Source organism: Gordionus sp. m RMFG-2023, chromosome 5, assembly GCF_954871325.1.
Source record: "Gordionus sp. m RMFG-2023 chromosome 5, tfGorSpeb1-WG-v2, whole genome shotgun sequence".
Taxonomy (NCBI): Eukaryota; Metazoa; Nematomorpha; class Gordioida; order Chordodea; family Parachordodidae; genus Gordionus; species Gordionus sp. m RMFG-2023.
Genome location: NC_088779.1, coordinates 8,498,539 through 8,570,627, shown reverse-complemented (window position 1 = coordinate 8,570,627; position 72,089 = coordinate 8,498,539). Strand labels below are relative to the sequence as shown.

At 27.6% G+C, this 72,089-nt stretch overlaps 2 protein-coding genes across 5 annotated transcripts; both read left to right on the top strand.

Moving 5' to 3' along the window:
* The first annotated feature begins 10,863 nt into the window (after nucleotides 1–10,863).
* On the top strand, nucleotides 10,864–24,917 carry LOC135929617 (integrator complex subunit 14-like). 4 transcript variants are annotated; one of them, XM_065466283.1, is made up of 8 exons: nucleotides 10,864–10,950; nucleotides 11,000–11,170; nucleotides 11,626–11,749; nucleotides 17,530–17,758; nucleotides 19,586–19,803; nucleotides 20,063–20,308; nucleotides 21,080–21,700; nucleotides 24,854–24,917. In XM_065466283.1, the coding sequence occupies exons 1-8, from the start codon at nucleotides 10,891–10,893 to the stop codon at nucleotides 24,859–24,861; spliced, it is 1,677 nt and encodes a 558-aa protein (XP_065322355.1). In that variant the 5' UTR covers nucleotides 10,864–10,890; the 3' UTR covers nucleotides 24,862–24,917. The 4 variants fall into 4 exon arrangements, with proteins under 4 accessions (XP_065322355.1, XP_065322357.1, XP_065322356.1 ...); XM_065466285.1 differs by lacking the exon at nucleotides 24,854–24,917 and having other exon boundaries at nucleotides 11,626–11,710; nucleotides 21,080–21,883; XM_065466284.1 differs by lacking the exon at nucleotides 24,854–24,917 and having other exon boundaries at nucleotides 11,626–11,725; nucleotides 21,080–21,883.
* Nucleotides 24,918–47,498: 22,581 nt separating this feature from the next.
* On the top strand, nucleotides 47,499–63,907 carry LOC135930064 (inosine-5'-monophosphate dehydrogenase 1b-like). Its single transcript, XM_065466846.1, has 14 exons — nucleotides 47,499–47,625; nucleotides 47,671–47,719; nucleotides 49,356–49,457; nucleotides 54,318–54,392; nucleotides 55,023–55,232; nucleotides 55,551–55,638; nucleotides 56,749–56,951; nucleotides 57,406–57,496; nucleotides 58,469–58,564; nucleotides 59,132–59,275; nucleotides 61,484–61,631; nucleotides 62,100–62,243; nucleotides 63,041–63,124; nucleotides 63,310–63,907. The coding sequence occupies exons 1-14, from the start codon at nucleotides 47,543–47,545 to the stop codon at nucleotides 63,329–63,331; spliced, it is 1,539 nt and encodes a 512-aa protein (XP_065322918.1). The 5' UTR covers nucleotides 47,499–47,542; the 3' UTR covers nucleotides 63,332–63,907.
* The last annotated feature ends 8,182 nt before the right edge of the window (nucleotides 63,908–72,089 follow it).

The following is a 72,089-nucleotide window of genomic DNA, read 5'->3' as shown; positions in this document are numbered from 1 at the left end:
ATTATAAGATAATATTATATTAGTATAATTTTTTTTTATGTCATGGTTATATTATTGTATAATTCGTTCTTTAAGGCGCATTAGATTAATAATTAAAAAATGATAATGTACGGAAATGGGAATTTTTATACAATGTGTATTTTACATTTTTACAAATTATAACTTAGAGCATACAATATATTTAATAAATTTAGTTTGAAATTTGGATAAATGATCATAAATTAATCAAATCTTTTATATAATTTATAATGATTATTGAATCATATCAGATATGGGGAGGCTAGATTTGGCGAGGTAACGCATTTCAAACACTCAGAACTTTCCAAATAAATATTTATTTAACATAAATGGTATCTCATTTTATAATGCCTTACATTGGTTATTATTGGTTTAAATTAGAAGGAAATTTTTTTTTTGGAATTCGAAGATGTAAAAGTTGTTCAAAGTAATTTTATTAATATTTTGGGTCAAGAGAGTCATTGATTGGGGGGGGGGGGGTTGTAATCTATAATTTTTAAAGTAAAAAATTTTTTTCATTTCATATAGACAATTATTACATAAAAATAAGGTTACATTTACAAGTTCCATATCCTAGAATCTAAAAGACACGGGATAATTCTCGTTATTTTGACATTTACATTAATTTTTAAAAATGAATCAAAATTAAATATCTCAGATCTAAACATACTTTAGAAAAGCGTAAGCGTAATCAAATACTTATGCATAATTTCATCTCCTAAGATGGGTTTAAAATCTATTCTCGGTTTTTAAATAAGATCAAATTGAAGTTCTTTTAATTATTATAATATGACATTTTATTGTTGCATAGAATCAGTTTTCTAATTATATTCTTAAAGTATTTCTCGGTTTCTAAAGAAGATCAAATTGAAATTCTTTTAATTATTATAATATGACGATTTATTGTTGCATAGAATCAGTTTTCTAGTTATATTCTTAAACTATATTTTGATGAAGATTATTCAATTATTTTTTTCTCCTTCAAATGAGCAATTTATTTCTAATATAATTTGTGAACATAATTCTTTGCTAAATATGCCGAAATAAATAGGAGAATCAATTTAAAAAATGGTGAATTCAGAATATAAAACAACTTCAAACAATATGCCCCAAGCCCTCCACATTTATTGAAACTTAATTTTATTGTATATAAAAATGATCTTTTGATCTGGAGAATTGAGAGAGACACATCTTAGCTTTTTAAGACTATATATTTAATATTTAAAATTTTTAAAAGTTACTTTTCGAATGAGGTGAGAGGAATATTTTGGTCTATAAATTTTTAATGAATTTTAAAGTTTAAATTTTTTGTAACCCCATATTATATTCTAATAAAATATAAAAAAGAAAATTCAATAAATATAAGTTAGGTATAAGAATAAAATCTGACAAACATCCCGTCTCATTCCATCCCCCGGTTCCTAAAATCATGTTTAATTGACATATACTAATAAAAGAGTTATAAAGATTAATACATCATTAATACATCATTAAACACAATGTATGGTTAAAACAATTGTTATAAAAATAAGAGGTATTATGATTATAAGCTAGTTTTTGTAAATCTAATTAATTAGCAAAAATAATATATTTAACCCTGGATTGCATTTCACTCTGTTAGAATAACTTATTTTTTTACCAAACTGCATTTTTTTTCTTTCTCTCTCATGACTTTTTTAAAAAAAATTCTAACTTTCTTAAAAGATGAATGGTATGTGCATTAAAATATACATATTATGCAATTAAGTGATGCAAATTTCAATTTTTTCCACTGTAAATTTTATTATACTATAAACTATATATATTTATATAATTTTTTTAAATAAAACAAATATTATTTAAATCTTTTAATTTTTGAAAATTTTAATAACAATAATATTTGAATGTAAAACATAAATAATTTTTGCAAGCTACTTATATTGTAAATAAGCAACCTGACATTTTACATCTTCTCTTCTTATCCTTAAATTTAGGCCAATGAGCTGTTAGGTTTTTTTCTAACTTCTTTATAGTCTTTTCTTACATTTTTCAAGTAAATCACAGCACGAATGGTATGCCACATCACTGAATTCTACACCGTTTATTATTGTTGTTTTTTTTAAATAGAAAAAAAATCCTCTCCCTTATTTTTAATTCCTATTTATTGTTATTTGTGGTACGTAAAATGAGATACTCGGGAAGGAATACAAGGAAGGATAATGTTCCACGAGCTTAAAGTAAAACAAAACATTTTTTTAAAGGGAACGATTTAAAAAAATAAAAATAAAATATCATTAAAAGGCTGGCATTATGGAACTCAATCCCGATGCCATTTATCACCCGACATTTTGGAAATTTTTAGAGTGGAATAAGCCCCTATATCCTTGAATCGTAATGATACCGTACTTCTCAAAGAAAATGGATATATTGAAAATGAGTTCAGATCAAGGTCGATAGGAAAGGAAACCATTCTTCACATTGCTGAGATAATAAAGGAAGGCACTGATATCATCTTACAATAAATGCTCTCATATATAGGGCCATATCTGCTACTCTCATTCAATTAATGATACATTTAGTACACAATACCCTAGGCAACAAACGCCCATTTAGAGTATCATTCACTACTTTGACTAAAAGATCTCTAGTTTGGAACTATACCTGTAAAGGTTTATTTACGAAATCAAATCTACACATCTCTTCAATCACGGCCGCGAAACTTCTAAACGCCTCAAACATTTTTTTCTAGGAGATGCCCAATTTTTACCTTTTGTCACTTCCATTCTTGGTAACTTTGGCATTGAGGCATAACATTTCCTAAAACTTTAGCAAGAAAAGACCATCTTATATCTCCAGGGATCCCAATGAATTATCTAGGGCTGAGAATACTTCTTGATATAGATCCAATTGCATATTTATTCATGGATCTGTGCCACTATAATATATTTTGTTATTTTTTTTATATTTACATTTTTTAGATTTTCAATCATATTTTTTTAATTTTGTATCATATAATTATTTTATATATTGCTATTTTAAATAATTATATTTATATTTCTTTTTATGGTTTGCTTTGAAATAGAGTGAAAAAATTACATATTTTAAAAAAGTAAAAAAATCAGATATCAAAACTTCACTATTTAAATAAACAATATTCAATTATCATATGTATCATGATTAAGTTTCGCAAGATAAAATATTGCGTTATAATGACTGAGTGATAAAGTGTGGCATAATAAAGTGTCACGTGATAAAATCTCACCAATATTCTTTCCAGGCTTTCTTATATATTTTCTCTAATCGATTAAATTATTCTAACACCTCTATAATTTTTTTAAAAAACATTATTTTTCAATATTTTATGATAGCCAAGCATGCCACTGATTTTCTGGGTGGCTTCAGATTGATATGTTTCTTTGTATAAATAATTATAAAAATATTATTAATATCTCGATAAAAATGGATAAATTTAGCAAATGTCTACAATAGTGTGGGTGAGGGAATGGGTTGGGGGGGGGAGGGTGGGGTAGGAGCATTTTGCTTCTAAAATTTTTCAAGATTTATTCAGTTATAAATAAAATGGGGCAAAATATGTATTCAATTATAAATAAATTGGGACAAAATATAATGTGTAATAATTTATTTGATATTTTTATCATCGATCTTTATAATATAGGTACTATATTGCTTGCTAAACATCGATCAATTCTATATATTGAAATAAAAATTATTTCTGGATAATTTTTTACTAGATTTTAAAATGAAATTTAAAGATTAAACATTTTATCAGCAAACTTCATGCCAAACAATATATAATAATAATTCATTTATCGTAAATGAAGGGAATATATTTAATTCATATTCTAAAAAATAATTCTTTCACACTCATAATTTTTCAATAGTATTATGATCTATGTTAATATTTTTATAATGAAGGGATTACCATTACAATTAATATTGTAATTAATAAGGTGGCAATATTGTAGCCGAAGGCACTGAAAAATATTTTAGGGTGATTAGTATGGATATTAAGGGGCGTTTACTTTCAGTGAATATTCTGTCATGAAGACACTGAATCCATTTGTTATAATTGAACATCTATACTAACACCATTATTTTTTCGAAGGGAAAAATAATATATAAAAATAAAAATTTCATTAAAGTTTACTTTTTTTAATTAGTTGTTTTTGATAATTCCTTTGAAAAAATTTTTGCTGGCTAATTTAACCCATAAATATATTTTTGATTTTACGATTTATAATTTAACATGTTTTATCCATAAATAATTTATATAATAAAGCATTAATGTATTTATTTATTAATATTGTTATGAGCTCGATTTTTGATATAAATGAATGGCAGATATCGGCAATTGAAAGCTGCAAATATTTGGGCTCCACTATACAAACAAACGGCACAATAGAAAAAGAGAAAAGAGTAAAATTAATCAAGGGTGGTTAAAGTGTAGATCTTTATCTGGAGTGCTGTTTGACAAAAGAATCCCACACAACTTAAAGGGAAAAATTTACAGTTCCATAGTACAACCAACTATTCTATATAATTCGGAAACATGGCCAACCAAAGAATCAGACGAGAGAAGTCTACAAACTATGGAGATGAGAATGCTGAGGATGATTGCTGGGGTAACAAGAAAGGATAAAGTGCGAAGTACAAGACTACTAAGTAGTTTAAAAGTAGGCCAAAACTTCAATGGGGCCATAAAGTTAGAACCAATATGAAGAAGTATAAATTAGATAAAAGAGATTGTATGAATAACATAAAGTGAAGAGAAGGAGCTAACCACCAGGAAAGGTGAAAGCTAAAGAGAAAAAAAAGAGAAGAAAAAAATTGTTATGACCTCGATTTGAGTCGATTTTTAGAAACAGTTTAAAAATTTTAACCAGAAAAATATTGCCTCTAGATTTCCTTAATAGATGTTCTAACAAATTTTCAGGTTTGTGTATTATTTTTCTGGATAAAATATTGAGTTAGCAATTTACACACGAATAAATCAAACTTCAAAATATTCTACATTCTCTCATAAGGGCAGATTTTGGCTTTAACCCCCCCCCCCTTCTCCCATTGAAGTTACATCATGGGTTGTCTATAATTTAAATTTGATATAATTTTGCAGTGGTAATTCAAACATGATAAGTAAGATAACGCTGTTAATAAACTTGTTTACTTTTTAACATTAACTTTTTTTGTCATTTCAAATTCAATTAAATTTTAAACTAAATTAAAAGAAGGACAAAATATATTATTTATAGTTTATTATAGATGATATAATAGTCTCACAGTTCAAGGCATCGCACTAGATTCATATCTGTTGGTTCCCGAGTTATATATATTTTTTATAAGGTCTGGTGAATTATGATAATTATAATATTGTGCCTAATTGACTGTCCATTATAGTATTAATGGAGAGCATTATTAGTAGCAGCAGATTAGGGAAATATATTATTTATTTTTTTATTTCATTTAAATATTTTCTATCATCCAAAATCGAAGTGAATTTATTTCATAAAAGTGTAATTTTTTTATAATTATATGTTATAATATTAAAAATTTAATAAAAAAAATTACATATAACCATATTAATATAGAATTATAAAGTTAAAATAAAATAAAAATTGAGTTTCAAAGAAAAGTATAATTTCATCTTAAAGAAAAATTGAATAAAGGTCCAAATATTTAGTTAATATTATAAATGCTATTTAAGAAGAAAATTAAATTAAAGTACAATTTATACTATTCTTTGAGAATTAAAAATTAGGATAGATATATAATATAAAATTAATAATATTGTTAAAACAAATGAATAACGGTAAATAAATGTTAAATTTTTTTAACAAACATTTAAATTAAATGTGGATTGTCCTTAGATTCAATAAACATATTCTAAGTTTGCTTTGAAAAAGAGCAACTACAAAATTGACAAATTAATTAAGTTTTATATTATATACTTTTCCTCTTCCAGGGATAAACACAGACCCAAGCTTTCACTTGATTGTGTAAAAAATTTTTTTAGTTATGATATTAATATTTTTGTTATTATATTAAGATCCGTAGATTTAACTACTTAAATTTATATCAGAGACCTGCAGAGGTACCATTTGTACGGCCCGACCCAGATTAAAATATTTTCGGCCCGGCCCGGGTTTAAAAATTTTAGGCCCGGCTCGGAGTTTTTTAAAATTATATTCGACCTGGTATATACAAAAAATTCATTATGTATTTTATCATATTTTTCGGCGAGTATTATTATTTAATAAGCGAGTATATTAGCTAATCTTGTTAAACGGCTCGTTTTGAGCCGATTTTTAAAAACGGCTAACTCAATATTTTCGCCAGAAAAATATTGACTAAGCCTCGAAATTTCAATACCATATGTCTAGACCTTTGCTACTTCTATGAGCAAAATTTTCAGGTTGCATAATATTTTTCTGGATAAAACACTGAGTTAGCCGTTTTTAAAAATCGGTTCAAAACGAGCCGTTTATAACAACATTATTATATTTTTTTTATTCTAAACAGATATTTAATATATTACAAATTGATACTATAAAAAATTTGCGTAAATAATATTTTGAGAATATACTATGTAATATGTATTTATAAAAAAATAAAAATAATATTTTAATTAATAAAAAATATATATTATATATGTTAAAATTGTATTAGATCCACATTTTTTTACAGATAATTATATCACATTTTTTATTGATTATAGTTTTATTTTTAATCATAATTTAAAATTATATGATAAATTACATTTTTATTTTTAAAGATAAATTAAATTTTTCTTATTCACTTTCAACAAAAACCATTTCTCTTTATATATCCTTTTTTTAAACAATATAAAAAAAATAACTAATACAAATTGATGTATAAAAAAATGTTAATATAAAATTTTCACAAATTAAATTTAAATACAAATTGATATATAAATCAATTGCCAAAATAAATAATAAAATAACATCGATCAACATATTCATCATTCCACCCTCCAAAGAAATTCGGCTTATGATTTCCTTGGATAAATTGAGTGGTAACGTCATTAACATTCATGATCACCAAGCAATGCGCCACCCATGTTCATGGTGCAGTCTTCTTTTCAAACCGAACGATGGCTTGGTAAAGTAAAGACAACCCCTAGCTAATTTCCAAATCGGATCGCTTGTGCATGGCATCGGACATCTAGATTCCTTTCGAGTAAGGTTTATTTTGTCGTGCTTCAGCCAGCAATTAAAATTTCTAGTCGTTGCATCGATCTTGGCTCACGGAATTCTCCTTGAAGGTATAATCTTAGGCTAAGCATCGGGCTTCAAGTGAACTTTCTCTTGTCTAACCATTTTGGGTTATGCGTCCTCTCTAATTGTCGACCTATATTTTGACATCTGTAAGTCTTTTTTACTGCAAATCTAATCTCTAGATCAAAGTTCTTGTTCATTCCTAATATCTTTTCTTTAATAATAAATAAATAATGAGGAGTTTTTTTAATTGATTTAAAAAAAATGTAATTTTTAAATCATATTATTATTTTCCCATATAATTTTTTTAATAGCATATTATATACCTGTAATTTCCATTTTGGTCACCTACTACAATCAAGAGAGATGGTTTGATGTTAATCAAATAATCCAAAAGGGCCTTGTAATTTCTAATGCATCCTGATATAACAAATATTTTTTAGAAATAAAGATTTATATGATACCTCATCAAAACACATGAATTTTTATTCATGATGGAGCCATAATCCTTAATACTGTCGCTAACCAAAAATATCGGTCTGTAGACTTTTATTTGCTTAGCAAATGATATGATCTTCTCCTTGATATAGAGTAAATCTCTCCCTATATCAATCGTATTAATTTCAGTGATTGTTTGAGATAGTTCATCGAATTTGTAAGAATAAATATGTTTTTGTCGGAAGATGTCACTGTCATTTCCCTTTTCCCCATAACATTTATTAGCATTAAACGCCTGAGAATTTAGGTATATATTTTCGAATTCCATCTAAAACAAATTTTTAGTATGTATTAAAAGATGTATTTTGTAAAATATTAAAAATATAGTATATTTAAAAAAATTATTTAAAAAATTTTGAGATGAAATACTTAACTTTATATAGTCATTTTTTATAAAAAATAATTACATTTTTTTAATATCTAGTATATTCGAGATATAAATGATCATATTATAATAAAGTATATATAATCGTGTCACCTTTGTCCGAGTTCCAGTTACAATTAACCATCAATTCTCTTCTTGAAAATGAAACACTTAAATGAAATAAATATTAATATTAATTAAGAATCCTTTAAATTCAATTTCACACTTTTTTATTGTTTGCATCATTAAGAATACTAACCAGTATAAGATTATCTTTTCGAGATCATTCTCTACATTACTCACTAAGAACGTTTTTAAAATGTTAATGAAGGTGTGGAGCCACATACGTCCTAGCAGGGGGATCTTATCACAATCCACTAAAATGGCCTCCAGTGTATGTGAGTTTCCTTCATAATTAACGTTCACATTGGCAAGACCTAATATCTTGATAGCGCTGCCGTCATAACCAGTGAGTCTCATGTCCGTCTTACGTATCGCAGTTATGCCTACAATCTTAGCTGTCAACTTCGGAAGTATATTGTACCTAGTACCGGTGTCAACCTACATCAACATTGGTATGTTGTTGATGCTCACTGTCACATTGTACGCGTCATATATGGTATCCTAGACCCCCAGATTGTACACTTCCAAATTCTGCAGATTATATTCTTTAAGGTCTGTGTTTGAGTCGTCGTCATCATTAATTACTTCGATGTTCATAGCATGATTCGTATTCAATTGACAATCACGATCTTTGTAATTAGAAGATCTATTGTAAGTATTATTTTCATTTTTGTACTGATTGAGCCTCGACAAATATTTCGGAAAACTACTAATATTTTGAGGGTTGTGTCTGTGATGACCATGACGAGAATAGGTCATCCTCAGGGCTTTGATGATGGTCACAATGATAGTCGTGGCGATTGCCATGGACGTTGTATCCTCTATTGTTGTATCGATCGTCGTGGTAGTTATATTGCGATTATCGAAACGGTTGCGGTTATAGTGACAATTATCGTAACTTTGATCAAAACGATTGTCGTGGAAGTTGCTGTGCCGTCTGTTAAATCGTTTATCGCGGTCGTTGTCGTAGCGTCCGTTGAATCGTTTGTCGCGGTCGTTGTCGTAGCGTATATCGCAACGTTCTTCGAAATGTTGTCCGAGGCGATTGTCATTGATGAACTGGGGTCGCTTGATGAGAGATTCACCATGTGCATGAGAGTTCTGAAAGGGTTTTGCGGTAACGTAGCTTTTTTGACTCTGCCCATGTGATTAACCTCTTGTACACCAGGTGATTTATTCAAATGAAACAATTTCATCGCCCTTGATGCCACTTGGCATCGCGGTGTCTTCCTCTAAACCTAAATTGTAAATGTTTTCTATGGTCATAGAGTTCCTGACCGCTTTCCTGACATCTTTGGAATTCGAAGATACTCTCACTTTCTCAATAATTTGCTGAATGCCATTGAATTTACATTCTTTATTGAGTCGTGCTACGCGTGTGACCCAAGCCGAGAACGTCTCCTCCTTGCCTTGAGTGGTAGCATAACATATTGACAGTTTGGCATTCTCAATCTTCGATGGATGTTGTAGCTTGAATTTGCCAAGCAGGGCGATTGGGTCCTGGTAGACTGCCTAGGTGCAAATTGCCCCAATGTTATTGAATTCGTCATCTGGAAGACTTCAAAGAAACAAAGCGGCCTTTTCTTCATTGGAGATCTTGCTGATGTCGAAGAAATTCTGCAATTTCCCTATGTAGGCGCTGTCATCGCTACTAAATTTTTGGGAAATCCAGCTTGTCGAATTCAGGTATATATGTGGAATTGTTCAAAGCATCCATCGTAGGAGAATTATAATTGATAAAGGCATGAAATATAATAAATGTACATTGCAAAATCAAGATCAAATTTTGAGATATTACTTACGCAGAGTTCAGACGTAGATAGGCCTCCATGTTGGAATTGTATTAGATCCACATTTTATTACAGATAATTATATCACATTTTATAATGATTATAGTTTTATTTTTAATCATAATTAAAATTTTATTTTATGATAAATTATTTATTTTTAAAGATAAATTACATTTTTCTTATCCTCTTTCAACAAAAACAATTTCTCTTTATATATCCTTTTTTAAACAATATAAAAAAAATAACTAATACAAATTGATGCAAAAAAAAAGAAGTTAATATAAAATTTTCATCGATTAAATTAAAATACAAATTCATATAAAAATAAAATCAATTGCAAAATAAATAATAAAATAACATCGATCAACATATTCAACAATATATTATATAATAATGTATTTAATTCTTTGCGTATTTATTCCATGGAAGGAAACTATAATTTTATTATGTAATAGATACTATGAGTGTTAGCTAGTGTAGCTAGTGTTAACTTCTACCAAACATTATATTAATCATAATTATATATAAACATTATAACCATATCTAATTGACGAATATAGGCCCGGGTATATTTTAAAAATTCAAAATACGGCTCGGCTCTGGTACCCGTGCTGGACTTATGGCCGGGCCTGCAGGTCTCTGATTTATATATTATTTAGGATATTATGAGACGCATATAAGACAGCTGCCATTAATCACTTTCTTTCTGCTTTAATAAGTGACAGAATGTAGAAAGATGACTTGTTCACGTTTTTAGTTCATTTTTTCAGCGATGCCCACTCAAATTTTGTTAGACAACTCCTTGTCGATGATAAAGAGCTTTGATAATGAAATAAAATTGGATAAACTATCCTTTGCGAAACAAATGCTTATCAGCATGTTAGAAAATTTGTTACCAAATCAAAATATTGAACTTATATCACTTGTAAATTTTATAATTATATATTTTTATTTAGTAATATTTAATAATATAGACCACATTTTCATCGGATTTAAAGCTAGTCGCACCATTTACAAAAAATTATGAAATGTTGAAAAATAAAATAAGTAGTGTGAAAGTTCAAAACAAATGCTCTCTTATTGCTGCTTTAAATGACCTGTCTTTAATGCTTTTAAAAGAATGGGGTACAAATGAAACATTTAATGTAGGTAAATAATTGATCTAATTATTTAACTTACATGTGCCTAATTTTTGTGCACACATAATTATATTGCTTTATTTGATTAACCAATAATTATATATTTTTTTATAAATATATATAATAAAATTAGTAATAGATTAGCCAAAGTTATGTCCATAATCCATAATTTTAAAAATATTTTAAAAAATGTGAGCTCTCCATAATTTATTTGCCAATGGTGTCACTAAGGAGAGGGCTTTTGAACTCCCATCATAAGAATTGAAAAGATAAATTTTTAGGCAAAAATTTAAGAAAATAGTGTTTTTAAGATTTTAAGCCTTGACTGGAATAATATGGTAATACCCTAGCCATCAACTCCATAATTTTATTTTCATTAAAGTTATACAGAATTTTTGTTAAGCAATATTTATGACATATTTATTTGTATTTATTATAGTTTAAAAAAATATAATTATCAGATAATAGTTGTTTCTGATGGAAATATTGGATCTGGTTATGGTTCTCTCAGAGCTCATTTTCAAACCAAAACACAGAGGCCTATAAGTTTTCCATTCCCATGTGCATTTTACATCTTACTTATAAGTTAATGAAAATTTTAATATAGTTATATTAAAAATATTGTAAATTACTCACTTTTATAGTTTAAAAAAAGAATAACATTATTTATGATTTTTATTTAAAAAATATTTATTCCAAAATATCTATTGGAAATGTAAATTATTTGAACTTGTATCTACATTTAGACAAAATTTATTTGGCATTATCTTTACTTCATGAAAAGTCAACTTAAATAATATGATTTTTGGATGACCATATTTAAATTGAAATGAAACTTGTCATGAAGGCTAATATTTTATACAAATCAAAATTTTAATGCTCTATCCTAAGTTATGGACCTTTTTAGTTCGATAGTAGCCTTTTCCTCTTTTAATCAATCTTTACTCAAATTTTTTTTAGTCTATAGTAATAAATTTAGATCATTTTATAGTTCTCAAAATTCTCCTTAAGATATTACAAAATTACTTTAAAAATAAATAATTTTTATGGAAGGTGCCCCATTAAAAATGATATATCTCATGAAATGAATATTAAATATTTAAGTAAAAATATTAATAGAGAAAATAATTTAGAAATAAATAAATATATTATAGGTGGCGCTATCGTTAAAAATAATAAAAATATATTTTCTTATTATAAAGTATAACATTTTATATTTCGAATAATCATTTTTTATATCCCTCAAAGAATTTAAAATCATCAATTCAATCAATTTTTTTATTTATAATTTTTTAAATAAAATGTAAATATATTGTTGTAACCATTTTAAAAAAACTATATATTCTAAAAAAGATTCCCTAGGGCAACTAAAAATATGATTTATAAAAATCGAGTATTGACTTTAAACGATTATAACATTATGATGATTAAAATTATAATAATAAACCACTTGAAGAAAATATATTTGAATTCTAATTTTAACAGACTATGTGTCTAACTAAAAGAATTAGGTGAATCACTAATTAAAAAAAATATCCTACAAGAAAACTAAAAAAAATAACAAAAACTATAATCGTTGATAAGGTACGAAAGATTTAGATGGTCATAATAAAAATGATTATCTTCTCAAAAATTTAAAACAAAATTATCGAATTCTTCCCAGAGTTAAGAAATATAATATTCTAACAATTTTGCTATCATCATATAAAATAGAGAAAAAATTGAAAGTTTCAAATATTATGGCGAAAAGGTCAAAAAACTTATATAACTTAAAGGTTTTATGTCATCTCCCAATATTAAACCTGGCGAAACATTACCTACAAACTTTGTATAGAAAAATTTTATTCTTCGGATAAAGTAAGTAGTATGATGCCATTCAAGAAAGATTTTAAATGTATTATAATTGATGGAGGAAAAAGTCTAGAATAGGTCTAAATAATTTAAAGGAATTATACAATCGATTTAAAGAAGTGAATCCTTATATAAAAGTCAGCCTTAAATTCTTGGATTTACTTCTAAAAAATTGCATATTAGCAGAAATTAGCAGAACTCACTTAGTCGTGTCTGTACAATACACCTGATTTATATCGATGGTAAACCAAGTGAGCCATTACAAAAGTATATGCAACCCAACACTCTAGTTGATTTTTGGGTAAATATGATTATTGCCCTTAAGCGTTTTCAATTCAGAAACAATAGAAGATATATTTAGGGAAAAGGGCATAGATCAAATAACTTTTATACATACAATGACTATTTGTTAATAGGACTACCCTGGAAACATTATAAACCGGCTGAAGAATTTATAAATCTTTTTGTAGAAAAAATTGCACCCTTTTTACTCCATTCACCATATCATTTGAAACTTAAATTTAGAAATCCTAATGAATATGCTATAATCTGTAACTTTTCGGAAAATTATTCTCTTATGTGATCCATGATGCTGCTCAAGAATTTCATTGCATAATGATCAACCCACAATCCATTTTATGGTAGCTTATAATAATATTGATGGTAACTTAGAAAATATTAATTAGGTGCTAATTTAAGAATCGCGTCATCACGACGCTTTGCTGCTTTTATATCAAAATCGAATTATAAAATTAATTTTTTGACTGATATTTTGGCCGCAAGCCTAGCAAATTATATTATTGTTCTGATGGATCAGCTGCAAATTATAAAAAGAAAAAAAATCTGTTTTCATGAAATAGATTTCTGGAGAGATGAATGTCATTTAAGCCACATTCCACAACAAGGTACCATGGCATGGTCTTATAGTCATTGGCCTTCGTTCCACCTTAGAGCGTTCCATTTCTTGATAAATTATAAAACCGATTGATTTATATAATTTTGCCTTAAACGATGTTACTAATTAATTTTATATATGTGATTAGTTAAGAAAATATAACCTTTTGTAAATAATATTAAGTCAAGCTTGCCCAATTTCTAGACTCACACATTGGCGTACGCAGCGGGGGGGCAGGGGGACAAATCCCCCCCAAAGCCAAAAAATGCAGATGCCGGATATATTTTTCAAAAATATTAATGTTTATATTAATTTATATTTGTTAATATTTATTCCTATCTCATATTAAATATTTAATTACATTTATTTATCACATTCATCTATTAGTTATTTTATCAATTAATTTCGATTTCAAGTTTTCATTGGCGTTATATTTACCAATTATTTTCAAATTTCTATTGGCATAATATTTATCTACCATTTTCATATTTCTAGTCAAATAATAATTTTTCTGAAACTCCTTGTCCAACAGGGAGAAAGAAAGTGCAAGTGTGTCTAACGAGATGGAATCTCCACCATCAAACAGTAGCTGCTTTTATGGAGTTAGAAGAACCGATTATTAAATTAAATATCACAATGGCCTGAAAGAAATATTTCCTCAGAAGCAAGAAAATTATATGATTCAATACTTATTTCAATTTTTTTTTCTCATTAGAATGTATTATTTAATTATACAACTATTTTATATATAACTTTTCAATAACATGGCATTGACTTGATTAAGAAGATGAGATTAGCGGAGAGCATTTTATCAGAACTCAAGGAAATTAGGGCTAATGTTGATGAAGAATTTCAATTTTATATGTTATTGTTCAGTCAAAAGGAGAGCTTTCCTATTTAATATTTGTTTCACTCGATTTGCAGCAAGGCAAGCTCATCGTCAAAACATTAGTATAAGATCAGTATAAAAGTATTATAAAACTATAATCCAAATAAATGAATTGTTTTTAATTCATCATGCAGCACATACCAATCTGCAGATATTACTTCCACAAAAGCCTTCCCAATCTTTTTCAGATGGTGATAGAAAAAAATAATATTTGTTTGATGCCTTATTAGCTGAATAACTATGTTTAAAAGAATAACTAAGATATAGTCCCAAAAAATGCTATTAATTTCAAACACATTTTAGATTTTATTTCCAATGTATTAAAATGATTATTTATATATATATATTAGCAACTCTTCTCATTAGTAAACTAATGAGAGAACATTCTCTTTTTTAAGAAGTAACAGAGCCCTGCAGAGATACAATTTGCAGGGCACGGCCTGGATTTTTTTTCGGCCTGGCTCGGGTTTTTTTTTAAAGAAATTTTCAGGCTTGGCCCGGCTTTTTTTAAATTAAATTTTTCAGGCCCGGCCCGGATATTTTTAAATAAATTATATTTATTTTTGATTTTTACCTCCCCCCCCCCCCCGACCAAATTCCTGTGTACGCGCCTGGACTTACATGATAATTTCTTTGGATTTCACTTAAATAAAATTATTTTCAATAGTCAAAATATTCACAATATTACATTATGTAGATGATATTTAATGAAATCAAAGGATATGCAACAATATGATGATTTTTAGTCAGTAGCTATGATTTTACATAAAAATGAAGTATATAATATCATTCTTACATCCGCATGGGCCCATCACCTCTATTCTTTTATCCAACAACTCCAGAAAAGATATGGTTAACCACTTGGAGCAATAATAACAATGGTAGATTCAGTGATAGCTATTGAACGTACATATAAATTGTCTCCTCTTGAAATTCAATTAAACACAAAATGGAATAAGATTTTCTAAAAAATGTTTTTTCCCAATATTTAATATAAAATAATGATTTTTATTATGATATTAATTATTTTTTTAAACAATAGTCTTCAATAATAACGATTGCTTTATGGCAGAAAATCTATTGGTTAGGTATTGGAGGTATAAAAAATATTTATTAAGCGTTATTTATAATATAAAATGTATATTTTTATTTAAAAACACATAAAATTCTCTTTAAAGATAGCTCCCTCAATAATTGATTTATTTATTCCTAAAATTTATTAAAAAATTATTAACATTTTTACTTTAATATTGAGATATATTGGTAATAAACACATTTCACGAGGTTCATTGTTTTACCGGAAATACAACGACATTTAAAATATTTTTAAAAAATTTTTGCTTTTTCTCTAGCAGAAATTTAAGGGCTACAAATTTATATATATGTTGTTACTTTTGACCAAAAATATTTTGAGTGTTTTGAGATTCGTTAAAAGAGGGAAAGGCTCTCATCGAAGGCCCATAACTCGGGATATATTTGAATTAAAGTATTAAAATTTTGATTTTTATATAATATATATAATTTATTTGACCTTCATACCAAGTTTTATCCATTTTTTGGTCGTCAGAATCACCGAGCGATTTGTCATAGGAATTACCTGGATTAATTTAGAAAAATTATGGGGAAGAACATTTTCTGTGTTGGCAATGCCAGATAAAATGTTATTGAAGGGTGTCTAAAAATTTATAATTAGGCAAACTCCTAAACAAGGGGTTGACTGAGATCAGACACACCTGCTACATTTAATGAAATTAATGAGTTAAAGAACGCTTATAGCTGCAAATATTAAATATTATTGTTTTAGTAAGAATAGTTTATAAATTTTATTGAATTATATTGTAAAATATTAGGTTGTGAATTGAGTCTAAATTTTTTTTGCATGTTACAGGGAAATGAATCCAAGAACAAGTCACAAAATTTAATTTTGGGGAAAAAAAAGAATATGATTTTATATATTAATCGTTAATGATAACGTTGAATATTTTTTATTAAACCCCTATCTACTTGCTTGTCATGGATGCGTTAAATAATATATTGGCATGATTTCAAAGAGAATGAAAGATCTTAATGATTTCTAAGATACACGAAACAACTTTAAAATTTTTATTAAATATTTGCTAGGAAATTTTTTTTGAAGAAATAAGCTAACTAGAATGTTCAGCTGAAGGAAATTTTTTAATTGAATGAGTTTTTTTTAAATTAAACAGGTTTTTGAAGAAAGGAGTAGAATTAAACATAGGCTAGGGTTAATTAAAGGTTTGAGAAATATGGGTTAGCGTTAAGGTATATTATATTATAAAAATGTCATGTGTTTTAAATAGATGAATAAAAATTTTAAAAAATCAGCTGTTCTAACGGCAATTTTCATGAGGTGGACCATAATCCTTTTTTCATCGTTTATATTTATAATTTCTTGTCTAGACTTAAAATCTAATGAGAACGAGTGTAGGACCTTAAATAATTCAAAAAAATCAAATCAAATGTTTTCTCTTCTTACGTTAAAATTCTAATTTCTTGGAGATTAGGGCAAGCATTTAGGCCGTGTCTCATAGTTCGACTTATTAGATGTCAGCTGTTTCGCTTCAACTAAAAGTTAAAATAAAAATTGCAAGGTAATCTAAAAATAAAGAAACGACGAACCAGAACGCAGCCTTCCTAATAGTTTAATTCACTAAAGTTCGATTTATTATTTATTTTTAAATAAAATACTTTTTTTTTAAAAAAAACCAGACGACATTCAAAACATTCAAATGACACTTCCGCATTACGAAAAATTGGCGGGAGAAATTAATACGGTCAATCGATGCAAAATTTTTTACCCCTTTTGGGATGAAACAATAAATGGTCACAAAAATTCTTACCACGGGGAAGATATGAAATCACCTCTAGGTCGTTCTTTGGAATGCATGTTCGAAAAAGTTTTCTTGGAATGCTTCGAACCTCAAGTATCTCAAGTTATGTGAGTCATCTTAAATCAGTAAATTACTACTATTAGTTGGTATCAAAAATTGAATTGAGTTATATTTCATTTTTAAACAAAATTATTACTTTCAGTATTTTTAAAGTCTATATATTGGATAAATTTATCTTATAAGTCCAATACATAACAAAATTTGTCCTATTTCTTCCAATAATGATTTTTCATCATTAAAATCAGAGTTAGCTATTTGACAGGTCGAATACGATTCGGTCAATTGACCAGTCAAATTCAATTAAATGTTTATTATGACAGTATTCACAATATTAGGTATGTGTGATAATAAATATACAAAATATATTTCATAAATAAATGCATATCATTAAATTTGGTAATATTTTTATTCATTTTTGAAATACTGTTTTGTTTTCACTTTCTATGGCAGATTCGTTTTCTGGTTCAATTGATTAATCATTTTCTTTTTTGTTTTAATTAATCATAAATTATTATAAAAGTTAACTAATTTTCCAGTAGTCAAAGTTTTAATTGATTTCCATTCTTTATATGAATATTGCTTCAGACGGACCAATTTTTTTCTGTAAAGGAAGTTTAACTTGAAAGAGTTAATGAGATATTTGATATTTCCCTTATAGGATAAGTAGTAGGGAAAATACTACATTTATTATATTTATTTTTTTTAAATTAACTATTTTTTTAAATAATGGATATCTATAAATAAAATAATTACTTTTTCAGGATCCCGAAAAAATAATTGTAATGTGTTTGCAATATATTGATTGAATGTGGTTAAAGCCGATTTATTTTAAAATTCTCTAAATAGATCTCATATTAACCACATTACCCGTAATTAAAGGATACGCTTTTATAGGATTCAATTATTTAAATTATATTTTTAAATTGCTATATAATCTTGTGGCAATTTCCTGGGTATTTAGAAACCTAAAAAATATAGGAACCGGTTGCCATAAAATTTATACTTTCATTTCGGATACTGATCCATTCTTCTGAGACAATAGATAAATGTGATATGTATAATATCCTTAACCTTCACTTCTATATTTACAAGAGCTAAGATGCGGTCCCGTCACCCACCTTCGACTTTGTAAATGATAAATTGGGCGTATTCTTTTTTTAAAAAAGCTATGGTTTTTGGTCATATGAAAAGGAAAATTGCTTGCGAATACAGCCGTTGTAATCATTTCACCAAGTTTTAATTTTGTAATCCTATCTGCAAAACCTTTTTAAGCTAGATTGTTTACTTTTAATATTTTTGATTTTAGATCGGTCAGAGTTTGTTATGATGGACTCAAAATCAAATTCCTGGGAGGTTCTTGGTAAAAGAATGTCACCCAAGTCGATTAAGGCTGTCATTATGATTCAGTTCTTCATCACATTTCACTACCATTACTATAAATATTACTATTTTTAATTGGGGATTTATAAAGCTTCTTTTTAGTAAGACTAAATAGATAGACAAGTTTATAAAAAAAATATTTAAGATGTATTTTATTAAAAATAACATTTTAGAGCATTTGACTTTTCAAATATACTTGTCAATTGACCTTATTTGATTGGCTTGCCAACCCTGATTTAAATTTTAAGCCAATAAAAAATATATTATTTTAACAAAATTAGGCTTTATAATAATTTATAATATTCTCTATTCTCCATTAAGCGGGCAGCATCACTACTTTTTTCCCCGCCCGTTTGCACACTCTGGCTCGTTAATTTTTTTTGCCCAGCCCAAAAAAATTCTCAGGCTGAGCCAGGTATTGCAGACCACTGATCGGTTTACCTCTAATCATACAACGTTAAATTAATGGATTATATTTTTGCATCTTTTTATAGTTGTGGTAATATCACTGGAAAGGCCAGCATATTTCCTCCTATTCCCCGGTACATACAAGAATTGTATTTAAATGATCACGAAGATAACCACGAAACGAACTCGGAAGAAGCCTTAAATTTGTCTCTCCATATACAAGGGTTTGTCGATTACCATCAAATTATTTCTCTGCCGCATTTCACTAAACATTTACTTTTGCCAGTTGTTACTTCCAATATCGGTTAAAAATAATTTGCATTTATATACATCCCTTTTTTTAAAATGTATTTATACAATACAAAATTTATTCCTAGGGGTATAAAAATAGCACCCCTTTATAGCATCTGTTGATTATTACTTCTCTTATTTTGGATAATTCATCATAATCCAAGTTCATTCATTATATTGTTGATAAGTGTAAAGTCCTACCTTTTTTAATAATAATATAAATTCACACTCATCTCTATTTATTTTTTGCATATATAAAATTTATCTTTTAGATTCGAACGCCGATAAATCTAACAATCCTTCTCCAGCTCAGAAGATTCCCTCATTCCTGGTACTACTACACGGCAGCTTGAAAATTGAAAATATGGCCGCACTTTGCCGAATAAATTTAAATTGTGACGAGAGAAATTCACGAAAGTCAGAATGCTCCCTGATTTGGTTTGGTTTTTTATATTCTTCCTTTACTTCCTGCGAAAACAAGAAAAAATCTAATCTTTATTTGTCGACCCTACCTATAGGTTTCATCCATAAAACAAAATTTATAATATTGATTTATGGATCCAAAATTTTAATGAAAGGAAAGATTAATAGTTTTAAATAACGATGAAACATACGAGCTTTTAAAAATAAGGTATATTCGAAAACTTTATTTTTGCAGTGAGACCTGAGATACATTAATTTACCATATATTGTTTATAAGTAGAGTCCTTGCACAGGCCTGTCCGAGTCGATCCGACTGAACTCGGGTTGGTTAGACCTAGGCATTATTTCTGACTTGTTTGGAATGTATAATCATTTTAAAATTCAAAATTCTTGCCGGAACTTTGAACCCGACAACATTTTCAATCATTTTGTTTTCTTAACGTTTTCTAAAAAAAATAAATAAAATTCCCCCTCCCCCCTATTGTTTAATCATTTTTCTTCTTTCCAACCTACTTTCTCGAGGGTCCAATTATTTATTTTATGGATCGTATTTGGATCTATTTTTTTGAAATAAAATTTATCAGATTGGGCTAGACGCCATATGTCAAAAGACTTTAGTTATAAAATTATTTCTAAAAATCTTTTCACATTACATCGTTATATGATTTTTTATAGGATTAAAATCCCCATTTGTCTTCGAAATTGTGTTTGAGGCGAAATTCTCTTGTGCTTCATTGACGCTTTAATATTGTTATTTAAAATCACTATTCTATAAAATTGACCAAAAGTGGTGTTAGAAATAAAAACAAAATAATGCTACCACATTATACCATTATTATTTCTTTTGTTCATTTTCTTAAATATAGGTCCAGATCCCTCCCCGACTCTAGGACGCCTTCTTACATCCCTCACTCTTCACGACGCTCATAATTACGAATATCTCCCCGCCTTAGATATCACTCCTTCCACTCTACCACCTTCTATCTTGATACCGAACTCAACTAATGTTTCTAACGATTCTAAAATTAACACCTTATACGATTACAGTTATTCTCCGTACACGGCTTTGGCTAATACTCAAGGCCTTCAAGCTGCTTTCACCTTTAAAAGATCTTACTCCAGCGCTAATTCTAATTCCGATGCTGATTCTTTGCGTTGCGCTCGCCTAGCTAAAAAACTTCTATCTATTACTACCCGTGTGGAATCTGCGGAAGAAGCGCGAAAGGTTAGCGGAAAGTTAGAAGTGATTTTTAAGGAGATAGAAAGGCTGAAATATCGCGTTTTGATTACCTCTACTGATCCGGCAGATTTGAATAGGGCGTTAAGTCCAATTATAAAAGAGCTAGAGGCCACGAGATATGACGGAGTTGAAGATAAAGAGGAAAGCTCAAAAGGAAATTATCCAGATGGTCGTCAGGTTTGGATTGAACTGAAGAAAGCAATCGAGAATGCTTTAGACGTAAAAGATGATGAAAATAAACCAATTGGTATGGAGATTTAAATGGTCCTTATAAGATATTTATTTTTTACCACAAATACACTATTTTATCTATATTCTAAATTATTATTTTTAAATTTAGTTTTTTGAAGTTGTAAATGAATCATATATAATTTAATATTATATTGTTTTTATCTTATATGTTATATTCATTGAATCAAAAATTATTTATCAAGGAAAAAAATATAATATTGAACTTTAACATGCTTTCAAATATTTAGTAATGGTTACCTCTTTTTAGATCTTAGCATCCAAAATTCTCCGGTGCTTCAAACCTTTTTTTAATTTCTAACTGATATTTTCTTAAAGATATTTTTTTTAGCATAATACAAGATTTATTTTTTTTAAAAAAAGGGTATTTTTAAAATTATAAGGGTTTATGCTTCCAAGGTAATATATATATATAACGAACCGGTATTTTATTTTTTCTCGCTTCAATCGTCAGTCACGTTTGGTTTATACTACATACAAAAAATGGGACTTTTTAAAATGATGTGGAGAGTCTAGTATAGACATTCCGACTGGGTGCATATCGCTGGTTCGATTTTTAGTTTGAAACAGTTTTTTTTTCTAAAGCCAATCGCTTAAACGAGATTAGAACAAGGTTTAAAAGTTAGAGGGACATCGATATTTAAAAAAATAATAGCATTTCGCAGTAGATATTATAGATCTGGAAATCCCAACCCAAGAGGCTCCGAACCGAGTCTATTAAAAAAATAATTTCTGGACTAAATATGATATCAGTGGAAAATTGATATTTATAATTCTTGCAAAAAAACAAGGCACCAATATTTTTTTTTATTAATAAAAAATTTTTTAAATTTTTTTTATATTTAAATAAATTTAAGATCGCCTTGGGTGGACAAATTATTTTTTTTAATCTCGGATCGGGCTTTTCAGAATAAATAAAAAAATTTTTTGCACCGGACATGTAAAATTAGACCCGATGCTGATCACTAGTAGAGATACTAACAAATAATGTTAATTCTGGAACCAAACTTTAGCAACTTTTAATGTTAACTTCCAAGAAGCGTTAAGGAGGCGGGGTGAATTAGATAAAAAATTCTGTCTAACTTTGACGTTGTCATCGATAACTGTAAAAAAATGAAAGAATTAACTCTTGTAAAAAATATATAAGAAACCAGCCTCATTCATTAATTAATTACTTACATTTATGCATAATAAGCGATATACATAGCTAGAACGATTATGTAAATGAAAAAAGTTTGCATTAAATGATTATATTATACAATGAGCTAGTGATCCTGCATAGATCCTAATTTAAGTCCATTAAATATTTCTAAAAATAATTGATCGGCCTGATTCCAAGCCAATTATAAATATAAATAAATAATTGATATATTTCGTCTAGTTTTCGACAAATAAATAAAGCTTAATAATTTACGTATATTTTTTTGTTTGATATAAAATTAAGCACAGCTTTTGAGGATAGCCTATTTTGGCCTTTTTTAAGTTATTTTTTCTAAGCGGTAGATTTTTGATTTAGTTAGATGATTATCGTGCATGATGAAGCATTTGGAATCTTATAATCTTATGGAAATTCCTTGAATCTTTTGTCGGCTACGCGTCCAAACATTAATTATATGTGTAATTTTTAAAAAACTACACTTTTAATGATAAGAATTTATGGGGACGTCGCCCATCACCATATTAAAATTTAATTTTAAAATTAAATTGTACAATAACTTAAATAAATTGCTGTTCGGCAGCTAAAGCTGCCATAATTTACGAAATTAAACTCAATTCTTTTTTATTTGTCGGAAAATTGGTTAGAGAACAAGGAGAGAGGGAGGTGTATTTCAGATTTTGTAACAGACTAAAGTGACCATAATTAGTATACGCGATCGAAGCCCTGAAATTTCTAACATTTCTCTCTTCCACGGTTGCAGCTAGTCAGATAGTGTCCTTACTAGAGATCGCCACCCCGTTAAAATATTTTGCATAATTTGTCTTGCTCAGACCTTATAATAATTTTGTACAAGTTGTCTGGCTCGATCTATAAAAATATATCGCTCAATTTATCCAGGTTTGTGCGAAAGTTCTGCTATATTATATTATATGATTCAGTTAAAACCCAAGCCCTCGGTATTTTTCTGAACTGAAGCCCGAACCCTTTTTTTAAATTTAGGTTTCAGGGTCCAAAGCTTTTTCTTTTTTTCGATATATTTTTATTATTAAACTATTATTTATTTTAAAAACTATGTTAAAAATAATAAAATATCAAAAACATGTAATTTAATTTTGGAACAAATATTTTTTTTATTTAATCAAAAAAAAACATTTTTTGTGAAAATTATTTTTTCGTAGAATCTTTTTTATTATAATTAGAAATGACAAAATCACTAGATAAATTAAGCTTTATTTAAAATATGTTCTCATAGATAGCTAAATCTCGAGGTTACATAATTTTATTTTGGCTATAATCTTAATCCGGCCATTTTTTAAAAACGATCCAGATTGGGCTTTATAAAAACAACCAACCTCTCTCTCCAATCAGAATTGAATCCTTTTAAACATAATTTTTATATACCTTGTAAAACATTATATGATGATAATCATTCCATAGGAGTTAAGCACATTCAGGACTATGCGTAGTAGATCTGGTATGAAAATTTTAAAAATTCTCGAAATTAAATCGGTCTAATGGTGGAGAATTAGAGTTGCATGAGCTGAATTAAAAATTATTCAGAGTTTCCTTTTTTAGATATTTCTCGCAAGTCTTAAAGAAATAGGTCATGATGCTTACTTAAATACAATTGATATTATGCCTTTAAAATTAAATTTGGAGGACATAGTGATAATTAAAGAATTAATTAGTTAGTTAAGAATAAATAAATAACAATCGAATTTACATTCGATAGGTATAAAAATACTGATTTTACAAACAAAATAAATGCACCTATTTAGTTCCAGTGTATTATTTTAAATTTTTTCAAATGTATTTTAAAGATAATGTTAATAACTGTAACTCAGACAAAGGTGCAATGATTTTTTAATATTATATCGTAAAAAAACTAGACTTTATACTATATAAAGTATAGCAATCTTTCACCCCAAAATTATTTAAATAATTTATTTTTTTTTATCGATGGAATTCAAATGTGTATGCAAAAATTCACAGGTATTTAGCGCTAATAAATTTAATGGAAAAAGAGGAGAAGACAGAGACAACTTTCGATAAACACATTTATTTTGTAAATTCGATGAAATATCTCATACAATCACCGCAATTAATACAAATGATGCAAGGAGAGATTTAGTATCACGGAGAAGTTGAAATCATTTGCTAAGCAAATAAAAGTCTAGAGATAGATTTTTTTGGTTAGAGACAATTTAAAGATTATGGCTTCATCATGAATAAAAATTCATGTGTTTTGATAAGGTATCAAATTATAAATCTTAATTTTATGTAAAAAAAACAGGATGCATTGGAAATTAGACTACAAGGAGCATTTAAATTATTTGATTAACATTTACAAATCATCTCTTGATAGTAGTAGGTAACCAAAATGGAAATATTCTAGGTATATAATATAACTATTAAAAAAATTATTTGCAAAATTATTAATATGATTTAAAAATTATATTTTTTTAAAATCAAGAGAACTCCTCATATCTATTTATTATTAAAGAAAAGATAGTAGGAATGAACAAGAACTTTAATCTAGAGATTAGATTTTCAGCAAAAAGGACTTACAGATGCCAAGATATAAATCGACAATTAGAGAGGACGCATCTATACCACACTGGAGATCGCAATTTAGTAGTCAAAGATGTTGAATCCAAAATAGCTTCTGAGGAAAAATTAAAAGATGAAAATAATGGATTTTAATTTTAACAAACTAGAACAAAATATTTTTTTTAACACATATTTACCCACTGAAAATTTATATGTTCATATTTAGTATTAGAACTTGTAACATTTATATTGGAATTGTTGTTCAATGTAATATAATATAGAATAAAAGAAAAATAAATGATATATATTATTCATTGTCGTCAACAATAATGCGCAAGGAGATGATTAACCACCCACATTTATATTTTAACTGAGTTTGTTATAATATTGTATCATCGCCAAAAAGATACTCTGATTATTTTTTTATTTTGGTCAAATATTTTTAAATGTAGCTAATTAAAGGGAAGAGCAGGTATTATCTAATCCAATTTATTTATTTTTAAACCTATAGCTTAAAATTAAACATAAAATGTATATAAGGCCTATTTAGAAATATTTTTTGTAAACATCTCTAAATTTAAAAAAACCTTGGTCTAAATTATTCAAACACTTTTTAAAGAATTATCTTATTTAAATAATTTTTTTTTTCACACTTCAATAAATTATATCATCAACAAATGTTTACTGGCACTAACATACATAACCTTCTGGAGTCCACCTATCTATTTCCCGCTGATTTAAAACATGATGAATGATAGCCAGCTTCTATAAATAAAATAAATAAACATTTTAACTTCAAATAGATTAATATTACCGAGTGGTATGCTTGATGCATACAAAGCGTTGCGATTTTGTGAGTATTTCACTCTGAAATTATATAAAATTAAATCAGACCACTTTAGCTTTAAATGGAAGACCGAATGAAAAATTATTCGAAGTAAACATGTTAGATATTTCTCTATAAAGGAAAAACCTTAAGGAAAATTAGATGGATGATACTTATTATATGCAAAGACAGGCGCCTAACCAAAGGGAGGGTTCCCATTTCTCATGGAAATTTACCTCTTTTTAATAAATATTTCCTCCCTATACATCCCCATCCCCTCTACCCAAAAAATGCATGCAATATATTATATCAGTATTAGGTAATAACTTTATAATGACTATAATTCAAAATTTTTAGAAAAAACGAGCAAGTAAAAAAAAAGTGAAAACCCAAAATTGCTATAAAAATCAAAATTAAATTATGATAAATATCTCAAATGAAATTTATGCGGAGAAAACCAACCTAATAGTGCTTCCTAGTGGTCTACAATGGGCGGGGTTCTAACCAAAAGGCCCGCCCACTCTTTGTTTTGAATTTTTTTAGACAGCCAATTTACAACATTTTTTAAAAAATATACCCCCTCCGCTTCTTTTTATTTATTGACTTTAAAGTATATTTAATTAAACATATATAATATAAGAAAAAAAACCTATTATTTTTAATATTTTTAAGTCTGTTCTGCTCATTTCACCTAAAAAATATTAAAAATACAACCGCCCCCACATGCCCATTACTTTAAATATATTTTTAACCTGCCCGCCATCTGCCCAGTGTTTAAAATATTTAATAAAACAGGTCAATCCATTGCAGACCTCTAATGCTCAAACCCACCTCCCCCATCCCCTTCCTTCACAAAATTATGGATATGTATGTGAAAATAGATATTATCGCTTTAAAATTAAATTTGAAGTATTTATTTACTATTAAAATTTATAAAATAATTAGTAAAGATTAAAAGGTAAATTTAAATGACAAATGAATTTTCAATTGATAGATATCAGATATACTGGTTAGTATTCTTAATGATGCAAACAATAAAAAAGTGTGAAATTGAATTTAAAGGATTCTTAATTAATATTTATATTTATTTCATTTAAGTGTTTCATTTTCAAGAAAACAATTGATGGTTAATTGTAACTGGAACTCGGACAAAGGTGTCATGATTATATATACTTTATTATAATATGATCATTTATATCTCGAATAAACTAGATATTAAAAAATTGTAATTATTTTTTATAAAAAATGACTATATAAAGTTAAGTATTTCATCTCAAAATTATCTAATAATTTATTTTTTAAATATACTATACTTTTAATATTTTACAAAATTTATATTTAAATACATACTAAAAATTTGTTTTATCGATGGAATACAAAAATATATACTAAATTCTCAGGCGTTTAATGCTAATAAATGTAATGGGGAAAAAGGAAATGACAGTGACAGCTTCCGACAAAAACATATTTATTCTTACAAATTCGATGAATTATAACAATCACTGAAATCGATAAATTTGATTTAAGGAGTGATTTAGTTTATATCAAGGAGAAGATCAAATCATTTGCTAAGCAAATAAAAGTCTACAGACCGATATTTTTGGTTAGCGACAGTATTAAGGATTATGGCTCCATCGTGAATAAAAATTCATGTGTTTTGATGAGGTATCATATAAATCTTTATTTCTAAAAAAATATTTGTTATAACAGGATGCATTGGAAATTAGACTACAAGGCCCATTTGGATTATTTGATTAACATTTACAAACCATCTCTCTTGATTGTAGTAGGTGACCAAAATGGAAATATTAGGTATATAATATGCTATTAAAAAAATTATATTATAAAATAATAATATGATTTAAAATTTACATTTTTTAAAAATCAATTAAAAAAACTCCTCATTATTTATTTATTATTAAAGAAAAGATATTAGGAATGAACAAGAACTTTGATCTAGAGATTAGATTTGCAGTAAAAAGGATTTACAGATGTCATGATATAGATCGACAATTAAAGAGGACACATCTATATCACACTGGAGATCGCAATTTAGTAGTCAATGATGTTGAAACCAAAATAGCTTCTGATGAAAAACTAGAGATAAAAATGATGGATTTTATTTTAACAAACTGGAGCAAAATATTTTATGTGACACATATTTACCCACTCCCAGAATATTTATATGGTCATATTTAGTATTAGAATTTGTAACGTTTATAATGGAATTGTTGTTCAATATAATATAGAATAAGATAAAAATAAATAATATATCTTATATATTGTGGTCAAAAATAATGCGCAAGCTTGCTTAGCTACCCTCATTTATATTATAACTCCTTGAGTTTGTTTTAAAATTGTATCATTGTCAAAAAGTTACTCTGATTATTTTTTTTTTCTGCCAATTATTTCAAATGTAACTAATAAATTTAGTAAGCAGGATATTATATAATTTATTTATTTTTTAACCTATAAATTAAAACATAAATTGTATATAAGGCCTTCTTAGAAATAATTTTTATAAACATCTCTAATTTTAAATAACCTTGGTCTAAGTTAATCGAACACTTATACTGTGAGATAAAATCCAATAGATTTAAGCAGATTTTTAAATTCTTTTCAATTCATATCTTTTTTTATTCACACTTCAATAAATCTATCATCATATATTTTTATTGGTACTATTTCTGGTGTTAACCTACATATTCTCTCTGATTTAAGAACTGACGGAATAGCTACTATTCCTTAGGCACTCGGTAAATTTTTAAATATAAATTTTACTTCTGTACTTCATTTCCTTCTAACACCAACTTAAATTTCTTAATCCAAACAGTAACAAAATGATTATGTAATAGAAAGATTTCAACCAAAAGGTTATTATCTCAACAAACAGCCATTTTTTGAATAAAAAGTTATAATTTCTAAATATCTTAGGCCGTAAAATAGACCTTTTACCAGTTAGGGAAATCTGGCCGCATACCTATAGCTCCATTTCAGAAATATTTTATTGTAATATTATTTTAAATATAAAATAAATTTGTAATAATTGAAAATTGTTTACAACTTAATTTCAATGATAAAAAAACTTTCATATATCATGGATCTAAAAAATTTAAAAATTTTTCAAAAAATCTATCTCCAATTATGCATTTTAGCTTGAATAAGCTAAGGGGTGGCTCATCATTCCACATTTTTTTTGTTGTAGAAAGTATAATATTTTATCTTTAAAAAAATGGGATATTATTCATTTAAAGTACAATAGTTTCAATATCTCCATTTATGTCTAGCATTTCTAGATCTTTCCTATGTATATTTTAAAGTGTTATGCAAAATATTTTACATTCTCATAATATTATTATGAAAAGAACTATACATATTTTATTGCTTTCCTGCTTGAAAAAAAAATTCAGTTTATAGATTATAGGCCTCTACTAGCGATTCAAATTCATCTGAATATTTTTAAATCATCCTTTTAAACTATCACTAAAATATTGTAAGAAACAAAATATCCAACCTTGTTTACCATAAAATTTATTTTTAGAAACCTTAACAAGTTTTAATAATATAAATTATTTTTACATCCAACAAAAATCAAAAGAGAATTTAAAAATGATTTTAAATAATAAAATGCAAATCTCAAAATCCTTCTTTTTATTTATATAAAGCGATTATTAAAAATGATAACATAATTAATTGAAAGAATTAATTTCGTCAAAACAAAATAAATTTTATATAGCTTATTATTATTTTTGTATCTTAGTATAATGGACATAAATATTTGGAAAATTAAGTTTTATAAATTAAATGGTATTTCTGTTATTTGCTTATTTACCCTCCATCATTATTATATATATTGTAGATTAATTGTCAAACGATTATAAGAAATAATTATATTATAATTTGTAAAAAAAACGTTATATATACATTTATTCTTTGCATATTATGAATTTCTATTGTCTATTTTTTCAGGAATCGATTAAGAAATTTTATAATTTAAATTTTAAAGTATGGGGAGGAATATAATATAAAGGTGAGAGGATTAATTTTATTTAACCATATTATATCTAGATAAAACTAGATATTAATTAATTAAATTATTTTTAAAAAAAGATTATATATAAAGGGTCAATCTGAAGAAATTTTTAAATAATACTCTTTTGTAAAAAACTTTAAACTTATCTTAACTCACTTTAAAAATTTTAATTCTTGACTTAAATTTTCCATGGAATTTAAATGCATAGCTATTAATGCTCAGACATTGAGTGATAAATTTAATGAAAAAAGAGGGGAAGACAGTGGAATCTCGGACCATACATCAATTTCTTCCTCCAATATTAGCCTTGAATCAGATTCCTTAACAGCGAATGATACGATTAATGATAATAAGGGTTTAGTGTACGCAGAGGATAATATTCAACCCCCTATCAAGCCGAAAAAATCCAGATTTTCAATTCATAGAGTCGTCGAAAAATTGATAAATCCACCAACTCCAACAGTGGAAAATTGTCTGAATCTATCGATAAAATTTGAAATCAGAAACCCTTATCCTAGTGAAATAAGTGAGATATGCAACTGGAGGCACGAGGAATTCGGTTATCGCGCTCATCAGGATTATTTGATGTCTCTTTACAATTGTTATCCATCCGGTTGGATAGTGGCCGTTGGCGAAAAGGGAAAGATAATAGGTATAAAATTGAAAAATAAATTCAAACTAATTTTTTTTATATTTTATGTTAGGTACGATCTTTGGGATGAATATGAACGAGCATCAAGCCTTCGGAGGATTATTCGCTGTAAAAAAGCCATATAGATGTAAAGGCATAGGCGGAAAATTATGGAAAATTCGTGTAAATTATATTGGAAATCGCAATTTAGGGGTAAATGCTGTCGAATCCAGGATAGTTCCCAATGAAAAACTAGGAATGAAATTGGCATTTAGAAGTAATAAAAAGCAAGAGATTAAAAGGCTCGTGAAATTAAAAATATTAAAAGATATTTAATGATATTTGTATAACTCTGTAAAAACTAAGAATAATTTAAAAGATATTTCTGTTTTATTTTTAATTAGACCGTTTATATATAGTACATTTAGTAAAATTATTTCTTAATAAATATTTAAAGTGTCAAGATTTTATGGAAGAATCACCGCGAGAATCATGAATTCCTTCAGAGTTAAATTATCTCTTCAAGATAACTCCAATTATACCTATACCAAGATGTCTTACGATGAAGTCGAACTTCAAAAAGGACTACTTCATTCTCTCATCGAATACGATACACAAATTAACACGATATCCCGCGAACAGTTTATCGAAGAGTCTATTAACCATTTCGAACACACAGTGACTATAGTGTGTACTGAAGATTTACACAATGATAAAAAACAAAACATCGAAATGTCCCGCAAAGTAGTAGGCTATGGAATGTTGAGGCCTCGTTTCGAAGGCAATACGATAGGACCCCTCTACGCGGATTCTCCGAAAATAGCGGAATCGATATTTAGACACTTGCTCAGTCACATAACGGAACCAAATACACTGCTTGATATAACTATTATCGACGATTGTTTTGGCAAAAAATACTCCCCTAAAACAATGATAGGTAGTCAACATAAAAGTATACATTCGAGAAGTGTGAAAAATATGATAGCCAATTTGGGGCTCGATTTAGAATGCCACTTGTATCGCATGTATTCCAAAGATAATATTATTCTACCGGTTGATAAAGTTTTTGCAATGACAAGCTCCGAAGCATTTTTATTATAATCCACTTATACCTTATAATTAATTTATACGTATATTGTTTGTGATCTTTTTAGTTTTTCTATTGAAATGATTTATTTTAAATTATAATTTTTATATAATAGTGTTCGATGACAATAAAAAATTTATAAAAACAGAATTTGACACAGTATAAAGTTTCATTTTTTTTTATTAATGAATTAATATGAAGATATAGGGTAAAAGTAACATAATAAAATAGCTTTTTCTAAAAAAATGATATTATAAAATCAAATTAGGTTTTTTATAAAATATTATGTGTAATGATATCCAGAGACTTATTCTAAGGAAGGGGAATAAAATTTTTTTGGAGGCATGGCTATCGATATAACTTTTATTATTAGAAAATGATAGGGTGATATTAATATAATACTATTAATACATAACATTCAATTATTTTTTGAAAAATTCTCCACTTCCCCAATGAGATCAAATAATTTTTATAAATATGATATTAAGTACATATTGGAATTTATAATCTAAATATTTCAATTGAAATTAATGGAGGTAAAAAAAAACCTTCCCTCAAGATCACCCAAAATTATTCACATTCTTTGGCCTAGTGCTTTGAAGAAATCTCGGGCATTAGATCCCAAAGCACCGATTGTGTTTGAAACAATGTCTATAGAAATGTTAAAAAAATATATACATATTCACTAATTTTAATAATTGAAGCTAAAGCGATCAATGCATGTTTTATCAGAACCTCTCGGGATTCCGCAGCTATATGGAATCAGTCTCCATGAGCCTAATATTGTCCCCAAAATTTAGTCCAACAGTGTCCAAGGTTGATAGAATGATGGCTAATCTGAGAGTTAAATTATTATTAAGGGTAATGTATGGCGTCCAATGTTATGATTTTCGTGTGTATTTTATAATATTATAAAATATCTTATATTATTATTATTATATGCAAAAAAAATTTCAAGATGCGCATGTGGTTTAGATTCTAGAAACCTTTATTATTGAATAACTTAGTTATGAACTCGGTCCAATCTCAAGTGAAACAGGATGTTTTTATTAAATTAACTTAGGTATTTCTCCTATATGGGGTATGTATATAGTAGATAGATAAACAGATTTGGACTAAGTTTCCATTCTATATAATAAAAATAGGTCTAATGTATTTGAATAAAATTTGTATAGTTTGGAAAATAACACTGACTTACGTTATATCATTACCCCGATAATAAGCTCTATTTTTAATTTTCCTCAAGCGCTTATAATTTTTTTTTGTTTTCCATAAAAACAATTTAATTTTAAATCAATATGCAAATTTATTTATATAATTATATATTTCCGGATTCAATTCGAATCTTTTCGGTTCGGTTTGAGCCCAGTTTTTCAGCTCACAAAATTATTAGAATGAGGTGAGAAGCATATCTCTAAAATTTTATGTTATTCTTTAAAAAAAAATTATATTTAGTCATCCATATATAATCAAAATCTTAATTCCTTTTTGTCTAATTAAATTAACTCTATATAAAGAAAAATGAATCGATTTTATGGTTGAAAATATACTTCTTTCCTTTAACTTGGGTTAGGACCATTAAACTATATATTTTAAAAAATGTATAAAAATAGTTACTGATACTTGTAATTAAAATTCAAAGCTAATTGTTAATAATCTTTTAAAGAGTTAGGACATCGAAAGGTTTAAACTATTTCACATACCTTACTAGAGGTTCAGTTTAGGTGATCAATTTTTTAAAGATTAAAATTAGGTTCGTAAGTGATAACTCTTAATGTCTGTTTAGGAAATTGGTAGTTTGGATATCAAATATGTCTGATGATTTTAAGCGATCATAAAGCCCGAAATGTTTTGACATTGATAAAGCCTTTTTACAGCAAATGTTCTGCCAATCTTTTAACTGCAGTTATATTTATCGCAAATATTGTTCCTTTAACAAAAAATAAAACGAATTTGTTTTTTTATATCTAATCTTAGATTTCGTCAACTACTTAGTTCCAACCTGTTGCATAACAACTTAAGTTTTTTTTTTAAATGGTTGAATTATCTTTTATTTAATAACTATCAAATAATTTATAATACATAATAAGAAAAAAATTTATGCCATTTTATATTTGAAATCTCCGCAACACTCGAACCCTATGGCCTCTCAACTGAAAATAGTATCCGGCCAGATGGGCTGACCTTAATACCTTGGAGTAATGGAACTCTTTTAGCATGGGATTACACTTGCATCCACCTATTCGCTCCCTCGTTTAGTAACAACTCATTCATGCGAGCGGAAAACTCTAAAATTAACAAATACATTTCCCTAACCAATTGCAATCTCATACCAATTGTATCCCACACAACAGTTTTTTTCGGCAATCATGTCCTAACCTTCTTAAAATCCTTCATTAAAAAAATTCGCGCCATCACTGGTGACCCACAGAAAGGCTTCTATCTTCGTCAGCGTGTATCTATTGATATATGCCGCTCTAATTGTATCACCATCCACGGCTCCCTTTTTTGACATCCTCCCTCCCAAGATATAATTATACTAATACTATTTACAATTAATATTTATGAACCTATTGAAACTAGTGATCTGCATCGGGCCTAATTTTTCATGCCCGGCCCGAATTTTTTTTAAAAAGTTTTGCAGGCCCGACCCGAACCCGAAAGTTATTTTAAAAAAATTTACCGGCCCGGCCAGACCCGAATTTATTTAAATATAGAAATTAATTTTTATAATTACTTAAAATAGAAGACATATGTTATATAGCGTTTAGTTTCAATAAATTAAATCAAAAATTTTTATTTTGCATAAAAAATTCAATATAAAATTGATAAATTTATATATATTTAATAAAATTTCCAAGGTCCGACCCGACCCGCGAAATTTTTTTAAAAATATTAGGCCCGGCCCGAACCCGATTATTTTAAATAAAATTAGGCCCCCGGCCCGAAGCCCGTTTGGGCCGGGCCGGACTGCCGGGTACGGGCCAGGCCTAACTTTGCAGATCTCCAATTGAAACTATTTACAATAAAATAAATTTTATCAAAAATTTTTTTTTTATTTATTTAACTATAATAATTTAAGTAGTTTCAAATTTCTATCTTGTTAATCTTTGAAAGTTTTGGTTTATTTAAGGCCAGAAGAACTAAGCTCGGCATCCTTTGATTGGTATTGATTGTATTATCTGCGAAAATCAAATATGTCACAAAAATAAGAAGAGATTTATTTTATATTATTCTACTCACCCATATTAATATTAGAACGATGTTGTTTTCAACATTATAAATTATATATCTAAATATTTTAATCGGCTTGGTAATTGATTAAAAACCATACTCGATGCAAGTAAAATCTTTTTTTTTATCATTTTAACATGGGCATTGAAGCAAACACATTTGAATTCCACCGATGCTTTAAGATAGAACCTACTTTTATTTTTTATAAAGTCTATATTAAAAATAAGTATATAAGTTTAAACTCTTTATAGCATTGATTTAATAATTTGTTTGATAAAATCCTACTTAAAATATAATATCAAGTTTTTTCGAGACATATAATACTTTATAACTCATATTTTTTATATTATATATAATCATATTTAATATTTACCTTTGTTTGATTAGATTCCCTTTAAATATATTTTTTTTAAATCTTAAATTTTTTTTTTAGAATAACAGATTTGAAAATAAAACACATTGATAGCATCCTTTTTTTGAATTTCACGTGATCCAATTTTTTTTAACCCGTTACATCTTTTATAAAATTAAATCATTGAGTTATTAAAAAAGAATTGGAATAAAATCTAAAAATTTCAATCTGTATGTCTAATATAAAAAATTTCTAAGTATAATGGTCGAAATAATTATCGGACTGAGAAAAACATTTTTTTATATTAATTAAAAAAATTTCAGTTAAAGAGTAATTTAATATTTGATGAAAACGAAGTACACACTGGTGTAATCCCAGATTAGTGATTTGCTTAAATCAGAATGGCATACAGCACACTGGTATGCTTCCAGATTAAATTTGAATGAATTCCATCGGATCATTCTGAATCCATCTAATGTCTGAAGCACTCCTCTGGTGATTTATTGAAACAGTTTAACTTATATAAAAGATATTCTTTTAACAACACAAAAAATGTTTTCCATTTTCAGCAATAAACAGAGTAATTTTGATGGGTTTATCAAAATAGAAATATATGGCTCTAACTGCAATTGCACCCTTGGTCAAATTATTTCTAGAAACTCTTGGTCAGTTTATAATTTTGCCTTTGGTGATACTCGGCAATCATCGTTTTATAAAAAACTGAATATTATGTTAATTTCTTCAATTTCATTTATAAATATAACCTCTAATTTAAATATTCATTTAGACTAAAATCGAAAATTTTGACTTTCTAATTATTTATTATTAGGAATTGTGTCAATTTATAAATTTATTTATTGTCATCAAAAACTATTGTATCAACATTACAAAATAATAAAATTCAATATATAAAACAAAAAATGAAGAAAAATATACATTTAAAATAATAATGGGCACAAGTCGATTATAAAAAAAAGGCTTCAGAGCTTGTCATCGCGTAAACTTTATCAACCGGTAGAATGATATTATCTTTGGAATACATACGATACAAGTGGCATTCCAAATCGAGCCCCAAATTGGCTATCATATTTTTCACACTTCTCGAATGTATACTTTTACTTTGTTGACTACCTATCATCGTTTTAGGGGAGTATTTTTTGCCAAAACAATCGTCGATAATAGTTATATCAAGCAGTGTATTTGGTTCCGTTATGTGACTGAGCAAGTGTCTAAATATCGATTCCGCTATTTTCGGAGAATCCGCGTAGAGGGGTCCTATCGTATTGCCTTCGAAACGAGGCCTCAACATTCCATAGCCTACTACTTTGCGGGACATTTCGATGTTTTGTTTTTTATCATTGTGTAAATCTTCAGTACACACTATAGTCACTGTGTGTTCGAAATGGTTTATAGACTCTTCGATAAACTGTTCGCGGGATATCGTGTTAATTTGTGTATCGTATTCGATGAGAGAATGAAGTAGTCCTTTTTGAAGTTCGACTTCATCGTAAGACATCTTGGTATAGGTATAATTGGAGTTATCTTGAAGAGATAATTTAACTCTGAAGGAATTCATGATTCTCGCGGTGATTCTTCCATAAAATCTTGACACTTTAAATATTTATCAAGAAATAATTTTACTAAATATATTATATATAAACGATCTAATTAAAAATAAAACAGATATATCTTTTAAATTATTCTTAAAGACGTTTTTACAGAGTTATACAAATATCATTAAAAATTTATAAAAATTTTTTAATATATTTAATTTCACGAGCCTTTTAATCTCTTGTTTTTTATTACTTCTAAATGCCAATATCATTCCTAGTTTTTCATTGGGAACTATCCTGGATTCGACAGCATTTACCCCTAAATTGCGATTTCCAATATAATTTACACGAATTTTCCATAATTGTCCGCCTATGCCTTTACATCTATATGGCTTTTTTACAGCGAATAATCCTCCGAAGGCTTGCTGATCGTTCATATTCATCCCAAAGATAGTACCTAACATAAAATATAAAGATTAATTTGAATATATTTTTACAAATAATTTTATACCAATTATCTTTCCCTTTTCGCCAACGGCCACGATCCAACCGGACGGGTAACAATTGTAAAGAGACATCAAATAATCCTGATGAGCGCGATAACCGAATTCCTCGTGCCTCCAATTGCATATCTCACTTATTTCACTAGGATAAGGGTTTCGGATTTCAAATTTTATTGGGAGGCACAGACAATTATCTACTGTTAGAGTTGACGGGTTTATCAATTTTTCGACGACTCTATGAATCGAAAATCTGGATATTTTCAGTTTGATAGAGGGTTGAAAAGTATCTTCTGCGTGCACTAAATCCCTATTATCTTTAATCGTATCATTCGCTGTTAAGGAATCTGATTCAAGGCTAATATTGGAGGAGGAAATTGATGTATGGTCCGAGATTCCACTGTCTTCCCCTCTTTTTTCATTAAATTTATCACTCAGTGTCTGAGCATTAATAGCTATGCATTTAAATTCCATGGAAAATTTAAGTCAAGAATTAAAAATTTTAAAGTGAGTTAAGATAAGTTTAAATTTTACAAAAAAGTATTATTTAAAAATTCCTTCAGATTGACCCTTTATATATAATCTTTTTTTAAAAATAATTTAATTAATTAATATCTAGTTTTATCTAGATATAATATGGTTAAATAAAATTTATCCTCTCACCTTTATATTATATTCCTCCCATACTTTAAAATATAAATTATAAAATTTTTTAATCGATTCCTGAAAAAATAGACAATAGAAATTTATAATATGCAAAGAATAAATGTATATATAACTTTTTTTTTAACAATATTATAATAAAATTTTTCTTGTAATCGTTTGACAATTAATCTACAATATATGTATATAATAAAGATGATGAGGGTAAAAAAGCAAATAACAGAAATACCATTTAATTTATTAAACTAAATTTATTAAACTAAATTTATAAAATATTTCGATCCGTTATATTTAGATACAAAAATAGTAATAAGCTATACTATTGGATTCAAGATAAAATATTTTGATTACATATTTAAGGCCTAGGGGGTTAAGATATAGAGATGATTACCCATAAAATGATTTCAACTATATATATTTGTTTATATTTAAAATAGATTTCAAATTAGAAACTTCATTTGGGTTAGATCTCAGAGAATTGCAAACTTAAGATCATATCTTCTCAATATTTTAAATAAAAGTGGTGTTGTATTAGTAGCGTTGAAAAATTTCTTAAAAACTAATTAATTTCAAAAGGGTGAGTTATGATCTGATCCAATAAAAAAATATTCCCATCTGGTGTTCTAATTCCTGAACACCCACTACTATTTATTTAGAAATTACGAATTACGACTTTTTTTATTAAGAGCTATACCCGAATTAAACATAACAAAACTATATTATTTGCATTACAATTTCAAATATGAAGATTGATAAGATTTATTTTGTTTTGACGAAATTAATTCTTTCAATTAATTATGTTATCATTTTTAATCATCGCTTTATTTAAATAAAATAAAGGATTTTGAGATATGCACTTTTATATTATTTAAAATCATTTTAAAATTATTTTGTTGAATATAAAAATATACAAATACTATTAAAACTGTTAAGGTTTCTATATTAAAATAAATTTTGCGGTAATCAAGGTTGGATATTTTGTTTCTTTCAATTTTCGATTGATATATTTAGAATGTTATGATCTAAAAATATTCGGATGAATTTGAATCGCTAGAAGCCGATAATCTATAAACTTTGAATTTTTTTTTCAAGTAGGAAAGCAATAAATGTGTACATTTTAAGTTCCATTTTTGGCCAGATAGAAAGTTATTCCCTAGCTTAATTAGTGAAATGTCTGATTTTTCGGCCTGTTAGAAATTATAGCGTTTTAGTCATAAAATGTCAGTTTGTGTCGTAATAATGTTAAATTGTTGAAATCTTTCTATTTCTTAATTTTTATTACGGTTTTTGTTAAGGAATTTAAGTTGGTGTTAGGAATAAATGATAAGACATAAGTAAAATTTATATTTAAAGATTTACCGAGTACTAAGTAATTGTAGCATGTCAGGTCTTAAATAAGAGGGAATATGTAGTTGACACCTGAAGGTTATGTATGTGAGTACCAGTAAACCATATACTGATGACAGATTTATTGAAATGTGAATAAAAAAAGATATGAATTGAGAAGAATTTTTAAAATCTGCTTAAATCTATTGGACTTTATCTAACAATAGAAGTGTTTGATTAAGACCAAAGTTTTTTAATATTTAGAGATGCTTATAAAAATTATTTCTAAAAAGGCCTTATATACAATTTATGTTTAAATTTGAGACAAAGGCTAAAATAAATAAATTGAATTAGATAATATCCTGTAATTAACTTTATTAATTACATTAGAAATAATTGACAGGAAAAAAAAAATAATTGAGTATCTTTTTGGCAATGATACAATTTTATAAAAAACTCAGGAGTTTAAATGAGACTAGCTAAATTTATTTTTATTTTATTCTATATTATATTGAACAACAATTCCATTATAAACGTTACAAATTCTAATACTAAATATGACCATATAAATTTTCTGGGAGTGGGTAAATATGTGCTACAAAAAATATTTTGTTCTAGTTTGTTAAAATTGAAATTCATCATTTTCATCTCTAGTTTTTCATCAGGAGCTAGTTTTGATACAACATCACTGACTACTAAATTGCGATCTCCAGTGTGGTATAGATGCGTCCTCTCTAATTGTCGATCTATATCTTGACATCTGTAAGTCCTTTTTACTGCAAATCTAACCTCTAGATCAAAGTTCTTGTTCATTCCTAATATCTTTTCTTTAATAATAAATGATAATGACGAGTTGTTTTAATTGATTTTAAAAGAATGTAATTTTAAAATCATATTAATAATTTATAGCATATTATACCTATAATATTTCCATTTTGGTCACCTACTACGATCAAGAGAGATGGTTTGTAAATGTTAATCAAATAATTTAAATGGACCTTGTAGTCTAATTTCCAATGCATCCTGTTATAAAAAAAATTTAATTTCATAGAAGTAAATATTTATGATCATACCTAATCAGAACACATGAATTTTTATTCATGATGTAGTCATAATTCTTAATACTGTGGCTAACCAAAAATATCATTCTATACACTTTTATTTGCTTATCAAATGATTTGATCTTCTTCTTGATACAGACTAAATCTCTCCTTATATCAATCGTATCAATTTCAGTGATTGTTTGAGATAATTCATCGAATTTGTAAGAATAAATATGTTTTTGTCGGAGGCTGCCACTGTCATTTCCTTTTTCCCTATTACATATATTAGCATTAAACACCTGAGAATTTATGCATATATATTTGAATTCCATCGATAAAACAAATTTTTAGTTTTTATTAAAAAATAAATTTTGTAAATTAAAGATATTTTATATTTAAAATAAATTATTAATTTTGAAATGAAATACTTAGCTTTATATAGTCATTTTAAAAAAAAATAATTACAATTTTAATATCTAGTTTATTCGAGATACAAACGATCATATTATAAAAAGTATATATATAACCGTGTCACCTTTGTCCGAGTTCCAGTTACAATTAAGCATCAATTGTTTTCTTGAAAATGAAACACTTAAAATAAAATAAAAAGTATATATTTTATTTTTTTAACATCTTATGCTTGTATAAGTTAAGAATCCTTTATTCAAATTCAATTTTATACTTTTTAATTGTTTGCATCATTAAGAATACTAACCAGTATATCTGATATCTATCAATTGAAAATTCAATTATCATTTAAATTTATTTTTTAATCTTGACTAATTAATTTTTTTAATTTGATTAGTGTATTATACTTCAAATTTAATTTTAAACAATAATATCTATTTGCAAATAGGCATATCCAAAATTTTGCTAAGAGAAGGGATTGGAGGGGGGGGGGGGGGTTAGAGCTTTAGAGGTCTACAATGGATATGTTTTATAAATATTTTAAACATTGGGTAGGTTAAAAATATTTTTAAAGCAATGTGCATGTGAGGGCGGTTTTATTTTTAATATTTTTTTTATGCGAAATGAACAGAACAGACTTCAATTATAATAATAGGTTTATTTCATAATATTGTAAATTTTATAGGTTTAATTAAAAATACATTAAAATAAATAAATAGTAAGAAAATAGTTATTAAAATAATTTATAAACATTAGGAAGTGGGGGGGGGGGGGTAGGTTAAACAAAATATATAGATAAATTGGCAAGCGGGCGGGTAAATTTAAAAAAAAAAATTATAAGTAGATGGGTTAAAAAAATTTTAAACAACAACTGGGCTGGCTTTTTGACTTGCCCCGCTCATTACAGACCTCTAGAGAGCACTATTATGTTGATTTTACCCTCCCCCCATAAATTTCATTGGAGATCTTTAGGTTCACTTTTTTATTATCAATTTGGGTTTTCATTTTTTTAAAAATGCTTATATATATTCATTTTGGGTTTTCACTATTTTAAAAAAATGCTTTTTTTTTACTAAAAATTCTGAATCATAGTCGTTATTTATTTTTGGGTAGAGGTGGGTGGGGTAAGTATAAGTAGGAGATTTTTATTGGCGTAAAATGATATATGCGAAAACAGATAAATTTGCGATAGGGGGTGGGGACCCTCTTTTGTTATGTGCCTCTATTTGTTTATAATAAGCATCATATCCATCTAATTTCCTTAAGGTCTTTCCCTTACAAAGATATATCTAACATGTTTACTTCGAATTATTTTTAATTCAGTCTACCATTTAAAGCTAAAGTAGTCTGATTTAATTTCATATTATTTCAGAGTGAAATACTGACAAAATCGCAACGATTTGTGCGCATCAAGCATACCACTCGGTAATATTAACCTGTTTGAAAGCTAAAATGTTTATTTATTATATTTATAGAAGCTGGCTACCATCAATATCAGGGGACTCAAAAATTTATTTCAAAATTACCTTTTTTATAAGTGGTGTTAAAAAAATATATTAAAATTTTGAGGGGACTCAAATTTTTCTTCAATACTATAATACACAGATTTCGAGTTCAAGTTTGAGCCCATTTTTTTGAGCTCCAAGGTTGAGCCATTTTTCCGACTTTAAGCTGGGCTAAGACGTTTTGGAGTCGGCTTGAGTGGAGCGAATTTGCATCACTAGACCTAATTATTTCACATGACCTCCAGGTTAAAGAATCTAAAGACTTGTGCGATTATGAGAATTTAAAATTTTTTTTTTTTTAAATATATATATTAATACATAATTTAACTTCTTCTTCTGATGATACTCATTCTGAGACGATTGAAAAAACTATTTGTCTATTTTATATTATCGTTTACTTTCTAATTTTTCTACTTTCCCTAATTTATAATTTTATATTAACTATTTCTACTCACTCATGCTGTCCCGAAGATTCATAAATAAAATGAAAGTACCATGAAAGATCTCTTTCTTAATAATTTAACCATTTTATGGAACAAAATTTATATAAACAATTAAATATTTACGAAAAAATATTCTCTTCCCCTTATATATCTAAGTTATTAATTTTAAAAAAAAATCTAAAAATTTTTACATTTATATTATATAGTAAAAATTGGTGCAATAAAAAATTTTTGAAATTTATAATTGAAGTTGGGAGTCAAGAAATAATTAGCTACTTTAGAGAGGGGTATTAATGTTTAAGGGGTGTTTAAGGGGTATTATGCTTCACTGCATTCACTTATTTGAAAAAAAGAAGAAGAAAACAAATCTTTGATTAGTTTTATATTGAAAAGGTTTTTTGATTCTTATCACTATGCAAAGTCTTTTATTGTGACACATATATCTTTTATATTATATACAGTGGCAATCAAAATTTTTCGATGGGGTGGGGGGAGAGTGGTTTAAATTCACAAACCTCTTTTTGTTTTAAAAAATTTTTGTATTAAAATGGCCCTTAAAAATGTGAAGCTAATTAATAGCTTTACAGATTAGAAATTATATTAAAGTAATTGGTTGTCTTTATACAATCTCCGTTAAAGTTGACTGAACAAGCCCTAATTCTAAAATATGACAATGTTTTATGCAATATTAGTAATATCTAACTTTAGCGTGTATGTTAGCCAGTATAATGGTAAAAAAATTAATTAGTGACTGAAAGCGTTCTGTATATTTTATTTTTATCAATGTTTAAAGCTTAATTGTAGACCAGGTGCGTAACCAGCGGGAGCTAGGGGGGGGGGGAATAAATCACCCCCCTACCATAGCAAGAATTTTTGAAAAGTATAAAAGGGTTTCATGAATTATGAATTGCAAAGTATTCTATTTCAAATAGGTTATATTCTATTATAAATATTAGCAAAAAGTTAAAATTAATTTAATATTAAATTCTTGTATATTAATATTCTATCTTATTAAAATTTAAAATTTATTTCCTAACATTTTTTTAAACCTCAAACACTGATGGATATAAGAAAATTTAATAACCAAAAAAAAATATTTAATTTATAGGGGTGTATGAAATGTTCAGATATCCTAATAGACAGAATTTGTTGAATATAGATATTTCTGAGACTTCTTGTGCTACACGAAAAAAGACACTGTTAAAAATCCTGCATGACAAGATATAGCCTTCGACATAAAGCTGTAACAGATTTTTTTGGATCTAGAAAAACTTATTTTGTATGCCCTTGGAGAAATATGAATAACCTGAAACATATATTTCATCTGAAACTGATGCATTATTAAATATTATATGACTACCGATTTTTTTCATTGGATTGGAATGTATAAATAAATTATTTATTACACAAAATGCAATATTTTTCAAAAAATTTATTTGGCAAGAGGTTATGAGAATCGCGAATATAATTTTATTGCTGCGAAAATTAAGAGATAATATCAACCAATAATTTTGATTTATGCGACTTCCACCGACAAACAAATTGTTCCAATATTAACATAGACTTCATTGAGGATTACTAAAAAACAACCATTTTAATTTCACTTTTGGATGCATTTTAGGCTCAAATCAATAAATGATTTGTGATTCATCAAATGCCTCTATTTTATTTACTATATATCAATAACTCACCCTGATCTGAGGATATATTAGATCTTATATTGAAAAAAATTAAATATTTAGCTAAATTTACGGATATTAGTGTATCTGAAGGCCAATTAATTTCAGAATATTAATCTTGGTATAAAAGATTAATCGTATATTATCTTCCAAGAAATGCAATGAAAGAAAGCATTGCATACTTTTAAAAATATTTTATTAATTTTTCAAATATATTATAAATATTGTATATTTTGGCAATACCAATTAGTACAGGAAAAATGAAAGGACCTTCTCTTCATTACAGATAATAAAACCCTATATCAAAAGTATAACATCTTAAAATTGATTGAATAAATAGACTAGTTTCACTCAACGAGATTACACAGAACAAATTATTAAAAAATTAACGTAATTGCAAAAAAGATTAAATGTTCATTTATGAATATTTTGACTAACTTTTTAAATCATTATAAAATGTTTGATCTTAATTTTATTGTAATTTACATACCGGTTTATATAGCTATAATATTTTTTAACCGTAATTGCTCATATTTTGTATTTTACAATATTTTATTATTTAGGTTAGAGATTATCATATTTTCAAACATCAAATAAATTTTATAAGAAGATTAGTTCTAATAAATTTTATATGATGGATAGTTCTAATAAATTTTTAATGCAAAAAATCCTTTTAATATAAAAAATTACCCCCCCCCCCCCCCCATTGGAAATTATTGGCTATGCGCGTATTCAAATTTAATCCGTTTGGTAGACAGTATAAAGAAAAATGAAAGTTGCCAAAATCAAATATGAGAACCGCAAGAAGAAACTGAGTTATAAACAAAATGAAAACTATGACGTCATATTTTAAGCCTGAATTGAGCCAAGCTTTTGGAAATACTAATTCTAAAACTTATACTAAACCGTTAAGTAGGGATTAATTAGTATATTTTATTGCTGTATTCTGCCTGGTAATTGATTTAAAGAGGAAAAGAATTATTAAAAATAAAAAATTGTAAAATTGGCAACGTGCCAGAATGGAGAATATAGAAGTTCTAAGTATATGGTTTGAGTTTATAGTTCTTTATTAACACTTTAATCAATATCCAACCATTAAAAAAAATAACCTAATTATGAACCCAGAAGCTAACTGTAATATCATGTCTTAAGCGGTTGGTCAAATATCTGAAAGCATGATCTCGGAAATTTATCAATAATTAGTGCCTATTCTTTAGTACTTCAACCCGCTTGGTATATTGTTTATTTATGAACAATATATAAATAGTACTTACTAGTTTATCGATCAGTTTTTTCAGTCAATGAATAAAACTAGTTATAATAAGCGAAATAACTATTATGGCGTCTTAGGCGGAATCGTAAATATTGAAGTTTAAATCACGATTCAAAAAGTCATTTCATCTGAATACATTAAGGTTTCTCTTTCCACGATTCATGATATTTTTGAGATCTTATTTTTTTTTCTTTTCAGTTGGTTTAATAAATATAGAAGTAATCTAAATCTCATTAAATTTTAAATCGATTTATATTTTCAAAAATTTAACATAAATCTGATATTGAGACTCTGTTCCGAGCTTGAAGTTTGCAGTTTTTGATAGCACTAATTCTAAAGCTTACGCTAATATGCAATGCCTAAAGTACACATTTTAGTTTATCTTCAATTCACATGTTAAATAGTATAAATAAGAAAGTTATAAACAAAATTCGAAAATTACTTTGATATCAAGATTAAAGATAAAACGATTCTAAAAGCACAAAACAATATTGAAAAAATAAAATAAACAAAATTTCTAAAATAAGTTTAACTAATATTATCATTATAAAAAATTACTATCATCTTTTAAAAGAAGTAACTCAATATGGGTGTAGCTTTAATACTTTTATATTTAATAGCAGCATAAAAAGGTTAATGTTAGTCGCTACCTTAAGGTAATACCTATCAAATTTGTATATTATTTATTTTTCATTTGGAAAGGCACTATCAAATTTTGTATAATATATATTTGCAAATCGTGATTTTCGGAAAACCTCTGTGGCTTGGTCGACAAGAGCGTCGCTTACCAATGTGATGGTTTTGGATTCGAATTCCAGCAACGATCATTATTTTTTCCTTATTCTAACTTGGTGGTTCTGTCCTTGGGTTGATGAATATAGGAGGCTGGACTCGACTACATGATTCCGTTATAATATATATTAAATAATAAGGGCCTTATTACATTTTAATCAATTTTGATCGGTAATTAGCAAATTTGGTTGGTATTTAAAAAATTTCTATACGCTTTATTAGTAGTGACTATGATTAACCGAATAAAAGGTAGTCAAATATATTGTGGCATATGTGCTTAGCATTCGATAAAATGGGAATAAATTAATATTACTTTATAATGAAATTAACAAGCTAGAATTTTTTTTAGATAAGGTTTTTGCAAAATTATTTAAAAATATTCTGTAGGCCAAAATTATTATTTACAAATTAAAAACTAAGAAATAGTTGTATTTCAAATTTAAACCATTTTTATCATCAATTTAGTGAATTATTATTTTTTACATTTTTTTATGCACCCCGCCCCCCCCCCTCACCATTCCACGCCAACGCCACTGGTTATATATAACGTAGCAAGATAAGGACAAGGGAGTAGTTATATTGTTAAATCACATATTCAAAAAATAATGTAAATCATTGATTGTGAAAGGATTTTATAAAATTAGCATTTATAAAAATTAAAATAACACACCAAAACATTGTATTTTAATTATTTTTAACATTACCTGACCGCTTACATTTTGGACTTTACCTGTAAAACATTCATTCATTTATTTTTAAATTCATTGATTTTTTTTGAATTTGATGAAAAATCATATAGATCACATTCCAATTGTTGATGGTTTATCAGCAAAAGAACTGTTTATTAGTGATGGAATTACTTATAAGTTGATTATTTTGTATATCGTTCATATATTTATCATTTTATATAGTGACTTTATAATATTACCAGGATTTATATCTAATCTACCTAATGACATAGTAATATTTTTATTTATTTATTCTATATAGATTAATATAAAATATTTGTTTATTATTTATCATTATAAATTTGGTTTAATATTTAATGCTTCTAAATGAAATTATATATTGTGAATTTTGTATACTATTATTTATATTCAATATAATATAATAGCTAAAGATGTAGCACAAGAGAAATAATTTATAAAGAATATTTTATACTCAGTAAATATTTTCATACCCGCCTTTTAAGTATCAAGCAATTTTTTTCAATCACTTAAGTCCAAATATAAGTTTGGTGTTCTCTATACACCCAAATATTGATATATATTTAAAGATACATATAAAATTATTACTTTTATAATTATAGCTCTTAATGCTTAATATTAAAAAAAAGTTATAAAAAAAAGGCTTGGACTTTTTTCCTTTTTTCAAACCAGAACAAAAATTGCCCTAAGATTATGACAAAGCAATTATTGTATTTGATTTTATTTAAATTTTTATAAATATGGATAATTTATACTTTTAAGTTAAAATTCCACTTTCCCTAGGCAAAAATAAAAATTTGGACTTGTTGATGTAAATAATAGAGAATGTGTGCAGCTTAAGTTTAAAAATAAATTAGAAATTTTCCATGCTCAAGCCAAAAAAAAAATTTTGTAGGGTTTTATTTATAAGCATTTTATGCCAGTAAACAGAACTTTCATTTATTTTCCTCATTGATAGGTAGCTTAACTGTGGTGCGATCTCCTATGAAATATTTCTATTCATTATAAAATATTCATTTATAAAAGAAATCTATCACTTTTTCTCTTAAAAATTATATTTTTTTCTAAAATAGACATTGGCTTATTCTGAATTTTTAATGTTATACAATACAATACTTAATTTTATTTATTTATATATTTGAAAAAAAAATTAGGGATAAGAAAGAAGCCAATTTTTATTTGTAAATAAAATCTGTTGATGGTATTTTTTCTATGAAAACATTCACAGAAACATTTGATCCTAAATACTATTCAGAGTGTATACTCTTGATATAAAGTTTAACTGACTCAAGATAATATTCTTAAAATTCTTTCCTCTCTAAATGTAGTTATTTTTGGACATAATTATTTTTAATTACACTTACTACCATTATTACTTTGGTTTATGGTTGTTTCTGTCTTGCAGTTAAATGACAGATATTTTAATATTCAGAAATCTTTCCGATAATCTTATGCAATGCTTGAAAATAATGTGTCAAATTTCTTTAGATGTTGCTCTCTCAGAGACCATTAGAATGGTAATTTACATTAAGATTAGCTTACAAAATTGAGTTAAATGGAAAAAAACAGTATATAATATAATTTATATTAAAATAAGAAAAAATTGAAGGTGAGCATTTTTGAAGCAAATAGCTCAGTTATCAAACATTTGTGAAGCGTTTTGTACTATTTTAAATTGCTCAATAATTTTCTCTAGTTTATCAAATTCTTTAATCTTTGCATTTATGTGTACATACTACATAGCTCATGCAGAAAAATTGTCAATTTTTAGGCAAAATTTTAACATTAAAAAGGGTTCATTAGAATACAAGTTTTAATCATCTATGAGTCTAAATAAATAAAACTTAAATATTGTATTTAAATGATCATGTAAAAATTTTTAATTTTAGAACTTGATATCAAGATTGACCAAAAAAATCACTTTAAATACGCCATTCGTATCCTCCCCCATGGACACAGTCACGGAAGCTAATATGGCGATCGCTATGGCGGTAAATTTACATTTAAATTTTATAAAGAAAAAAAAATTATCAGAATAATCATGTGTATAAATAACTCCTAAAAAATTCGCAAAGTTTATAGATAATTTTTGTGTATTCTCTCTGCCAAACTCAGAGAGTCAAACCGAGGTAAAATGGCTAAGTTCTATTTTTTCATTTTGAATTTTAAAAACGATTTAGTTCATATGAACAAATTTATATAGGTTCGATACAGTTTTAATCAGTTAAATAAAATCTTCTATTAATTTGCCATTTTTTTTAAAATAAAGTTTGTGATTTCATCACGAAAGATTTTTTATGCCTGAAAATTACAAAATATTTTCCTTATTTTTCAAACTCTGGTTTTTTATATGGTAAGAATTTATAATATATATATTAATTTTGATTTACTCAAAAAATGATCCGATAAAAGAAAATATTTCAAAAATAGAAATATTATCACTAACTGCATATACATACATGGGTCTATACGCCCCGTTGATCATACCTAATTAAATGTTAAATTATGATTTTATTTAATATAGTTTATATATAAATTTTATTTTACAAATAGTTTACATGTTATATATATAATTTTAAAAAAATAAAAGAAATGAGCCCATTAAAAAAAAAACTATTTAAAAAATATTTTTAAAATTTAAAAAAATAAAGGAATAATTCGAAAGTAAAATTAGTAAAAGTTAATAACTTTTTAAAATAACGACTATAATTCAAAATTTATATTAAAAAATAGGATTTTAATTTATATAAAGAAAATTAATTAATATTAAAAAAAAAACCATTATGAAGCAGTTTAAACCGATTGGAACTTATAACTGCTCGGTTCTCTCCTATGGTTACGGTTAGGAAATATATTCTACAAATATTTTATTGCCAATATATCTTGATCACATTTATTATTATGCCATTTAGTTAATTTGTTTTACGAACCGAAGTTAATTTTTGTTTAAAAAATATTTAATTTATTTTTATGCTTAAAATTTTTTGCTAAAATGGTATTTAGTTAATTTTTTTGTTTAGTTTATTTTTCGCTGTTTTTCCTCTTTTTTTAAAAAAGTTTTAGATTTATTTCGTTATTTTGCATCTCTAAATTTGACGCTCTTCCGTAGGCCCTGATTCTGCTTCCAAGCTTCTGTTAATTAGTAATAAAATACAAATCGAAATATAAAATTATAAGATTTAATAATAAAACTAGTCCAATAAAATTTAAAAATGGATTCTTACTATGAATTTTTTTTTAAATGGATTCCTTCCGGTTCTGGTTTCCTGTTCCCTAAACTGGTTTCCTGTTCCCTACACTGATATTTTGTATCGAACTTTGAAAAAAAAAATCTAGTTAGTGTTTTTAGACCTCGGAAATTTATAATGAACGAAAACGATTTTTTTTGTCATTTAAACATCCTTTTTTTTTTATTTCGCTAACACTTATCGTCCTTGAAAAATATGTATTTTTTTAGAGAAAAAAAATTTATTTTTTAAGTTCGTTTTAGTTTATATCCATGTGATACTTAATCGATGATGTATATATATATAGTATTAGATTGGTGATTCATTAATTAAAACTGTCCATGTATTGTAGTCAGCTGTAGCGCTATTTTATGGCTTGCGCTTCAACTAATTTCCTTTATTTTTCATTATACGAATGCGCATTGATGTTAATTTAATCGACGTGTAAACCATAAAATGGCGCTACAGCTGACTCCTGCATTTAATGATTGAATCGCCAATCTAGTAGTATGTATAAAAAGTGATTATAAAAAAAAATTTAATTTAAAAAAAAACAATTAAAAATTTAACCATAGCTTTAATATCATAACTTTATTGTAGTTTTATGATTAATAATAACATAGTATAAATAAAAAGACCTAATAAATAAGGATATTAGAGAAAATTAGTAAACCCGAGTTACGGATTTAGGCTTTATAAAATCGCGTTTTTTTAAACCGAGACCGCCACAATGCAAGGTCGGGTTCGTAAATAGAAAACTTGACCAGGTCGGCAAACGGACTTTTTTTTACACAAGCAGGCCAGGCTTATAAAATTACTTATAATAGTTTAAAATATATTTTATTCGTTATCTTTTTTTATATATTAACCTTGTATATTGTAGATTTAACATTTAAAAAAAAATTTTAATCAAATATTATCATAATTCTATTACTATGACATTTGAAAGGTCTTTTTAAAAAAATAAATAATTAATAAGTATAAATCTACACTTTGGCTTAATTTTGAGCATAATTTATGATTATTTCCAAATTGTTATTTTTAAAATTCATGATAAATAGAAATAATATATCCAGGGGAAAGGGAGCTTCAGATTTTTTGACAAGTTGAGTGGCTAGCTATATTAGAAAAAATAATATATATTCATAAAAAGCGCTGGATTTTTTTTTTCGGTTAAATTTTTTAAAAATAATTTTAAAACTATTTATAAAATCTTTATTTACATCTAATATTAATTATTTTATCATATTAAATCAAAAAATTATTTGTGTTGTGCCAAATCGTCGACATCTTTAGTTAATCAGCTAGATTTTTTAAAAACGGTGTAAAATTAAATATTCTTAATTTTAAAAATTGGCTAAATCGTACCGTATAACGAAGAACTTAACCGATATCAATAGCAGGTACCCAAAGTAATTTTTAAAAAGAGACAAAAACTGGCATGACATTTAAAACCATGAATTGATAAGAGAAAGAATTGATCTACAAATTTTCTAATACACAGATAAAAACCTTTAAATTGAAAAAAATTGTTTTAATTAACTTTATTAATGAATAATTATACTGCAAGTTTCACTAATTTTTTTTTAGGGCCTATAAATTTGAAAAAAAGAAAAATGGAAATAGGAAGGAAAAAACCTATACAATATTTCTATTTAAAATTGGTATTGGCTAAAAAAAAGGAAGTAAAATTCATTTCAGCCCGAGAATTATGTCTTTTAAAAAATTGATCATCATTTATCATCTTATAAAAATAATTGAATTTAGAACTAATAAGATGAGATAAATTTACATTTAAATGCTAAACGGGGAAAAAAAATTCTATTTGACTAAAAATTTAAAGTTAATTAAAAGAAATTTTAAAATAAAATACAAATAAATATCTTTAAAAAGATATATGTCGTAATTTTTTATAGGAATCACAACTGTCCTTTAAGAATTCGATTTTTTTTAAAAGGATAATGAACAATAAGTCACGTTTTAACCGTGATTATTGGAAATTTTTAATTTTATTATTATTTAATTATTTTCAAAGTTGTTTTTTCTTGTCCTTATGAAAGTAGATGATATGTCCAATATAAAAATATGGATATCAATCGATATCTTTTCAAAAGATATCTTCAATTTGGAGTTCAGCATCTCCCTGTATAATCTAGGCCTTGGAGAGTGAGGAATATTATTTATCAGACACAAAATATCGATATAAAGATAAATTAAATATCTTTTAAGTGAAATGATGGTATTCACTTAAGTTCCTAATGAATATAACTTGGTCTAGGAGGGTGGAGGGTTGTAATATAAAAAAATAATATGGATAACAAAGTATAGAAAGGTAATTAAAATCTTTGTTTGAATATTCAATTTGGGTAATTAATAAGATCCGCCCACTTAGAGTGATAATCTATAATTACCCTTTATTGCAGGCAATCATGGCCCGTCAATAGACCCCACATAAAGTGATTAACGATATAGTCCAAAAATATTTAAATGATTTTTTATTTGATATTTCTTATCGAATTTTTATGTTCTAAAATGGGCCAGGCCCTGACAATATTTAAAATTTTTTTTATATTATATACATTTGATGAATTTGATATTTCATAGAAGTAATAAATATAATGTCTCTAATTTAACCACTCTTCAAGGTTATAAATAGTTGTTTATTTTGTCATTCAACAACATACATTTTGGTTTAATGCCTTAATCGGGTCGGGCCAGGCTATCTTAGTGAAAAATTGAAACAGGACTGGGCGCCGTGCAAAAATTTTTCCTGTTCTGGGCAGGGCCTGAGAATTTTATCTTTGAAGACCTCTAATTACTATCATTGTAGTCAAGCGATATTTTAACAGTAGATACTTATATTAAAATTAAAATTCCTGACCCTCCAAAATCAGGGCCCGCCCACTTTGATTAGTAATTAACATTTATAATAAAAAGATTATTTATTTGAGACGCATTCTTATATAAGATTTCGCATTATCACGGTTAAAACCTGATTATTATTATCATTCCAGGCATCCCTTTAAAACCCGTGACGATCCCGGATATTTCTGATTCCTTTAAAAATTACGACATTTATATTATTATTTTAGGAGGTGAGGGACAAAGGAATATTTTTTATAAAATCTTAAAATTCACATTACATAATTTGCGTACAATAATTTTGCATGTATCCTGTTGGTACCGCATGGGTATCCAAACTTTTACATATTTAAAGGTGTAATAGATATTTATAAACGATATTATACAACTTTTATAGTGAGCCTTAATTAGATCTGGCTGATACAGCTCCATTGTCCGTAAAAGATGGCTTCATATCGATAAATGTTAGAAATCCTTAAATATCCCCTCCCCCCTCACCCACCTACCTAAATACGAGTTGGCCATATACCATTGATTTGCCACACAAAATCGTTTTATATCGATTTATGATATAATTAGATTGCACAGTAATAATCGTATAAATACGAAATAATATTATTTTTTTTGGTAAATGGATGATTGATCATCTATCACCAAATTAATATTTTTGAAACAAATAATTGGTTTGACCTTGACAACTTTTTGATGAACTAAAAAATAAACAACCTTATTTGATTTTTCTTTATTTTTTAAAAAAATAAGTTACATGGTGGGATAGGTATCATTCATAACAATTGCACGCCAGAGGTTCAAGCGGCCGAAGTTAATAAAGTCAAAGTGAGTTGGTATACGATATTATATAAAGTTTTTTAAAAAAAATAATATATTAAATTTTAAATTATTTCTCAGTTTTTTTTTAATACAAACAAAGGAGTATCACGCAACCGTTTACCAACGTGTTGAGATTTTATATTCTTGTTCAGTTAATACTGGGGTTTTTCTTTGTCTATTGGGCCAGTTGTGTTTTATCTTCATTGTTGAGGCCTATTCTTTATGTCATCCTTTACGATCTGCACTCCATCATTTAAGGATTACGTTATTGCATTACATTATGATATGCGTCTTATTCATTTGAATAAATGAAAAGTAATTCCCATCCATCCTTCACTTCAATCATAAAATAAACCAGGACTTATTTTTTGGTTTCTACTAGGCTACCTTCCACTTTTTTTATTCAAAAATAAGTACGAATAATTTAATTTGATAATGGAAGTTATCTTCCCCATTTTTATTTAAATTATTTTATATTAAGTTTAAAGTAAGAAATAATTTATGTGATAATGGTCGGAGAAGGATATTGATAAAATATATTTAACTTTCCTCCCGGAACTTGAAATTAAAAACAATCTTTCTTTTATATATTTTTTTTTAAAAAAAAGAATATATTTTATACTTTTTGATATAAAGAGATACAAACAAGGCTTCATTTCTAACCCCATAGTGCTCGGTCCTCAATCAACTGTTTCCGAAATATTCGAGATAAAACGCACCAAAGGTTTTACCGGTATTCCGGTCACCGCTAACGGTACCTTGGGCTCAAAATTGTTGGGCATAATCACCTCGAGGGACGTTGATTTCATGCCGGAGGACATGAGGAATAATACACCCCTGGAGAAAGTTTAAAATTCAGAAAAATATGATATTATTCCGATTTATTATAAATTTCTAATTTTTTTTTAAATAAAAAATTTTTTTTGGTGTTGAGATAACATTCATTGAGGTAAATAATATAATTTACACTTGGGTAACTCGAGGTCACTTAACGCCATTTTTAAAAATCGGCTCAAATCGAACCGTTTAGCAACACTACATAACTCGTCAAGTTGCATGCTAAAAACAAAACAAAAAATTAAGTGAAGAAAACCCTAAGGAAAATAAATTTAAATAAATATCTTTAACGATGAATGAATACATGACTTTTTTTTTATATTTTAGATTATGACTAAATTGGAAGATTTAATCACGGCCCCAGACAATATATCCCTCTCAGAAGCCAACGCTCTATTAAATAGGAGTAAAAAAGGTATTTTAATTGATTTTTATAAAAAATATTATGATCGGATATATTTTAAAAAATCAGAATTTGGACCGGATATGATTTTTTATTTTTTTTAAACTATTTTTTTTTAAAATTAAAATATAAAGTATAAGTGATATTTGTAAAAAAAAAATATTTTAATTTCCTTGTTTTTTCAAATTTTTTTTTATATTTGCCATTAACATCGAAAATATAATCAGGAGTACTTTCCATTTTTTTTTCTTAAAAATCAAACTCTGATCTCAGCAGATGCTTATTAGATACAATTGCATTTGATATCATTATTAGAAAAGCTTTTATTTAGCAATTCAATCATATATTTTACTTAATTTTAATCTCATGGATTGTACGTTATACCTATCACCATATGTATTTACTATTTTATAGTAATACCCCATACTAGCATTTTCGTCGAATTTATGAATTGATGTTATAATTCCTAAATTTTGCTAAAAATGTATAGCTAATTTCAAGGAGGGAGGGGGGGGGGGTATTGTTAACAAGGCTTTTAGAAACATTTTTAGTTCAAGTACTTACATTTTTTTTAAAATTTGTGTTAAGTTTTCATAGGAAATAAAATCATTTCATAATTTTCCTTTAAAAAATTTGGGCTGAATGATTTTAATTTTTGGACAGGACTTGGCAGATCTCACACGAAAAAAATCTGGAGGACATGTCGGACTCTCCAAAAAAATTTTCCGGCTGGGCTGAATAGACCTGCATGAACTCCGACGCCGTGTTCTTTAGAATAGTCTATATGAATGGGATTTTAGGAGCAATTTGTTTTCATATATGATATATCTTTCAGGCGGGTAGGGGGATAGCTTCTAGAAGTTAAGGGTAACGTAAGGTAGATGATTGCTAAATCTTGGCCTGTAGCCTTCAAAATGTAATATTATTACGGGAAAGGTGAAATTCTTTCGGCATCTATATTTGACTTTCTCTCATATTTTATTTTAACTTCATTTTTATTTGATTATTCAGTCTTATATATTGAATATTCTCTTGAAAAAAAAGAAAATTAAAAAATTGATCATTTCAATTAACAAATACAAAACCTTATAAGAATTTTTTTTTAAAATCTTTCCAATAAAGGCAAGCTACCCATAATCGATAACCAGGGCAACCTGGTTTCTCTCATAGCCAGAACCGATCTTATAAAGCGAAGAAACTATCCTTTAGCATCCGTAGATTCTAAAAAGCAACTTTTGGTGGGCGCCGCCGTTGGTACTAGGCCAGGAGACAGGGAACTCAGGCTGTCCTTACTCTACAAAGCGGGAGTCGACGTCATAGTTATTGTAAAGAGAATAAAATGAAAATTTATATTTAATAAAAAATCTGTCTGAATCATAGAAATATTGATAGGATATAAGATATACACATCGGACCCCCTAAATCCGGGATTTTGTTTTAGATACCATCTCCATTCGCCTCTTGTCTTTCCTACGATATTCTAACAAAAGTAGACTTCTTATAATAGCTCAGGTTACCGGATCCAACGTCACCGTCCCACCTGAGTATAGTCCATCATGTATTACCAACTTAAATTTAACAGAAATAATGAAAGACGGTGTTAATAAATTTGACATTTATGGTTACTACTATTCCACATTTATAAACGACCACAAAATATAAGCTCAGCGAGAATAAATGACTATTTAAAAAAAATTAGTTACTTTGAAAATGAATAATTAGTTACTATTTAGTTTGCATTAAAAAACAAAGAGTTTTTTTTTATTTAAAAAAAAATAGGATTCATCCCAGGGAAATTCCATCTTTCAGATCGAAATGATTCAATACATCAAAAATAAGTATCCGGAATTACAGATAATAGGCGGAAATGGTAAAAAAAAAATTTGTTTTTATTATTATTTCTTTATATTTTATACAGATAGATCAGAGATCTGCAAAGTTTGGCAGGTCCGAAAGCCCGTGGGCTGGTCAAATTAAAAAAATAAATTTAAGGGGCCTTATAATTTTTATAAATCGGACGGGTCTCGCAAATATATGATTTTTGTAAAAATTATAATGGGCCAGTCGGGCATTAAATGTTTAATATATTATTTTTTTTTAATTTATATATTTTGATGAATATTATTTAAAATATTCATTATAATCTGCTTAATTTTGTCGTGTTTTAAGAGCTGTCTAAATGAAATACTAAATCTATATATAAAATAGTAAATTTTCACCACACATTACCGATATCAAACACAATTAATTTTTAAAACGAGACTTGAATAGATAGCTATTAAGTAGAGATATAAGAGTCTTAATTGACATTGATAAAAAAAATTATATATAGATATAAATATTAAAAATGCGATGACCGAAAAATTTAATGGCCGAGGCAGACTTTTCGTAAAATTTTAACATGTCATGCCAGGTAACCTGTGTCAAAATTTTTGAAACTGGTTGGGCGCAGATCTCTGATATAGATACTTTCACGTACATATTTATTTTTCCATCATTTACCTATTAGGTTTTTTGTTCCCAATATATTATTTTAATTTCCAATTTTTCTCGCTTTTAAAATTCTAGTCCCCTGAGAAACGTTTTATTATAAGCGAGCAATTTTTAATGAAAATTTCACTAAATATGTTTTGACCATATTTTTTATTTTTCCCATTTAAAGAAAAGAGGTTTATTTTCTTTTTTCCTGAAGTTTTGAAAGTTATCGAATTTAATTTTTTTTTTGATGTTTGGGATGCAGTCTTAAGAAAAAGATTGTATCTACGAATTACAACCTATTTTAAACTTCCTTATGTTTTATCACTTTAAAAAAAAATTAAATTTGCATCTTCGCATAATCAAGTGGTAACCAGAACACAAGCCAAGAATTTGATAGACGCGGGCGCCGATGGTCTTAGGGTCGGAATGGGAAGCGGATCTATTTGCATAACTCAGGAAGGTTTTTAGTATTTTTTTTAACTTCTAACTAATAATTCTAATGACGTTGCCTATTGCGAATGTAATATTTATCACAAAATACTCTTGATGTTTTTAGTGAGGAGTTCCTGAAATTCGCCACATTATCAGGCAAAAAAAATTATTTTAGATAAGTGGCGATCATAATGAAGATTTTTACCTAAAGCAAGTCGCACCAGAGAAATTTTATTGCTATCTATTTTACCGTGTAGCATTGCAAATAAACTCATTGTTCATTGTCCTCGTTTATCTTATTTACTAAACAGAAATCTGTTTAGCCGTCTGTATAGCTTCCTCTAAACAGAAGAAAAAGAAACGGCTATTAGATTTAGTACACACTCAAAACAGAATAGGGAGGGTATCCTAAATCTGAATAGACTGGTCTAAACGGGAATAAGTTTCAAATATAAGACGAACTAGGGACACGATCATCCCACTTTTTAGATCATCTCATTTTTAATTGGTATTATGTTTTTTGTAATTGTGATTTGTTTTATAAATATATTTACATCTTAGTTTTTTTAATAAAAATAATTATTTATTCATCAAGTAACCGCTGTTGGCCGATCTCAAGGCACTGCTGTATACGATGTGAGTAGGTTGGCGTCTCAAATGGGAGTTCCGATAATTGCCGATGGGGGCCTTAAAAATGTTGGCCATATAGTCAAAGCGCTAGCCATCGGATCTTCTTGTGGTATTATAGTTATGATAACATATACTTATAGTGGAAAAGAAGAGAAAAAATAACTTTTTACTTAGGATATATCTGGGACAGAGATCTGCAAAGCTTGGCTCGTTAGGAATTTTTGCCCAAGTGGCACCTCGCCCGTTAAATTTATTACTTGGCCCGGCCGGTTTTTTTAAAATCCCGCGTATTAGAATTTTGCTAAAAAAAATCAGCATTTTAAGAAAAATTCGTCCCGGCCTATTAAATTTTTTGTGCGAATTTTCCGGCCATCTTATTTTATTATCTATATTTGATTTTTTTTCCTAATATAAATTAAGGCTTTTATATTTCTCCTCTAAGACTATCTATTATAAATCAATTGTGTTTGATATCTGTATTGTGTATTTAAAATTGGATCATATCATAAATAAATTGTTAAATTATTTGTGTTTACTATTATTTATAGATTTACTTACTATATCAGTTAGACAGCTCTTAACAAAGAAATAAGAATACTATTTTTTAAATAGTATTAATCAAAATCTTAATATTAGCTTAAAATTAAAAAAAAATGTATCAAAATTTTAATGCTCAGACTAGCCATTAAAATTTTACGAAAAATCAGAAATTTGTGAGCTCTGCCTAATTTTTTATGTATAATTATGTGGCCCGACCCAAAAATTATTTATATAGGAATTGCCCGGTTCGGCCTGTTATAATTTTTGCCCAACCACGATCCGGGCTTTAGGACGTGCCAGAGGCTAACCTGTAAACTATAATGGGTATTAATTTTTATTCTAAGACTAAGATTGTAGTGATTTACCCAATAACAATTTTAATTTATGCCCGATAAATTAAAAAATAATAAAATCTGTATAGTAAAAAAAAAGGTAAAACAACCCCCCCCCCTCTTATATGTCATATATAAATTAACAAATTGTATCGATGAATTGATTTGGGTTCATTATTCATTGACATAAATAAATTGCAAAATTTAAGATGCCCAAAAATGGTAATTCAAAGCGGAAACAAGGTTTGCAATGATTTTATACCCTTATAAAACTGTTTTCTGTTTATTAATTATCCTTAATTGCGTCGCTTATATTAAATATTATATAGTATAAATTTTAACAGTGGCTATCGCTAATTTAGACTCAATTAGTTTAATGATGATAAATTATTTGATTATGAGTAAAATAAATAGATAACCTAAGCATTCAATAATTTTTTTTAGCAACAGCAACTATTATGCCTGGTTTCAGGCTAATTCATGAATGAATTCATTTTTTAGAAAAAATCAGAGACCTGCAGAGATGCCATTTGCACTGCTCGGGTTTTATATTTTCAGGCCCTGCCCGTATTTTTTAAAAATAAAATTTTTATAGCTAATAATGTCGATTTAAAGTATTCGGTTTTAAAATATACGCCCGTCCAGCCCGGGTATTTAAAAAAAAAATTAGGCCCATCCTGGCCCGGGGTCTCTGAAAAGAATACCACGAGCATCTAAATTAAAGGAGTCATTCATTTAGATAAAACTTGTTACGGGTATCCTGTCACTAGGTAATAAAGTAAAGAACTAACAGTTATATAGCGCACTTATAACTATTCTCAATGGCGTCGTTTTGGAAGGGGGGAGCTTAAGCCCCTTAAATCTCCGGAGATCTGCCTTGAAAAAAAATTAATTTTTTAGGATATCCATTTTCCTTCTAGAATGAACTCCCCCCCCCCATCAAATTGGAAACGCTATCTTTCCCCCAACTATTCTCATGGGACCAGAAAACTTGTAAACTTTACTTTTCTATAGCGTTAATTTATTTTTGATACTACTCTTAAGTTGTTTGTCCTACACAAAAAAGATGGGTTAAAGCATAACTCTGTATTCACAGCTAGCGCCAATTCGCGGTGAAGTATGCAAAATATGATATAAATATAATAATTTCGCATTAATTTTTGTATATTTCCCCGCGAATTCGCGCTGACTGTGAATGTAAAAAAACTAGTAGTGCACCATACTTGATATTGGTACGATACTCACACGGTGTGGGTGAATTTTGTTCGTTACTTTTAATTTTACCAGTGGCCGATATTCTAAAGGATCTTCACAATTTTAAAGTCTTCATTTAAGTTAAAAAAACAGATTTGGACAAGTAGGGTTTATAAAGATAATCCGAGTTATACTATTTACCAAATCTTATTTATGCATATATTTTTTCCCCTCTTTTTCTTTCGTGTCAGTTATGATGGGTTCCCTCTTAGCCGGAACTACTGAAGCCCCCGGAGAGTATTTTTTCTCTGACAATATGCGACTCAAAAAGTACAGAGGTATGGGATCTCTCGATGTCATGTCAAACGAAAGTCAAAGCGGGCTGAGCCGATATTTTAGGTTTGAAATTCCTTCTCCAATTTTTTTGTCCTAAATCTTTTTTTAGAAAAAAAACGATTCGCGCATTTTGTCAGGTGTAGTGTTAAAGTGAGGAGTAAATATATTAGTCATAAATTATTTTTTTTTTTTAAATTCGATAAAATATTTTAAAAAATTTTTTGGTCTACTTTTCTAAAACCGGCAAAATAATTATTTAATAAATTATATAAATAAGGTGCTTAAAAAAGATTCTTTTAAAAATTATAATAATAATTCGATTTACTATTTTGAAAAATAAGGAAGAAGCCAATAGCACTTTTTAGCTTCCGCGGCAGCCATGCCTACATTCATTTAGAAATGGGTTTACGTTTATTTTAAAAAAGTGCTAAAATTTAATTTTTTTTAAGTTTTATAAACTATTCCTAAATCCTAATTCGTGAAATTTTATGCTCAAAATTATTTTTTTGGGGGAATAAAAATGTATTCTAGCGAACATGACACAGTTAGAGTAGCTCAAGGTGTCTCCGGTGCAATCATGGATAAAGGTTCCGTCCACAAATTTTTACCTTACCTCACGGCAGGAATTCAACACGCGTGCCAGAATTTGGGCGTTAACAATTTAGATCATCTGAGGTAAATAGGTCATTTTCTTTCAGAGTTTGGCGATCAAAAATTTTTTTTTTTAATATCTAAATTCGCAAGAAAAAATAAGAGAAAATAAAGTCGTAATTCGGTGCAGATATTTTTTATAAATTAAAGAATGAATATTCTTTGCTATATTTAGTGTTATTACACTGTTCTATTTGAGCTGATTTTTTTAAAAACGGATAAGTCAATATTTTATCCAAAAAAAACGCAAGAGGATTTTTCTCATAGGTGGCACAAAGGTTTGGACATCTATACCAAATGTCGAGGCTTATGTTTTCCTGGCTAAAATATTGAATTAGTCGTTTTTTCGAGTCGTTTAACATCAATAACTATTAGCTTAAATTATTAAAATAAATAATTTGGTAGAAGCCTAAAAAGGTCAACAAAATGTTTAATTTTTGTTTTCCTGTTTTGTTCGGTTTTTTTTTTAAAAAAAAACAAGGATTTTTTATGAACGGGCCGAATAAACTCGGTCCATGCTTGAAAATGAAAATATTCACAAATGCGGTTTAAGCATACTAAACTAATAGATAGGTTACATTTTTGAATAATGAAAGTCAACCAGGACCGGGTTAGACAGCTCCACAATAAAAAAAACGCGATCGGAGGCTGGATATGTTTGGCTGACTAAATTACTAGATTACATTTCTTTCTAAACTCGATCTTGAATGCAGCTGATCTTTTTGTTTTAAAAAAACTTTGAAATTTTGTTTGCCAATCAGCTTATATTTATTATTTAAGAAAAACGTTAAAAATAAATATTTGACATCATTTTATTATAGACTTATGATGGAAAAGGGTGATTTGAGATTCGAAAAGAGAAGTCCCTCGAGTCAAATGGAAGGAGGGGTCCATGGCCTTCATTCGTAAACATTTATTTATAATATTTTACCTTGTCAAAGTTATCATTTTAAATATGTAGAATAAACAATAATATGAATTTAATACTGGCTGTTTTCGTATTGTTAAATATAAAATAATTCAATATTTTTATTGTTAATATTAAATGTACTTATGATATATATAACTTTTATATTATATCTAAATATAGATACGAAAAAAGATTATATTGAATGAGGTACAAGTTTTTCAAAAAAAAGCAATACTTATATTTAATTTTTCTATATTCCAAATCAAGTTCCAATCTATACTAAGTTCGTGTTTTACCTCTTAAAAATTATTAGCGATGTAAATTATTATATCAGAATCATTTATTATAATAAACAAAATCAAAATTTTGACCAAATATTTTATTATTATTTTTTTTTATTAATTTGAAAATTAATATTTTAAACATTTTTAGCAAAATCGCGTCACATTAATTTTTGATATTATTGTACTTATTGTAAATTTTTAACCAAAAGACTGTTTTAAGTTTGTTAATATATACATTGTGGAGATATATCCCAACCATTGTAGATTTCGTTTGTATATTATTTTTTTTAGTCACCTTATTATTATACATATATTTTGAATCATAAGTATCACAATTTTTTTTTCTCTCTAAAATCCTCAAATATTTTGTGTTATATATTATTTTAGATGTTATTATTTTTATATAACACTCACATATCCGAATACAATATATGATATCCAAAATTCATTCCTTATTTTTCACATATTATTATATCATTTTCTTACCCGGTGTATTATTTTTATCATAAATCATGTTATATTATTAAAAAAAGGAACAATAAAAAATGCACCAAATTATATAGATCATGGTTACTTATTATATTTTAAAAAATTTCTATAAAACTCTTTTTCCTCTTTGTAATGGGATAGTATTTGTTTTTTTCAGCATTAGATATTCAAAGTCTTTAATAAAAATAAATGCCCATCTTAAAAAATATATAAATCTAACCCTAGTCAATACATACCATACTCATGTTTAGGTAAAAATAGAGCAGATACTTAATGCTACGTTCACCGCCATGAATTATATCAGTTTGGTTAAGCCGATGATGAACTTTTCCTCTTATATCGGATTTGCTTAATATGACGGTGTCTTGACCATTATACCCCATTGAAAAATTTTAAAAACAATTATTATACTTATATATATATCGACTGGGTGGCCTAATGGCTTAGATGTATACTTGGAAATAGAAGGACGAAGAGGATGCAAGTTCAATCCTGGTAAGGAGCATAAAACTTTCAGGTATTTCTTCGATGACTGATGTGTAAAGACATATGGTAAGATGACTTTCGAAGCTTAAAGATGACACCCCGGTCACCGACAGGCCTGGACAGCCGGGTGCTTAGGATACCTGTCTAATAAACAAAATGAAGGAAACAAATGAATATGAAAGCTAGGGCGTTCTCTCCAAGCGACGCGCAGGGTGTAGACCTCCATCCTGTGAAAAGAGTAAAGGTCAAAGCAAAGAAGACAAGATTAGCAAGTTTAAATATTGGGATGCTTAAAGGTAAGACTAGAGGATTGGCATCAATGTTGAACAAGAAAAAGTTGATATAGCATGCATACAAGAGACGAAATGGAAAGGTCAGAAGACTTTAATGATTAGGGGTGGGTATAAATTGTACTATAATGGAATTGTTAGCAATAGGAACGGTGTCGGCATCATCCTCAGTCAAGATCTAACCTCCTCAGTAGTAGAAATCTACAGGATCTCTGATAGACTAATGAAGAAAAAACTCTGCATTGGTAAATCAATACTACACATCCTTTCAGTATATGCTCCTTTGGTGGTGACTTAAATGCGCATGTGGGGAAAGCAAGAGATAGCTACAAAAGGCATCATGGTGGTTTTGAATATGGAAAAAGAAATGATGAAGGAGAGCATGTACTGAAATTTGCGAAAGCCTTCGACCTTGCTTTAGCCAACACCTACTATTGGAAAAAAGACAATCTAATTACATATGAAAGTGATACAAGGAAAACACACTCGTAGAAGATTAAAAGATGTAATAGACTGCAAAGTCATCCCAGGAGAAGTTATCGCCCCACAACATAAGCTATTAGTAATGGATTTACACCTCACAAATAAATCCACTCAAAACAAGTTAAAACTGGAACCATGCATCAAATAGGGTAAATTAAGAACAATGACAGATGCCTTTGCAATCAATGCAAACATTGAAACAATAGATTCCTCACAAGTCAGTGAAATAATGTGGACAGACATTTCATCCAGATTGATAGACACTGCCAAATCGACACTAGGCTTGACAAGGGGAGGCAACAAATCATACAAAAAACTATGGTGGTGGAATGGAGAGGTACAAACCACTATAAAGGAGAAAAAAAACCCTATATAAAATATGGTACAAATCCAAAAACCCAGATGACAAGACAAATTACAAAAAATCCAAGAGAATAGCTACAAAGGCGGTGGCTAGGGCCAAAGCTATGGCATACGATGACATGTATGAAGAACTACATACCAAAGAAGGGCAAAATAAAATATACAGATTAGCCAAACAGCGAGAAAAGAACTCTAGGGATATAAACGGACCCAAAGTAATCAAAAATAAAGATGGGAAATTGATAATAAAGGAAAAAGAAATAATGAATAGATGGAAAGAATATTTTCAGGAGCTTCTCAACTTTAATCCCCACATAATACATCTAGACGAACACTCCCCATATCAAAACCTTATACAATCAATAACAGAACAAAAAATAATCACATGCCTCAATCATATGAAAAACAACAAAGCTAGGGGTCCAGATGATATTCCAATAGAAAGCCTTAAAGCACTAGGAGATGATGGAATACATTTCCTCACAAATCTATTCAATAAAATACTTGGAAATGAAGAGGTTCCCCAAAAATGGAGGCAGAGCTATCTAGTTCCTATCTTCAAAAATAAAGGGGATCCACACAATTGTCAAAATTACAGGGGCATAATGCTAATTTCACAATGTCTAAAACTATACGAAAAAATAATAGAAAAAGATTAAGAGACATAATCGAAATAGGAGATACTCAGTTTGGCTTTATGTCTGGAAGACCAACAACTGAAGCTATCCATGCAATTAGGCAAATGAGTGAAAAATACTTTAAAAGAATAAAAAGCTACACATGGTCTTTCTCGATCTAGAAAAGGCCTTGAATAGAATCCCAAGAAAACTTATCTGGTGGATACTACGCCACAAAAAGGTTCCCGAAAAATTTATAAGAATAATTCAGGATATGTATATGGGCTATACAACAATGGTCCGTAGCACAACAGGTACTTCAGCAGGCTTCACAATAGCCGAAGGAGTTCATCAAGGGTCGGCTCTCAGCCCACTTCTCTTCATTACAGTAATAGATGTATTAGCACAGTCTATACCTCAAACAGTCCCGTGGAATATGATATTTGTAGATTATATTGTGATACTTGCCGAATTCAAGGATGAAATGAAAGAAAGATTAGTGAGTTGGATAAATATCCTAGAAAAGCACGGACTAAAAGTAAATAGAGAAAAGTAAGGTGATAGGAGGAGATGAAACATAGAGTATTGATATAAATGAATGGCAAATATCGAATATTAAAAGCTGCAAATATTTGGGGTCCACTATACAAACTAACGGCACAATAGAAAATGAGATAATGAGTAAAATTAATCAAGGGTGGTTAAAGTGGAGATCTTTATCTGGATAGCTATTTGACAAAAGAATCTCACACAAATTAAAGGGGAAAATTTACAGTTCTATAGTACAACCAATTATTCTATATAGTTCGGAAACATGGCCAACCAAAGAATCAGACGAGAGAAGTCTACAAACTATGAAGATGAGAATGCTGGGGTAACAAGAAAGGATAAAGTGCACAGTACAAGAATACTAAGTAGTTTAAAGGTAGTGTCCATTAAGACTAAGTTAATGGTAAACAGACTTAGGTGGTATGGGCACGCAATGAGAAGGCCTATGAACTACATAGGAAATAAGGTTGAGAGTTTGGAAGTTATGGGCAAACGTAAAAGAGGAAGGCCAAAACTTCAATGGGGCCATAAAGTTAGAGCCAATACAAAGAAGTATAAATTAGATAAAAGAGATTGTATGAATAACATAAAGTGGAGAGAGATGTTGAAGGAGCTTACCACCAGAAAAGGTGAAAGCTAAAGAGAAAAAAAAAATTATACTTATATATAATTTTAAAATTATGTAAGACTTCGTTCAAAACAAAAATTTATAATGAATTTATGGTTTATATAACGCCTATGATACTCCAAGCAACTCCTTTTTTTAATGTTAAGTTGGTCGACATGATTGTTTTTAAATAATACCATGCAAATCGAAAAATAAAGTCATCTAAAAATATAGAAATTGTAACTCTATCAAATGAAATAATGTGTGATATCTTAGAAATATAATATAATTGAACATTGTTGCTCCCTCGATTCTCTTATCACTATTAATAAAAGGGGTATTACATATAAGGTTTCGTTGCATCAATATCAATAATCATTATCAAATCGGAACTGATATTGACATCTTGAAGAAAATATCGCTTCGTCAATATTTTCTTAAACGAGATATGAAATTTTTTTAACCAACCTGTCCACCATATTTTTTCGTTCGCCCATTTTATATGACTCATTTTTTGATGGTCATATTGTTTCAATTCTGTATCAGCCATGTCGACGGTATCTTTTTTCCTATTTCTCCATATTCAAATTATTTTATATAAAAACTCATTTTAAATTTATATACTGATAATACACATGGATTTTGAATAAGTGAAGAATATATAGAAAAATTTTGTAAATTGGAATTACTTTTCGCGGGTACCGGCTAATACAAATATAGGAGTATCAAATACATTTACGATTATTTGAATTGAAGTGAATGATCGCTAAGAAGGGAACTCCTCATTGATAGTTTATATTTTAGGAAAAGATATACTATACTTAGAAATTGTTTATTTATTAGTGCTCTCATCTAATATATTAGAATCGGGTAAAATAATTATTTATTCTGTCGTAAGTATTGATGTTCGAAAATTTAAAAAATGATTTTATTAAATGATAATATTACGAAATCTTAATATTTTTTATATAATTTTCGCCTATGCATTTTGTAAATTTTTAGGATATAATCTTACTATCTTAATTATTTATCTACATTAACAACTAAAATTTTACAAAATACATAGGGGAAAATTATAATTTATAACTAGTTTTTAGCAGGGAAGCGAACTCTTAAACCGGTATTAATCATTATTTAATGAGCTTAACCTGGATCAATAAAATATTTATCACCCGAACCTCTAAAAATATATTTGAACGTGTTGGAATTGTTTGCTATTTCAACTGTTTTAAAAATTAATAACAAATCAATTTTCATTGGTTAGTAATTGCCTAATTGATATTGCAAGCAATTATCGTACAAAAGTGTTTCTCAACCATAAAAAAATTATTTCTTATTTATATATGTCGTAATAGGATATGGGAATCCATGAAAATTCTGAATTCCTCGATTTTTAATTCATTTACCTAGATTGATTCTAGAAGATTTTTTAAATCCCATTTAACCGGAAATGAATTTCAGCATTATGTAGAGTATATAACCTATAAAATTCAGAAATTTTCGTTTTAAAATTTACATATAAAAATTAAATATAAATTTAAGGAGTATTTATAAAATTATTTTGAAATTCAGAGTGTAGGTTATCTTTAAGTGCTGGAATGCATTTCCGGTTATATCAGATTTTAAGATACAAAAATGGTTAAATCATTTAAAATCGAAATGTTCCGAATTCCCAAAGGATTCCATATCCCAATATTAGTGATTCGAAATCACTCTACTTGAAGTCGATTTTTAATAACGCCTTACTCAATATTTTCTCCAGAAGGATATTTCTTAGGCCTCGAGAGCTCGCCATGCCCAAACCTTTGTGCCATTTATGAGATAAATCTTCAGGTTTGCGTAATAATTTTCTGGATAAAATATTTAGTTTGCCATTTTTAAAAATCGGCTTCATGGAGCGATTTTACAACATTACCCAATTCGATATAAACAGGATTGCTAGTTGATTTAATACAATAATAAGTAGATTCAAATTAACTAAGTAAAATTTAAATTATTTTAATTACAAAGATAGATACATCCCGTTTAATATTATTAATTTTAGCCATATATTAGAAACAAATGTTACCCAAATCCGGAGATTTTGTCATAGATGGCAAAAAGGTTTGGACATCTATTAACGAAATCTCGAGGCTTACTTAATATTTTTTGGCTAAAATATTGGGTCAGCCTTTTTTAAAAATCGAGTCGTTTAACAATACAACTTTAAATTATTAATATAAAATAATAATTTAAAAAGATATACATTACATTTGTTGCCAGATAGACTATAAAAAAACAAAATCGAAATTAAAATAAATAAAAAAAACGAGTCAGACTTTTAACAAGAATTTTAACGTAAGTTATTGCAAAAAGATCCTCAAAGGGTTTCGTCTCCTTTCCTTCGAGTATCTGAGTTAATGCTGACTAGGGTTTGCAACGGTCCGGTTCCATCTGGTCCGGTCTAAAATGAGACGAACGATGGACTGATAAGTCAAGTGAGACCGAATCAGTTCGGTCCTGTCTCATCTAAAAAAGTTTATTTTATTATAAAAGTTTTATTCTGCATTAAATTTATTAAAAATGAAAAGTGTTAAATTACCAATATTTTAATTATATCATCAAATCATTTTTATTATATTATACAATAAAAATTACACTACTAAATTAATGACGAATAAATTGAATGAAACTGAAGAATATAACAATTAAACGATGAATGAGATCAGTGGCGTATCCAGGATTTTCCTATAGAAGGGGGGGAATTTTTTGGGGGGCTTTGCCTCCAAACCCCCTTTGGCCAGCTTTTTCCTCACCTTCGGCCGGGTCATATCTTTGATCTATTCTTTTAAATTATTCATAATTCAATAATAATTATATTAATATTTTTAACTTTTATTTGAATTTTGGTTCCTTTTATAAATTAATTATTTAAGAAATTTTTTTTTTAATTTTTAAATTTAATATTTATTAATAAAGACAAATTAAATCTGACAAAATGATAGTATTAAAATAAAATCATGTCCAAAACATAATTCTAGAAAATTAAAGAAATTTAACAAACAAGGACTTCATAATACAAAGTATAATAATAGATATAATAGAAATATAATAAATGCAAATGATTATATAAAGAAGAAGGGGGGGGGGGGGTTTAAATAATTTAGGGAAGAAGAAGAAAATCTAGATTAATCGGTTTCGGGGAATGAACCTATGGCCTGTAAAATTAGATTTTATAATCTGAATTCCTATGCATTGACGTAAGTAGTCGCTTTCTTTTGGGTCTCCTGATTACTAATTCGCGCTTATGAATATAAGAAGAAATAAAAGTTATAACCCAATTTTTATTTTAAGTTAGGTATATTATAGATAAATATTTTTTAAAAAATATAAAATTGAAATAAAGTTTAGTGTCAATTTTTTTTTTTATAAATTTGCTTTAAAAACTAGCCTCAGCTTAAATTCTCATATAATATAAATATAAAATTTTTTTGATTGAAAATTCTAATTGTAGTGTGTATAAAATATTGACTAGAAAATTTTTTAAGGAACAAGTTTTTATAACTTATTAAATACAATATTATATAAAAATTTATTAAATACTAGAATTATAATGCGATTTTTAATTTTCGTGGGAATTTTTCCAATTCATCAAGAATTTTCTTTGTCGTTGGAAATAAATCTCTGTGGATATTTAACATAGCTAACCCATTTAGCCGAGAAGTAGTATTTTGTAAATAAGTTTTCAACCTTCTCAATTTGAAAAAGGTCCTTTCATTCGTATATGTTGTAATAGGCAAACATGCAAGAATATTAAATACCTTCAAAATATTTGGAAATTAAGCCTCCTTATACCGATTGAGCGCATCAATAGCATGCTCAGGTAAAATAATTAACGTAGTAAATATTTATACCACAATTCGAATTCACTGATTAAATTGATTTCAGTATCAACATCATAGGAATAAAATTTTGCTAAATATTTAATTATACCAATAATGGCATCAGAAAACGAAGAAGGGTCTTTAGGTAATAAAATTTGAAGATTAGACTTGTTTTTTATCTAAAAATACTTTAATTTGCGATAAAAAAGTATCTAAGAATGGAATGAAATTGGATATTTTATAAGATTTAGTTTGATTCAGCGTCTATATAAATATTATGAAATATTCAACTACATTCATTCTTCCTGTCCACATTTTCCTCCAAATCAATAACTTGAACCAAATCGAAATTTGGTTTTTGTAAATTTCTACATAGTAGTGAGCTATAGGAAAATCTATTAATGCAACTATCAGTAAGGATAAACTCTGCTTGATATTGAAAAATTTTGATGGAGCAGGAGGGAGGGGGTCCGGGGGTCGGGGTAAAATTTTTTATTATCTTAAAATAATATTTAGAAAAACAGTCAAATTTGCTATGGGGGGTGAAATTTCCCCTTTCCCCCCCATTGGTTACGCGCCTGAATGAGATATTATAAAGTGTTAAGCATTAAATAATAATGTTTCATGTGTTAATGTACATATACATTAACTAAAAAGCAATTCATAGTAACCTTTTATCTCTTTAATCGGTCTTCAGTTGGACCGTCCCGTCGTACCCAAGAGTCAGATTAGACCAAAATAGACCGGATAGGACCGTCGGTCTACTGCAATATAATGCTGACTGATGTCCAAAATTTGTGGATGCACAAAATTTTTGAATTGACTCATTATGAGACCCTTATTTCATTGGATTTAAAGGAATATCGCTAGTCTATTGACATCAAAAATTCGATTATGAGAAAACAACTTGACCCATAAATTGTTCTGTC

Excerpts from the sequence above, each read along its gene's own strand:
- LOC135929617 (XM_065466282.1), top strand. The coding sequence starts at position 10,891 with ATGCTTATCAGCATGTTAGAAAATTTGTTACCAAATCAAAATATTGAA. Across the intron at positions 17,759-19,585 it reads CCTCAAGTATCTCAAGTTAT|TTGTGGTAATATCACTGGAA; the intron begins GTGAGTCATCTT and ends ATCTTTTTATAG. Across the intron at positions 19,804-20,062 it reads AGTTGTTACTTCCAATATCG|ATTCGAACGCCGATAAATCT; the intron begins GTTAAAAATAAT and ends TTTATCTTTTAG.
- LOC135930064 (XM_065466846.1), top strand. The coding sequence starts at position 47,543 with ATGAAAAATCATATAGATCACATTCCAATTGTTGATGGTTTATCAGCA. Across the intron at positions 49,458-54,317 it reads ATATGGCGATCGCTATGGCG|TTACATGGTGGGATAGGTAT; the intron begins GTAAATTTACAT and ends TAAAAAAATAAG. Across the intron at positions 58,565-59,131 it reads TATTTGCATAACTCAGGAAG|TAACCGCTGTTGGCCGATCT; the intron begins GTTTTTAGTATT and ends TTATTCATCAAG.